Genomic DNA, 72,089 nt, shown 5'->3' with positions numbered 1-72,089 from the left:
CATGTAAAGCCAACCCTGGTCATTTCTCCCCTAGACTACCACGAAGACCTCTAACAGAGTCCCCTGCTTCTGGGCTTGCCACATACTGTCCTGCACCCTCCACAATGGCTTTTCCATGCATAGAAGCCAGAGGGATCCTTTTTAATAAGAAAATCAGATCATATCACTCCCCTGCTGAAAATGCTCCCATGACTTCCCACTGGGTTTTGAATAAAATGGAAAATCTTTAGCAAAGCCTACAAGATCCTACATGGTTTGGCCCTGCTCACGGCTAAGCCCTCACCTCTACGCACCTCTCACTCCCTCGTTTTGCTGTACCCTCACTCCTGTTATGCTTGCAACATGGCCAGCACTTTCTTGCCTCCAGGATTTTATACTACCTGTCACTTCTTCCCCAAATGTGTTTCCCCAAGAGATTTGGAGGGCTAGGTACTTCACATCATGTGGGTTTCAGTTCAAATACTACATCCTAGACCATGTTACCTAAAATAACCCTCATTTCCACCCTCTATATACTGACCCAATTACACTCAACTGCATTCTTTTTCTTCTTAGCACTCATACCACCTGAAATTATATTGTCTGCTTAATACCTGTAAAATAAAAAGAAATTTCCATATGAGGTCAAGACTTTGTTTCATTTACCAGTATTTCTTCAAATGTCACACTAGTGCCTGGCATATAATAGGCGCTGAATACATATTTGTTAAATCACAACACAATTTTGGGGCAGAACAAAATAGCTGCCAACCTTCTGGCCATACTGTGTGATGACTGCGTTAAAACTATTTGGAATTAGTTTCAAGAGACTTTGTATTTTGAGATGCCATCTTATAAATTCAATGCTTATTGTGCATAGATTCCTATTCAGTTCTTTTTTTCCTCTTTTTAATAAGTACAAGTGAAATGAATAACCACGACCCTTCTTGTTTTGTATTGCTATCACTCCTGGGGGTGTTGGAATGGAAAATGAGATCCAAGGACAATTTTTCTTAAAATAAAAGCCTGAGGAATGGTGAAAAAAAAATGCACTGAAGCTGGATTCATATGTTTCTTGAGTGTTAGAGTAGATGTTTCCCCAAGAAAACCTCAACCTTGTGCAGGAATTCCTATCTCTGAATTAGGGATCAGGGCATCTCTGTAAAGTTTTAAGCAGAAGGCTACCTAAATAAGACTCAGAATTTAATTAAATTCCCATGAATGTATTGTAATGGAGTTTACTAAAAATATGAAATAAAACAAATATTCTGTATTTGTCTTTAAAGATTCCACATACAGAGAAAACTATAAAAAGTGCCAATATTGGCAAACACTTGAGAGAGTACCTGGGCCTTGGATGTTCGATCTAAATATGGTAACCTAATGGTATCTACCCTCACTCAATTATGATGAAGATGAAATAAGAAAAAGTACGTGAATAGGCTTTGATAACTGTAATGTGCTATAGAAACATAAGGATTAGCAAGAGTATTGTCAGTGAAAGGGGTTCCATTAGATCTGGGAAGGCCCCAGACTCAATTAGTCACATGGTTTGGCCCAGTTACACCCCTTTCCTTCAACTCAAGTAGAGGGTCATGTGTGGTATCACAGAACAAACACAGACCTGGGAAGCAGGATACTGTGACTCTAGTCCCAACTCTAGCAGTGGCTCACTGGATGGCCTCAAGTTTTTCATATTATCTCTCCCCTTGACTTTATTTTCTATAAAAAGAGAAGCTTAAAGTCGTGACCTCTAAGCATGTGCAATCTCTAAATGTTATGCTTTTTCTATTCCGTGGTTCAACCATAGTATAAGGCTGTTAAATCATGAGAACTCGAGTAGATGCTATGCTATGCCCACTCCTCGTGTTCTCTACCAGGACAAGAAACTCAAGGAAATGTCTTTAGGGTAAAGGCCATCCTAGTGGACTGAGAAATCAGTCTCATACTTGGCAATCCAATAAGAGCTGGGCCGTGGTTTTAGTGATCAGATATGCTAGACCATGAGAGGTAGTCTGTGGCCTGAGAAGTTATCTCGCTGGCCACACCACTTTCCCCCAAGAGACAGAAACTGGATACCAAAGGCAGAACAATAGAATTAGCCCCTATGACACTGCTTTTCTCCAAGTTTAGAGCAGCCGCATCAAATCTTTTGCTTTATGAAATGGAGGTCTCGCTCTCAATCTCTCTCTCTCTTCTCTCTCTCTCTCTCTCTCTCTCGCAACCAAATAAAATACAAAGACCTCATAAGGCAATGCGAATGTTCTCAGTCTCTGTCTATATTACCATTGTCTTGCACACCCACTGTTTTCATCTGTTGCGGCAAAGTACTTCCTGCCATAAACACAGAACTACAAAAAAGAACCATTTTTACTTAAAAAAAAACAAAAGATTTATTTTCAATCTAAAGGAAAGGTGAAATGGAAAAGTCAGCTTTTTTCCAATATTTAGGCTCAGATCTTCCCTCAAGTGAGAGATCTGTGGCTTGTGGTGAATCCTCTAGAGAATAATCATAGGGAGATTGTTTTATTAAATTGCATGGAACTTATCACAAAATATTAATTTTGGGTTTATTAAGACAGATAAATCTTATCTCTTCACTGACCAAGATTTGCCTTTTCTCTACCATAAATTCAGGGTGGCTCATTTGAACACCCTAGGAAGAGACAGCAGATTTCCAAGAGTAACCAAGACCTAAAATGTAAAAAGAAGGAAAAGGAAGTGGAGAAGGAGGAAGAGGAAAAGGAGGAGGAGAAGAGGGTGGCAGAGTAGACGGGGAGGAAAAAGGAAAGAAGGAAGGAAGGAAGGAAGGAAGAAAATCGGAAGTAAGAAGGAAGGAAGGGAAGAAAGAAGAAAGAAAGAAAGAAAAAGAATGAAGGAAAGAAAAAGGCTTTCTCAGTTAGAAAAACAAGAAAAAAATTAATATCAGGCAAGCATTCAGTGCTGTAAGAACACTTAGGCAATGGAATCTGCCTAAGGGTCTGGTTTAGGAATCTAAGCATCAGGTATAGCGTGTGCAGTCCTCAGGAAACCACACACCCAACTCCTAGGAGAGTTGAGTCAAATCTTTATCCTTCTACTACGCAAAAGCAGATTCCTTCAGTTTAGAGTATAGTATTTCCTTTTCCAACCACAGTATTAAAAGCCAAAGTCATGGATGCTCCAAAGAGCTATTAACAATCCCCTTCTTAGCTTAGTTTCCTTCCAAAGGAAGGCTATAAGAATTAGTCTGTCTGTGTGTCAGAATTTCACTCACTTACCGCCCATTTATCAAAGAAATTGCAAGCACATTTGGCAGAAGGATGGAGAGAATATAGTGGGATCACGCATGATCTCATATCCACCCCACTTTTTTTTTCTGAAGATCACAGATTTGTTTTATTGGAAATAAGGGAGAAAATATGTAAGCAATCAGTATTATGGGAGAAAGGAGCCCATAAACCTCCATAACTTTGTAACTCTTGGAAGAGTTTCTAGATTATTAAATAGTCATGGGTAGGTAACAGATCACTGAATTCTCAGTGATTTACCTTACAGAGTACTTCTTTTCTGCTCTGTAATATAACAATGTGAAAAGAAATGTCTGACTAATGCTTGAATTAAGAACGTTATTTAACATGGTTCAAAGTTCCCTAAAATCAATAAAATGACTTTAGGCTCCTTCGACAAAACTAAGACGGCATCATTGCATTATTATTGTTGGGCAAAAAGTAAGCTCTGAATAAAGGTTTGTGGATGTGGAAGTGAGTGAATCTTACCCCAGTCAAGAAGGTTTATGTAATCCTGAGTAGTCTAATCTAATAAACATTGCACACGGAATTTGAATTTTATTATCAAGGCCAGCAGTCTTTATAGGGAACCAAATTATTAGACTTTCTATTTATAATGTTAAGATACAACAAGAGAGAAAATTAGCTTTCCTCCTATTACCATGTTGATCGCCCCTTGAGCCCCTGCTGGGTTCATATGTAAGATGGTCCCAAGTCTCGCCTGGTACAAGGTGTCCCGTGGGAAGACTTGAAGGCGCCAAGACAGGAGTTGACAGCTCTACCCTTTCCTGTCTGCTCAATATCAGCACACTGCAACATGCTGCAGTTTCTGTGGGCCCAGTCGAGTGGATTTGTGTATTAAATTATCTGGTTTTAATTAAACTATCATAAAATGGACAAGTGGTTTAAAAAGATTTTTTCCCAAGAGCTGCAGCCTGAAGATAATACGAATAATGCAAATACAAGTGAGCAACTCAAAAATGGCAAAGATGACACTTTCCCTGAACCTTGGGAAAGCTCTTCATCAGCCAGATGATGAAGCAAAAATGATGACAATGCAATCAGTTCTGACTGGCATCAGCTAAAAATACTTGAAATTATCAAGAACTTTATCTGAAGTATTTACATCTATCTTGCTAAGAATGAACTTTGTCCAACGTGTATATTTTGTTCTAAGCTATTAGGTGATAACAGTATAAATTCAGCCTGATTAATAAGATAGTAAAATACTATTTATTTCATTCTATTCTCATGCCTTTTCCGTCATATATTACTATTCAATATAGTAGTATGTTAATTAGAGCCTAATATTGGAATTCATGGATGTGCTTTATAGATATGAATATAAAAATATATAACATTTGGGGAATTCCATACTCAATAATGTCCAATGGTAGGATACTTGAAAAAAAATTGAAAGCCTCTGCTTTAATGAAATAGTTTTAAATAGAAGAATAACCTTAAAATCTAGTTTTAGAAAGGAAATTTGATCGTATTATGGAACATAGATTGGAGGAAAAATAAGACCAGAGTTGTCAGCTAGGCTATTTCGATATAGAAGACAAGAGTCAAAACAGACCCTAGGAAATCAAGTAGCTTCTCTCTAGTTTCTAAACTACAAGAGTCCTGAGCAGAGGTATTGTCCACAAGGAACTGTCTTTTAGAGAAATAACATAAACCAGAGGAAAAACCGTAAGAGGGTAAAAAACAAACGAAACCAAGAACAAGGGAAAGGACATCTCCTAGCAGGGGAGACAGACCTCCGCTCCCCACTGGCTGTTCTGAGCTAAAACCTAGGAGGAGAAAGAGAAGCTTCCCGTCTCCTGGGACGAGAACGGAACAACTTCCAAAGAGTTTCTATCAGCTTTTTCCTTCATAGGATTCTTGTGACGCACGTGTGAAAGGATTTACAAGGCTGATCCTCTGTGCTTCTCAAATTTGATTGGGCAGAGAAATCACCCCCTGGGGATTTAGTGAAAACGCAGATTCCTATTCAGTGACTGGATCTGGGCCTGGGATTCTGCGTTTCAAACAATCCCTTAGGTGATGCTGTTGCTGGTGGTCGGTGGACCCCGAGTAGAGTAGCGAGGCTTTAGAGCAGTAATTTCCAAACTTACTTGAGCCTGTACTACGCTCAATAAAAAATGTGAGAGCATATACCCCCAATATACAAGAGCACACCCCCTTGATTTAAACAAAGGAATGTATTTGCTATCACTTGCTACCAACATTATGGGTGTCATAAAATGCAACAAAAATAGAAAATTGGAAATGATAATAGTTAAAATAAATGCAAACAGAAGTTCTGATATCTTCTTCCTGCACGTCCCCCCACTGTTTGTACCCCTAATGCAGGCATCTCGCCTTGCAGACTGCAGGGCTGGAGGATGAGTATTAGTTACTTGCTTTTTAGCTAAAACATGGGTGGTCACTCCAGGTGAATAGCGGTGCCTTGAGGCATTTACATAAGCCAGCTGTCAAAGCTTCCAAAAGGGAAAGTGCTTGAATCTAGTGAGCATTTCTAATATATAATTTCCTGTAAACTTAATTCTTTTTAAAAATAGCATGATTATTCATGATTATTAACCCTTGCAAAATATTTTGTTAAACAGCAATTTTAAAATAAGTGCAGATGACCTAGAACAAATCAAGTATTTTTCTAGCTAAATTGAATTGAAATAATGCAAATTCCTACATAATCAAACTTTTATCTTTCGTTTTGGCTATCTTTCACTTATATTCTGGGTAATCAAGAATCATAGTTTGTGTACATACAATAGCTCTAAACTGCCTAAAAGGGATCCATCAAAACAGAATTATCCACCTTTCTAGACTTCCAAAATAGTTCATAAAAGAAGTGGAAAAAATAAGGCCAAGTGTCTTTCATGGGCTGTATAAAACTGTGTAGTTATTTTTCCCTCAAAACCAGAAAGTTTTCCTGTCTACGTCTCTGCTGTCGACTCACTCATCTTACTGAATTAGTAAAAAAAATCTAAGCTAGTTCTCAAAATCTAGTGTGTATATGAATTTCCCATAGAGTTTGTTTAAAATACAGATTCTTGGGTCTCACAGTGCTTCTTACTCACAAATCTGAATAAAATAAAATTTTCAAAAGCTAGAGAGCCCAGAAACAGACCCAGAATGTATGGAAATGTGATATAAAATAGAAATGACATTTTTAATCAATAAGGAAACATTCAATTACTGGTGCTAGAACAATTGGTTTTCCATGTGGATAAAAATAAAAAGGAGTCATTTAGATCAAATAGATGGCATATACGTACTAGGATAGTTTAAGGAATGTTTAATAAAGAGACTATTTACAGAGATGTGGGTGGGATATAGCAAAACCACAAAAGATGTCATATTCTGGGGCTAGAAACAGCAGAACTGTTACTACCTCTAGACCAAAAGAGAAAAAGGATAAGAAACAGTTACCCAAGTCTAAAATTAGACCTATTGTGTAAGGAGGAGAACCTTGACTGTAGATGTAACTTTATCAAGAGGTACAACCAGCTACAGGCAGCACTTTAGGGAAGAAGCTGGGATATTTAAATATCCATAAACACCCCATGGCACCTTCCTCTCTCCCTCCAATTTCCTTTGGTTCCTCAATGCCTGAAGCAAACCAGAAGCCAGAGATCAAGGGATCTCTTTGGTGTACACAATATAGATGAGTATTTCTGGGCAAAGGATGCAGAAAAGAGGAGAACTGATCTAGAGGGACAAATATATGATATCCAACGAAGATTACTGTTACACATCCTACATAAACTCAACTCTAGGTACATTAGGATTCCTCTTCTCAATTCCAGTGTTCCTAAAATGTGGCTATTATTAGTTCATACTTATATAAAATAATATATCAAGTTTTAGATGAATTTTTGTTGTTGTTTAGGGGCAAATTTTCTCACCACAGGTTAAAATAAAGTTACTGTTCTATGGTTCCAGTTCTCACCACGATGATGAAATAGCATAGATTCTGACTGTTGCAAGAACAACTCCAGAAGAATTATAGAAGAAAAACCAAGATATATCAAAAACCACGTAAAAGCTCGAGAGTGCACACTGGTTTGTGTGGGGTAGCGGCTTTGTCAAAGGATAGAAAGTAAGAATTCTCTTGCTTATCCCTGACTATATTGCTTTGGGATCAACTGATGGTTCTCAAAGCCTGGCTCCAGGACGGCAGCATCAGCACCACCTGGGAGCTTGCGAGAAATTTAAATTCTTGGGCCCTATCCCAGACAAATTCAATCAGAAACTGAGGAGGTGGAGCGCATAAGTTTCTGTTTTAACAAATCCTCCAAGAGACTCTGATACTCGATGTTTCACAACCACTGGGAGAGACAATGCCTGAATCAATACTAGGGCTGTTGGATTTAGCAAATGAAAGTTCCAGTGCACTCGGTTAAATGTGAATTTCAAATAAACAAGAAATATATGTTTTTAGTGTAAATATGCTACTGAAATTGAAATTTAACTGCAAATCCTACATTTTATTGGGTAACCCTAATCTATACCTATAATTTGTCGGAACTCTGGGCCAGGTTTCTTCTAGCATAAATTCAGGACTGCTCAGAAACACAGTAATTGGGAGGAGCTGGGAAAAACAGGTGAGTACTAACTTAGCACTGTTCAAAACATGGTATTCCAACTAGAAGCAACCAGCAGAGAGCTTGTAAGAAATGCAAATTCTCAGCCCCACCTAAAAGTCACGAAATCAGAAACTGTGGGGATGTGGCCAAGGGATCTGTGCTTGACCAAGCCCTCCAGGTGACTCGTCTGCACCCAGAAGTTTGAGAAGCATTGTGTGTACCAGCTAACCTCAGGCAATGTGTCTTGCCTTTCCAAAGCTGAGATTGAGAAGAGTTCCCTCTGTAGGCTGCTTCTCCCAGGAGAGCAGAGTCAAGCTTTGGACTGAGGAATTGTGCCGGGCCAAACCATCATTTCTGCCATATTGTTCATCAGAAGCGCGTAGCTAAGACCAGCCCACAGTCAAAGATCAGAAATTAAGCTCCATCTTGTGAAGAAGGAGTATTAAAGAGTTTGAAGATATATTTTTTAAACCATGACAGACACAAAATGTTGAAACTAAAAGGAGGGAAAAATAATAGCAATTAAATACTAACCAAAAGAAGCTGGCATGACTATATTAATCAAATAAAATTGATTAAATAACAAATTATTAGATATTGATAGGGTCACAAATAAAAAATAAAAGGTCAATTTAGCAAAAAATTATAACAACTTTTAAGACATAAGAACTTAATGAAATTGCTTTAAAGTAGGGGCTGGCCCGGTGGCGCAGCGGTTAAGTTCGCACCTTCCGCTTCTCAGCGGCCCGGGGTTCGCTGGTTCGGATCCTGGGTGTGGACATGGCACCGCTTGGCATGCCATGCTGTGGTAGGCATCCCACATAGAAAGTAGAGGAAGACGGGCACAGATGTTAGCTCAGGGCCAGGCTTCCTCAGTAAAAAGAGGAGGATTGGCAGCAGATGTTAGCTCAGGGCTAATCTTCCTCAAAAAAAAAAAAAATAATAATAAAATAAAATAAAACATATAAAGTAAAAAAAAACGCTATGAAACTACAGGGAAAAAATTATAATTCCCCTACTTTAATAGAAAAACTCAAAACACTTCTCTTGATTCTTGGTAAGTCAAATAGACAAAAAGCATCTGTAAGGACATACAGAATCCAGAAAACACAATCAACCAGTTCAACTTAATAACCACATTATAGAGTTCTGCCTACAACAATTGAAGAATACACATCTTTTTTTCACACACACATTCAAATACTGGTTATGTACAAAGCCATAAAGAAAATTCAACAAATTTCATAAAACAAGTATTCTTCAGATCAAAATCTGACCAAAACATAATTAGGCTAAATGTTAATAGCAAAAAGATTTTTTTAGAATTCCTACTTACTTAGAAATTGTTCAATGTACGGATGTGCTGAGGAAGAAATTCAACATAAAAATTTAAATGTAGTTATAATTAAATTATGATGAAAATAAATATCACATAAAATGTATGAGATTCAGCAAAATGATGCAAGATGAGATATTTATATCCTGAAGTACTTACATAAAAAAAGAAGAAAACCTCAAAATTAATTACCTAGGTGTCCATTTTATGAAGTTATCTATATAATAATAATAATGAGGAGGAGGAGGAGGAGGAGAAGGAAGGAGAAGGAGAAGAAACACAGGAGAGGTAAGGACAAAAAGGAGCCAAGAACATACAATGGAGAAAGGAAAGTCTCCTCAATAAATTGTGTTGGGAAAACTGGACAGACACAGGCAAAAGAATGAAAGTAGACCATTATCTTACACCATATACAAAAATTAACTCAAAATGGATTGAAGACTTGAATGTAAGACCTGAAACCATAAAACTCCTAGAAGAAAATATATGCAGTACATTCTGACATCGGTGTTAGCAGCGTCTTTTTGAACACCTTGTCTACTCAGGGAAGGGAAACAAAAGAAAAAATAAACAAATGGGACTGCATCCGACTAGAGAGCTTCTGCAAGGCAAGGGAAACCATGAACAAAACATAAAGACACCCTACCAATAGGGAGAAAATATTTGCAAATCATATATCTGACAAGGCGTTAATTTCCAAAATATATAAAGAACTCAAAAAACACAACAAAAAACAAACAATGCAGTCAAAAAATGGGCAGAGGATATGAACAGACATTTCTCCAAAGAAGATATACAGATGGCCAATTGGCACATGAAAAGATGTTCAACATCTTTTTCTTTTCTTTTCTTTTTTTTACTAATGATGTTTTACTAATCATTAGGGAAATGCAAATCAAAACTACAATGAGACATCACCTCACACCTGTTAGAATGGCTATAATCACCAAGACAAAAATCAACAAATGTCAGAGAGGCTGTGGACAAAAGGGAACCCTCATACACTGCTGGTGGGAATGCAAACTGGTACAGCCACTACAGAAAACAGTATGGAGACTTCCACAAATTAAAAATAGAAATACCATACAACCCAGAAATCCCACTACTGGGTATTTATCCAAAGAACTTGAAATTAACAATTCAAAGAGACATATGCACCCATGTGTTCATTGCAGCATTATTCACAATAGCCAAGACATGGAAGCAACCCAGGTGCCCATTGACTGATGAATGGATAAAGAAGATGTGATATATATATATATATATATATACAATAGCATACTACTCAGCCCTAAAAAAGACGAAATCATCTCATTTTCAACAACATGGAGGAACTTGAGGGTGTTATGTTAAGCCAAATAAGCCAGACAGAGAAAGGCAAACACCACATGACTTCATTCATATGTGGAAGATAAACAAACACATGGACAGAGAATGGATTAGTGGTTACTAGAGGGGAAAGGAGTTCCAGGGTGGGCATGAGTGGTAAAGGGGTACTTATGTATGATGACAGATAAAACTTAGACTATTGATGGCGAACATGATGCAGTCTACACAGAAACTGATAAATAATAATGTACATCTGAAATTACACAATGTTATAAACCATTATGACCTCAACAAAATAATTTTTAAAAAATTAATAAAATAGAAAACAAAATACAATGGTAATGGTAAAAAAAACCCACGAGTTGGTTCTTTGAAAAAATTAAAGTAGACAACTCTGTGGCAAAAATAATCAAGATGAAGACAAAAATAACATTAAAAAGAAATACTATAAAAATTGAGACATAAATGCAGTGTAGAAACTTAAAAGAAGATAAAAGAATATGCCAAAAATTATATTACAGAAGTTAAAAGCTTAAATGAAGTAGAAAAATTTGGGGAAAAAATGTGACGTCAGATATGAGTAAAAATGAAATCAAAGTTTGATTAATTGTATAACTATTAGAAATTGTAGCACTTAAAGAAACACCAAGTCAAGACTATTTTAGTATTGATTTTTTTTTTTTTTTTTGAGCAAGATTAGCCCTGAGCTAACATCTGCTGCCAATCTTCCCCTTTTTGCTGAGGAAGACTGGCCCTGAGCTCACAGTGTGCTCATCTTCCACTACTTTATATGTGGGACACCTACCACAGCATGGCTTGCGAAGCGGTGCCATGTCCACACCCGGGATCCGAACTGGCGAACCCCTCGCCGCTGAGAAGTGGAACGTGCAAACTTAACAGCCGCACCACTGGGCCGGCCCCAGTATTGATTTTTATCAATCTTTCAACGTGAAAAAATAAATGATCATCCACTGCAACCAAGTTGGGTTTTATTCCGGGTGACAAAAATAATTTTATATTTAAAACTCTATAAATGAAATTCACTACTACATTAGATCGAAAAAGAAACGTTATATAATTATTTGGACTTCAATAGATGCAAAAAGAAGTATTTGATAAAATTCAACATTCATACAGAATAAAAAGATATGGTAAATTTAATTCTAAATGGATAAATATTACAAACATTCCCTTCACAACAGGAACTGTGACAAGGGAGTCCACTGTCACCACTTCTAATCAATATTTTAAGACAAGTGCTAGCGAGAACAATAATATTTAAGAAGAGAATAGAAAAAGAAAAGTAGACTCATAAGTTTTGGAAAGAAGAAAGTAAAAGTGTCATCATTTACAATATGATATCATTTATAATATATATGTCATAATATAACTTTACATAGAAAACTTAAAATAACATACAAAAAGTGTTTTAGAAGTAGGAAAATTTAGCAAGATGGCTACAGTAACTTATAAAAAGTAGCTGCTTATCACAGAAATAGCAAGGAATATAAAATATCAATAAAATAGGCTATATTAAAACTAAGATTTTATTCACCAAAAAATAAAGAAAGTGGAAATACAGGTTTCAAATGGGGAAAAAATATCTGCAATACAGAAAATTGAAACATTAATCTCAAAAATACTGTTTAAAACATTAAAAATTCGCCAGAAAAACACCAACCAACTGAAAAAAAGTCAAATAGTGCAGAGCAAGAACAGGCATTTTGTGGAGGAGTAAATACAAATGACCAGTTAACTTGTGAAGAAATGTTCAACATGATTAGTGATCAGGAAAATGCCAATAATGACCATAATGACGTATGACTTTATGTGATCTAATGATAAAAGTTAAATCTGACGATGCCCAGTGCTGGAGAGAAGTGCACTGATGGAAGGCCGTATGCCTTGCTGGAGGGAACTCCTTTGGAGAACGCTTTGCTACCCTGCTTGGACATTCCCCCTAAATGAATAATCGCCTGGCAACTCCTCTCCTAGGTATACACCCAAGAGAAACTGTCGCACGTGGCCACAGGAGACGTGGTCCAGCAGTTTCATAGGAAGACTGCTCACGTGATCAAAAATTTGGAAGCAGTCAAAATACTCACCAGCAGGAGAGTGTGCGACTAAAATGCAGGAAATGAAATATCACTATACAACTACAGAGACAAGCAAGAAGAGAGATGAAGCTTAGCGATATAATATTAAGTAAAAAAAGTACTCTAGAAGGATTTTATATAACATGACACCAATTTTTATAAAGTAGAATAAAAATAACGTATGTAATATAATATTTTTAAGAACTCCTATGTAAACAATAAATGTGTGAAAAGGAAAGCATGGGATTGATGAATATGGGATTCAAGCTGATCATCTTCTTTTTTTCTTTTCTTTTTTTTTTTTTTCAGGAAGATTAGCCTTGAGTTAACATCTGCCACCAATCCTCCTCTTTTTGCTGAGGAAGACTGGCCCTGAGCTAACATCCGTGCCCATCTTCCTCTACTTTATATGTGGGACGCCTGCCACAGCACGGGCTTGACAAGTGGCGCATAGGTGCGCACCCAGGATCAGAACCTGGGAACCTCAGGCTGCCAAAGCGGAATGTGCGAACTTAACTGCTGCACCACCAGGCCAGCCCCAAGGTAATCAGAGGGATGGGAGTGGCAGAAGGATGAGGAGAACTTATGGTCATTATCAATCTGCTAGTTTCCGTTATAGGTAATAGGTTGATGTGTGGCTATAACATTGTTAAAAATAACTAACTAAAGAAAGTGAATCATTAATAGATCAACAATGGAAGGATTTCGACAGTACAATTCCGTGTACCTGAGGTCTAAAGGAGGAGAAAAAGCCAGATTCGTCACAGAAGCTACGACTGCAGTGAGGAGCTGGGCAGACATGAGGTCTAGAGAGTCTTTTCTTTATTGTGCATTAGTCCTTTTGCCTCTTGGAGAAGGGGTTCTGTGTCCTTTGTGGAGGCCAGGAGTTACCTGGCACTGTCCTTCCTCTGTCTCTTGCAGCAGTCAGAGAGCTCTAGCTAGCACGGCAGATTCCACAGTAATAGAAATGTACATAGGATGGCAATTTCCACAGTCAGCTTATACGGCAAAGACTGGTCCAGATGTGCTGTCTCAGAGCCTTTTCATTCTAGTTAACACTGCTGCCAGATACCCCATAGTTCACTCTTACATCCTGCCCTTGCCTATGTTGATCCCAGGAAACTCTTTTTTTGAAGACCCTATCATCCCTATTTTTTGTATGTTGAGATTCTCACTTTTTTTTTTTTTAATTATGTTCTCAATTACGGGACTTTGTAGCATCCATAGATTCTTAAATGCTATAGTCTGCCAATGGACAGCTCCCCAGGCTCCTAATGTTGCTGTGGATGGTTTTTCCTGTTTTTGTTTTTTCTATTCTGGTATTTCACCAGGCTTCAGGGAGGGAGCGGGTATAACCTCAAATGCTCTGTCTGCCATTTTGAACTGGAAGTTCTCAGAAATTCCCTTAGAAAGAGGCCAGAGCACTAAGACTGGTTTGGTCTCTTTGAAAAGAGAAAATGTTGCTGATGATTTAGAAAGATGTGTTCTGGTGGTTTGAGTCAGGATTCTTAAATTATTTACCAGACTCAGGCTGAGCTGCTAGAACTGAACAAAAACAAAGAGAATGAATCTGAAATAAAATTGGGTTGCCAACGATCAAGGCTTTAAATAGCAAGTCTACAACCCCCAGCACAAGTGTTGTATTCCTCAGACTGTAGCTGCTTCAGACATACAAACCATATACGCATGGTAAGTACATTAAGAGTTGTTGAGATGATAACAAGCTGAATTGTAAATAATCTGCTAGAATGGCTTTCCTTTTTTGCCCCCTTATTTTCTCCCACTGGAAACAGTCACTTCCATCCCCCAGGAGTGGTCTGAAATTTTAATTTAATTTTGTTTGTAAGACACTCTAACCTACTGAAATGAGAGATATACTGAATGATTGTGTGCAGACTTTTTTTTCCACATGGCCCCTTTAGGAAATCTTCTGTCAAAGCCATTGAAAGGGATCATTTGATTAGATTACATATACAATGTGCACCAGAATTTCCAGACATTCTGTCTACTGGGGCATCTAAGGTTTATCTTCAGGGCTAGCCAAGACATCCATCAATGAACTTCCCTTTCTTCTAGATTATCTTCATTTTCCCACCTTCTTTGGTTGTACGCCAGTTTTCTATTATATCTAAAATCCAGATACTGTCCGGTTCACCCATTCTGCAGTCCTCATGATGGCTTGCAATGACCTGGCCTTGTCCTTCCTTCTCCCTGTCGCTGTGCTTTAATCACATTGCCTTTGGTTTCTGAAACATGTCAAAATCCTTGCTCTTGTGATTTCTTCCCTCTGCCTAGAATATTCTTACTCTTTCACCTCTCCCGACTACATCCGTTCATTCTTTAACGTTCAATTTCGGTATCACTTTTTCTAAGAAGGCTTTTCTGACCTTCCCATACAAACTCCTAGCACCTTGAACTTATCCTCTAGAGCAATTATTAAAATTGTCATTTTACACAAGCGTTATGTTTTGGTTCATGTTTAATGTTTCTCCAATACTGAGCTAGGGCAGGTATAATACTATTTGGTTTCCTATGAATGTGCAATAGATGCACAGAGATTAAAGCTTAGGAGGTTTCTAGAACATATTTACTGAGTCCCACAAATAGAAGGTAGAGTTTTAGATAAGTTAGGACTAAAGAATGCGCTTGAGGAATAATCCAGTTCTGATTCACTTGGTTACATACTGCAGAGGTCTAAAATACTAAATAATTCCTGGCTTTGTTTTCATCGCTTCCTATTAGGTTGGCAGGCCCTTCTTACAGCTCTGATCTTTCACTCTAGGTGTGACCTCCTTTCACCACTGTCTAAGAATGAAGTTTTACTTTTACTACCCAAAAATTTAGAGGCTGAGTATATTCCTTGGTCTTAGCATCTTTAGGTAAATCACAAAACCTCTCTGAGCCATAGTTTCTTCCTCTGAGAAACTAAGATAATAACATCTCTGTCCCAGGTCAGCAGGGCTGTTTGTGTGAGACCACTTATCAAAGAGCTCAGTACTGATCCTGAAGCATAGAGCCACTCACAGATGCTCGTTCCTCTTCCTGTCTATCGTAGGGACGCACAAGTTCAGGCCAAGTTTGAGGGCACGTCGTCCACACAAGACTACCTTCACTTCTGCCACCCACTGCAAGTTAGGGGTTGTGGTTCCCAAAGCTACCCTCAGGTTTAATGGTTTGCTAGAAGGACTCACAGAACTCACTGAAAGCTGTGATACTTATGGTTATGCACCGTTTCATAGTGAAGGGTACAGATTAAAACTAGCCAAGGGAAGAGACACATGGGGCAGAGTCGTGGAGGGCTCTAAATGTGGAACTTACACCCATCCTCCCTCTCTGGGTTCAGTGCAGCATTAACTCCTCCCAGCCACAGTGTGTGACAGTTCGTATGGAGTACTGCCAACCAGGGACATGTACCCAAGCCTCAGTTTCCAGAGTTTGTACTGGGGCTCCATCACCTAGGCATGATTGATTGATTGACTGATTGCTCACACCACACGGGTGATCTCCATCTCTAAGTTGACTGATCCTGGGTGACCCCAAATCCCCACCTGAAGTCACATTGCTCCACCTGCTTGACCCAAAGACCCCACCATAGATTACATTGTTGAACTACCCAGGGCGATGGAAGACCCTCAGGGAAACAAAACACTCCTCTCAGGTAGGCCATTCCAAGGGCTTAGAGCTTACCTCCTGGGAGAACAGACTTCTTCTGAGGCAGGGTTAAATTATTTAGCACAAGAATTGGTTATTCTGTCCCCACTTGTTTGTTCCTCATATAAGCTCCCAGTTTTCACAACCATCTTCCTATCAACCCAAAGTTCCGTCTCAACTTCCCTGGAAAATTAATTTTTCTTGATACCTTCTCCTTGGCTTTGACTCTGATTCATGTACAAGCTGAACGCATGTATGATTATTATTAATACATTCTAAATATTCAGTTGTGCCTTTCTCTATATTTCTTTATACTGGTCTCTTATCTTAATTCTATAACCACATGGTAGAGTAGTTTGAGACAGACCTTGGAGTCAAAATCCTAGGCCCTGCTAGTGGATGGCTGTGTGAACTTGGGAAAGTTACGTAAGCTCTCTGTGCCTCATGTTCCTTATATGCAAAGAGGAACAAATCTATTAGCACCTACCTCATGAAATTGTTATAAAGATTAAATGACTTAATAGATATAAAGCTTAAAATAGAGTTTGGCATACTGTTAAATAATGTTTGCTATGTTTTTTATATTAATATTCATGTTCCACTAAGTTTACACATCCCATTTGCCCCTCTTGCTATTCCACTGCATATAGACTTTAACTGATTTCTTTATTAATTTATTCATTCAACAACTATTGTTAAGAACCTACTATGTTGTAAGCACTATCTTAAATTCTTGGAATAGAGCAGAGTATTCAACATTTTTGCTCTTGTGATAAAACTTAAAGCTGTTTTTTTCTGGTAAGGGTTTCAGAGGGAAACATATAAACCACAACCAAATATACATACGATATGTATATATAATATGATGAGAATCAAGGCTGCCCCAGGGAGAGAAGCCCAAGGCTTCCTGCCCTACACACCGACCTGTATCATCCTCCAGGAAGCATAGGGTGTCCTAACCTAATCCGATCTGATTCTTATCTAAAGTTCTAGGACCACCGGATAACCAGACCACACCTGCACTGATACCATTTTAATGACTTTTTTACATAATCTTTCCTTTGTCTTGTAAAGAGATAACTCACATACCTGTGCCTTATAAATTTAGCCCTGCCCTCAACCCATATTTGCAGCTCTTCTCTGCCCATGGATCCCATCCTCATGTTGCAGCTCTTACTGCCCGTGGATCCTGTCCCCATGCCTGCAGCTCCTCACTGCCCATGCGTCCCCATGCTACTCCATGCTGTTCTCTGAAGAAAGGAGAACTATCACTAGACCTTGAGAGTCCAAGGAATCTATCTTTGACTCCTCGGCTCGCCAAGCCCGCATCATAATATATATATTATATGTATATGGATATGATCTCATTTTCTTCATAGCTGAGTAAAGTCATTTTATTCACCTATGAAGAAAATAAGATAATGGAATAAGAGTATGAAGAACTTTAGGTAGTAAGATAGTATGATCAGAGATAGCTGTCCTGGGTGACATTTTGAGCTAAGATTAGAATATTAAAAAGGATCCAAAGGTTTGAAGGTTTCAGAGAAGAGTGTTCAAGCAAAAGGAAAAGTGAGCATGAAGGCACTGATAGGGAAAGTCACATGAAAGGGCCAGTGTGGTTGTAGCATAGCAAGTAAAGGTGTGAGCACTGAGGGATAAGATCAGAGAAGCAGGCAGCTGCTGCCTACTGCCGTAAGAGGGTTTCACATTTTGACAGACGCGCAAGGGGAGGTCGGGAGCGTTAAGCAGTCAGTGATGTAAGTTAGTTTACATTGTAAGTCATTATATCTCTTCACGAAATTCAAATACAGAGATTCAAAGCACACGATTCTATCCTCAAAATTTCATCTTGGCTCTGTCTATGTGAATCCCATTGATTCAGAGATACACAGTCCTTCAGTTCTAATATTTCTCTCTCTGTGTCGCCCTCTCTGTCACTGGTCTCTGTTTCTATCTCTGTCTCTCTTGATTGGTGAATTCTCATAGATATCCCCTCAAAGACCTGTACCTGTGTACCTATTTTGTACAGACTGTGTAGGAATTACCTGGGGAACTTGGTAAAATCTGAGATTTCTGGGGGAAGGAGACAGATTTCTTAGCTGCACACAACAGATCCCACTCTAAAGAGTTGAAGCAAAGGGAAACTTATTACAGTATATTCGTTACTCTCAGAATCTTCAGGGCCTCAGTGACTGAGATTTCAGCTCAGAAGCTACAGAAACAAGAACAGGACGAAAACCACCCCACCAGTCGGCTTACAGGCGTGATTCTACCACTGCTGCTATTGCAAAGTGCCCAGTATGGACACTGAGTACCAACTCCTGAACCCAGGACCCTGAGCCAGCGCTGCCTCTGCAGGTTCTATATTTCTCTGCCAAGCTCTATAGTCTCACTGATAAAACAACACTTCCTTCTTTGCATTGTTGAAGGGATGTTTGCTGGGCAGAGCCTATGGCACATGCTTTAACCCCAGTCACAAGGCGACTGCAAAAGTGAGTGTTCAAGTTTCTATCTTGGGAAGATGGGGCTTGTATCGTGGGAAATAACTGAAATGTAGGAGAAGTGTACAAAGATTCTGTCAGACGCAAATGTGATAAACACTCACCCACATGCTTCCATGATTGCCCAACCACAAATACAACATACACCCTTCTTCTACATTTCCGTTCCGGCTCCCACCACCACCCTACTCCCACCAGATAGAAAACAACTATCCATCATTAAAATGGAAATGCGTTGCCCCTTGTCCTAAATTGAGACAAACCAAAGTCTCAGTTAGATCTCCCTCTTCTAAGACTAGTATTTTTAAGTGATGTCCCTTCTCCTTCAGTTCTACCACAATCCCATTGACTAAATTAATTAGTGGACTAATGTCACCTATGTGTCAAATTCTACCAATACCTACTATAACACATTCTATATAAAATAGTAGGAGAAAGGGAAGAAATCACTTAAATATATGTTGTTGTGGAAAGAAGAAGTTATGGATAGATACTGCTCTAGTTTCTGCTATGGATTAAGAGGTCTTGAGTGTATTTACTCCTGTATCTATTACATCACTATGTTCCCTTTGGTCTCTGTTAGCACTCGAGATGCTCTGAACTCTATTCCTGGTGGGGGACCAAAATTTCATTCTCGCACTGTCTTAGGTCTTGTGGCCCTACGCAGAAGAGGCTGCCACTGCACATGGCAAAAGCAGAAGGTATACCAGGGGACCGCTTGAGTTTCAGAAAAACTCCTCTACCCCCCATACACACAGTGTATACTGACAGCCCATTACTGCTTGAAAACCAGAATCAATAACCCCATTTATCTTAATACTTGCCTCTATCTCTGTCCATCCAATGTCCTGAAAAGCTTGAAATTTCAGTGGAACCAATATTTAATCTGCTAGGGAAAGTCTTTTTACTATGGCTGCTAAGACCCTTGAACCAGCAGAACCAGAATTACAATAAGGAAAGCAAAATCTTGCAAATGTGTCATTAGATATAATTCTGTAAAGTAGCATTCCCATTTCTATACCTTCCTTCTGAATTCTTATATGCTGGTTATTACGGAGGCAGCACAAGCTTTGCCTCCTAATAGGACCCTTAGCATTAACATATTATTTTACTTTCTATAAGACCAGCTATTTCTAGATCATGGCTGATCATTGCAGGACCCTGAAGTCTAAGAGCATAAGCCCATTGCCTTAATTCTTTTGCTGTAAAATCAGTTTCTTGGTTGGGCGTTGTTGTTGAATAGTGCGTTTGCTCAGTCACAGCTTTTATTGCCTACAGAAACATGTCAGGAGTGGAGACAAAGCTAAATCTAGGTTAGATGTCTGTTTCGGGGAGAACAAATCACACATACCTCCATAACAAAAGGGCTCCAGTGTAATCAGCCTATCATTGGTAGGTTGTCTGGTCCACCTGGTGGCTGGTATGATAACAGGGCTCAGAGCTGGTCACACAACTGCAAAATTGGGCACTCAGATCTGGCAGTAACCAGTAAGCAGAGAAGTTCGTGCTGCGGAGCCCTTGTATAATCTCTATGCCTGCCCCTGTGAGCCCATAAAGCAAGCCCTGGGTTACTGATGAAAAGAGAATGCTGTGCATTGGGTAGGCCACTTTGTCTACCTGATTACTGATATTCTTCCCTGCTGCAAGGGACTTTTCATGAGTATTTTGTTGGAAAACAAGTCATCTCACTCAAGGCCTGAAATTCCATTCCATAAAACTATTACCCAAAATTGTTTGCCATCAATACACCAAGCTTCTTATTTGCAAACCCCTGAGCATCCAGGCAAACCAAAGCTAAGAAAAGGAAGTGAAAAAGAGGGATGTGAAATTCATATGATAAATGTCACACTGTAAACCATAAAATTAAGAATTGGCATTACCGAAAACAAAGAAAGGCCAAGAATGGCCAGAAAAATTATCAAAATGACATTGAAACAAAAATAATTGAACAAACACAACTAAAACACAAAATTAAAATACACAGAAAAGAAATGAGAGATCTGGAAGACAGACAAATGTGAGTCAAAATATACATATCTGATATGCATGAAGAAGAGAGCTAAACAATTTGGAAAACAAAACAAAACAAAACACCAAATATATAAGCCCAAAAATCTTTTCAGATCAAAAATTTGTGAATTTACAGATTTGCAAGCCGCCTTATGTCTTGGTAAATGCCTTGGATGTTAAAGTTACAGAAAGAATCCTTTGGATATCAAGCCAAGCACACAATAATGTCAGCTCTAAGGTGTAGCAGGCTTTGGGGTGGCTGGGGATTGGCTGGCTCAGACTTTCTACAACAGTTGCTGAAAGATGGTGGATCTATATCTACAAGGCCTGTAGGAAGAGAAAGTATGACCAATAATTTTCTACTCCTCCAAACCATTGTTCAAATACGAAGTTTATACTCAAATATTTTTGACCATTCAAATCTTAAGAATTTTATGAGTTCTTCCAGAAAACAATTCTAGAGAAAATCTTTTGTCAATCAAAGGATGAGTAGAGAAATAAAGGCTAACGTACTTGAAGTAAGCATTAAATACATCCAGCTTTACGGGAAAGACTGAAACAGCAGTGGGAATTATGGTTACAAAAAACAAGGAAATGGCAATATAGAAGTGATATAGTTAACACAATTGGAAGAGAAAAAGGAGAAAAAGGGATAGGCAACTTAAATGTTTGATTTCCTCATGTTTTTATTGAAGGATCTCAAACGACCTAATTTAAATCTAAAATAGTAAGTAAAGGTACAGCATATACTTAAAGGCATAAAGGTAAATACCAGAAAAAAATGAAGAAAAATACAGCAATTGACTAAAACAGAGTGTCATAAGGAAGGGAGGGAGGGGTGGTTGAAGTCTGCTTATTTTGTCATTACTTCTATCTGAGAATCAGTAGACAGCATCTGAAGAAATAGGACAATGGGCATATTTCACACAATTATCTTTGGAAATTTACACCAAGTGAGTTTATTACCTAATAAAATTTACTAATTACTAAATAAATATAAATTAAATTAATACAATAAGTATATTAATATATAAATATAAAATACACAAAAATCAAATAAAATAATTCAATTCAATTAAACTAAATAAAAATAATGGTTCCTCGTTGCCTGTGGGATACTGTTCAGATTCCATAGCATGGCACACCCTGTGCTTTCTCATGTAGTTTTCCAGACTTCTCTCTTCCCACTGTATATGTTATACTCAACACTCCCCCAGCTGGGCTAGCCACACATTTCCCAAAAAGGCATTTTCTTCCTGACTTTTGTGCCTGTCATCATGCTATCCCATCTACCTCAAAGGCTTCCTCTTCCCACCTCCGTGCCCTCCTCCACTGGAATGTCTTTAGGAGCTTTCTGTGAAAGTTTTTGACGCCTCCATGTAAGATTAACTACTTCCTCATTTGTGCATTGGTTAACTTAATATATAAGATATGGCTCTACAACTATTTATTTTTCTGTACTTCTTTTTCCCTGTTAAGTTGTATATTCTTACATGGTAAAAACAAGGTTTTATTCATCCTCTTATTTCCAAAACTTAACACAGTTAAAACAAGCAATGAATGACTCGGAATAGTATCTATTATATATATTTTCTTCATTGTTACAATTTGATATGAATAAAAAAATTAGTTTATAAACAAAATTACGTATACATCAAGAAGATAGATGATACAGAAGTATATAGACACATACACACTCAAGACTTTAAGCTCCTTGAAAGATGACCATGTTTTTATCCTTTTTATAAACCCTGCAACACTTCACATAGTGTTTAACATGGTGTTGAAATTCAATAACTACTTGTTGGAAGAATAAATTAATTTCATCCATGGTCATTAGAAAGAAAATAAAATTCTGAAGACCCTAGCAATTATTTTGCTAATTTTATATGAACAAAGCCTTTCATAAACCAATAATATTACATTCTTCTCTAAAAGGTAGGTTGATCTTCTAAAAAGGAAAGCCTGACAGTGCCCATGAGAAGTTTCTTTGTTCTGTTTTCTTAATGATAGTTACTGTCAAACACTTAATTTTCAGGATTATTCATTCCCTCCTCGGAAGATAAGACAACTTCTTTTTTTACTATTTCTTCTGGTATTTTTCCAATTTCCCATAATTATATTAGTCTAATTGCTTTAAAATCTCCAACGGCACATCATTTGGTCAGATCCCCTAACTCATGTTCATATATTTTAAGAATCAGTTATTCTTTACTGCCTCTTACAAGAAGGATTCTTTCCTAAAAGACAAAAGCTCAAAATTATCCTCTAATTAGTCTACTATATTTCTTAAATTGCAAAAAGTTGATTTCAAAGAGTTCATTGTTTCAACCAGATTAATATACCTTGTAATTTATTGATTTTTCCCCCAAAGTAGATTGATTACCCACCTCATTCTATCACCATCCCATTCTATCATTCCATGCTTAGTTGAATCCTCTTTATTTCTTTGTTTGCACGAACACAATCTGTGTCGTCATTATTGTTTCCTCCCTCATGCTTCTTTTTGTAGAGGCAGTCTTTCACTAGTTTGCAGTCATCACTCCCATTGCATCCTTTCTTCTCTCTTTCTGTTACTGATTTCCACTTGGCCTGCAGACAAAGGAGCAGCCCTTCAGAAAGTCATGTTAGATACTTCTTGAGAGTATTATCCTTTATAGGCATAGTTAAAAAAGGTGTTTCAGAAGTTATTCAATAACTCTATGCATTTTTATAAAATGAGCTACACAGAAATGTATATTGTGATTTGTAGATGGGCTGCAGAGAAATTGTGCATCATAACCTCTGAGTTAGCCCCACCAGTCAACATAAACTTTTTTGCTGCTTTAGCCTCGAGCATCTCAAGAAATAGGTGAACATATATGTTTACTATAGAAACTGCCAACAGCTCAAGGAACAATCTTTTAAAAAGATGTGACTCCAGAGCTAGTACATTATAAATTCTTAACTGGTCTTGTAAAAGGTAAATTATGGGTTCCGCCTTGTTTTTCACATCTGTATTGATTTTATGTCTTAAAGTAAAACAGAATCAGTTCATGAACTCTGTTGGAGTTGGACTCTGTCTTTTATCTCTCTCTGTTTATTTCAAGTGAAAGGGGAAGTGGCTGAATAGGACGCAAGCTTTAATATCATATGAGCAAGATAAAGGCAGTCTTCTTTCTCACCCTAGAATATCTATGTCAGTCACATATTCAAGTTGTAAATGTGGACTCCCATTCTCCATCTCCAGCATTCAACCCATAAGCATGCTCTTAGACCTTGTTTTGTTCATAGCAATATTGAGAGCAACCTACTGGAATAACTCTTTCATTATTTCATGGGTTCCTGAGGGGGCTTAAGCTGTAGGAAGATAAGCTAAACTCCAAGCCAGGAAGCCCAAATTCAATATCTCCACTGATCTTGTCCACAGCCTAGAGTTTATAGTTTCAATCACAATTGACAGATGAAGCACAAAGTACAGAAGAATTGAAGATGAGTTATAGGTGTGCATTGTGCATAGAAAACAAACTTAGAAAGAAAATTGACTTAGTAAAGGGAACTTTAAAAATCGGACAAACAAAATATATTTAAAGACCACAAGGATCTCTGGGGGTAAACGTTAAGGCTATGAGAAATGAGAGAGGAATCTGCTGTGCTTAAACAGGCATTGTTGTTTCCACTCTTTTTCCAAACCCCACCTCCCTGTTCACGACAAACGTTGACAAGATAGGCAAGAGTTTGGTAAGAGGTTCAAAAAGAGTAAACATAAGTCATCTTTAATGATCACACAGTTGGAGTTTTAAAACCAATTGAGAATGGATTTAATCCCCATCTCTGATAACATCTACCATATTCCTTTTGAAAACGTAATCACTCTAGTAAGCTAAATGCTTTTCATGTACCTTCCCAGGATATTATCCAAAAAATCACTGAAAGACATCCCGGAAAGTATTTGTGATGTAATCATTTGCCTGGTTATTGATCCAAGATTTGAAGAAGTCCAAAGCTGAAAGTTAGCAGAGCCTAGAGGGGCAAGAACAAATGGAGGGAACACATTAATGGAGCCAAAACTTTCAGAAAGAAATAAGCACAATTAAATTGCAACAATTCTCTCATTCTCTTCTTTTGAGTGGGGAAATTCTTTTGGCTTAATTCTGATTGGACTCACCATTGATAACTGGATTGTGTGATGTACAAACAATATCCTTTTATTGAACTTAGAACGGAAAACAACAGATGCCTAACTGAGATGATATTATTTTTTTAAACTGCATATATGTGTGTGTGTGCGTGTATTTGTAACTGTAGCACGTAGGAAAATCCCAGACATATAGATTTATCCTTCATAAAAGTACTTTCCTTCCAAGTTTAATTCAGTGTGAAAGCCATTTCTGTAAAACCTGCTTAAAATGAACCTTAACTCAATCCTATTTTGAGCTAAAGATAAGAGAGGAGATTTGGAGTTTGGGAATGCGGTATAAGATGAATGAAAGTACTTGAGTGAGCATATCCCCTTTAAGATCAATGACCCTGGTGGGGCTAATTACCCCAACCCTCTCACTCTAAATTAAAAAAGACCTCGGTAACTGGAAGGACTACATGATTAACTGGCTGGGAAGATTAACCATGATAAGAGTGGTCTGGTGCTTCCAGGTTTCCCCTCAGTCACCTATTCGTCACTTGCAGAATATATTTTACGTGCCTAGGCATCCCCAAGGGCTGGGAGATCCTTTCATCGAGACCGATGGTAGTGGTGTAAGGATGGGAAAAGATACTTTAGGCCCTAATGAGCTTGTGCTTCCAGGAAAAACATGAGATGTCCCTGGGGCCCTAGGCACTCAGCTGTCATGGGCCAGTCCGGGTGACATTGTCCCATTTCTTTTCAAATCGTAATCCAGATTTCCTGTTGAAGATGGAGCCATCTTTGGCTTCCAGCTGTCATTCTGCATCTAAGATTGACACTATCCTTACTAAAATGAAAATTAATGGTAATTGAAACTATTTTTTTTCCTATTTACATTTTGTCTTTACCTGTTTGTGAGTGTCATTCTAGCCTCAGTTTATAAATAGTTTTCTCGTACTAGCAACAGAAAACTCTAGTCATCATAACACAATTCCTGTTCACATATTGTCTTTTTCCCTGCCTTCTTTTAATCCAACTCTTTTTCACCTCAGACATCTAAATTTACTTATCACTTGTGCTAGCATAACAAATACATCACAAAAGCCAAGGCTTAATTAGCATGTTTTCCCAAGTTATGCGATGTTTAATGAAAAATCTGCTAGTGAACATACAAATCAGCATACCTCTTTAGACCCATGAAGTTATTTATACACTTTGACTTTGGAATAGCATTCCTGGGAATTTATCCTAAAAAAATAATTCAGCACATGTGAAAACAAAGAAATAAACAAATACAGCATTTATAGAATATTCATTGTTAATTATTTAAAAGCTATTAAAAGCTATCTAAGTGTCCAGCTAGAAGAGAATAGCTAGTAGATATTACACCATTGAATAGGATAGTTGAGTAGATACTTAAAAATATAATGATTAAGACAATATAGGAAACCAAAACAGTTTATACGTAGTATTAATTAAAAAGCATTATATAAAATAATATGCTGTGTTTTATAATTCTATAAAATGTAATTATGCAGATCAGGAATAAATGGTAATATGCAAAAGTGGAAATAGTCTCTGTGCTAAATGAAGAAGCCGTTAGTGAAATACTTTTTCTTCAGCAATCTTTAGTATTGTTGTCACCTCATTTTTCTCTTGTTTGACTTTTAATTTTACTGATATTTTTAGTTAATAAAAATGTTCATTTTGGGGGCCAGCCCCATGGTGGAGTAGTTAAGTTCGCACGCTCAGCTTCAGCAGCCCAGGGTTTTGCCAGTTCGCATCCTGGGCACGGACATAGCACCACTCATCAGGCCATGCTGAGGTGGTGTCCCACATGCCACAGCCAGAAGGACCTACAACTAGAATATACAACTATGTACTGGGGGGCTTTTGGGAGAAGAAAAAGAAAAAAATTAGAAGATTGTCAACAGATGTTAGCTCAGGTGCCAATCTTTAAGGAAAACAGTTAATTTTCAACAATTCATTAAAAATGTATCAAATCTATTTATGTACTCTTCAGTTTTTCTGACTAAATTTGGTAAATGTTGACTGAAATGAAACTTGTCATTAAAAACATTATTAAAAATTCACAACACTAGTAAGTGTAAAAGAAATTTAAACAGTTAACTGTTCGAGTGATGTTTTTATAAATCTGTAGCATTTATACTTAAAGTTATTAGAACTTAAATCTGCATTAAGACTTTCGGTTCACCCTGTCCACAAGTATACATTCATATATTGTTGCATCTAAACAATTTGAGACTAAGTTAAAGACATTTTGCCCATCTACTAAAAATACTTTGGTGTACATTTTCCTAGAAGAAGAAGCTCTCTTAAGTAGTCACAGTACAATGATCAAAATTAGAAAAATTAATTTCCAGAAGCTTGTTTACAGCCCCCATTTTTTGACTTGAGAGCTAATGGTGAGGGACACAGACCTTTTAAGTACAATTTTGGCTCCGAACAATCCAGTGAATGTGACATTTTCTTCTAAATCACAAGGTTATTCCAGCCCTTCACTAACTCCTGACCCTGCTCTGCCTCAGCTCAGCAGGGTTTCCAACGGACCCAACCAGAGACTGGCTTCCAGGTTGGGAGCATCAGTAAGAACGACCTTGGTGGAGCCACTGCTGCAGCTCTGCCATTACCAGGAATGATTGCAAAGACAAAGTCACAGCTTGGTGCCCAAATCTGAAGACAGGCTTGCAGCCTGGGAGTTACAAAATTTATCAAGGGGTTATATGCTGAGAAATTGTGTTCTGGATGCTCTAGAGAAGAAATAAAGAGAAAACCCCAGGATCTCGTGTTTTTAAGACTCTGTTGTGATTGGAATCACACTCACAATAACACCTTTGCTTTCTGTAGACACTTCTAGAACATGATGCTGCTTGATGCATTTGTTTAGATTCCTCTGAATTATTCCAAAGCAAATTTTTGCAAGTTATACTTGACGAGGTATGAGTTGAGCAGAATTTAAAAAAGAGACTTCATTCAATCCTCAAAAACCACTGTTGACGTCTCTGCCTGTGTCTCTGTTTATTCCATTTAATCCACGTTTGTTCAACAAAAGAAATACACAATCATCCTTGCACATCCACATATGTGACACATAGTAGAAGAACTTCTAACCTTTCAAGCTATGTTTTTAAAAAAATCCTAAATGGACGAACACTCCCACAGTTATGGCCAATATGATGTTCAAAGAGCGCTCTTCAAACATCGTATTGGCAAAGTCAGATTGCAAGGGACATAGATTTAGAGATAGAATTGGGGTCAATAATCAATCTACCACAGGAATGTTTAGGAAAGAGCTAACTGTCATATTTGGCTAAACATTCTGACTGTGGATGAAGGGCAGTGGTGGGGAATAAGGCTAGGCTGGTAATTAAAGGCATAATTAGCCTTAATGCATTTTCAACTGGTTACCAGTGGGAGAATCTGAGCACAGAAATGATAAAATCGGGAGCGTTAACCTGGAAACATTGTGTAGAATTAATTGGAGTAGGAAGGGACAATAGATGGGGAGCTCAGTTGGGAGGCTGCTGGAGGTCCAGGGTGAAAACCGATGTGGACCAGAGCCCTGAGGACAGTGGTGGGATTGAAGAGAGGCGGGCAGGCTTGAGAGACCTGGCAGAAATAAAATCAAAGGACTTGATATCTAAAATTTAAAGTGAAGGAGGAACATTACCTTCTTTGAGGGTATCCAGCTTTGACAATGGAGGGATGTTCATACAGTTAACGTACACAGTAGAACTCCCCAGGAAACAATCCAGAAGGCAGGAGATCAGTTCATTCATTGGGAGTATTGTGTTTACTACCCAGGATCAACAGGTTATGCTATATTATGTAAAAAGCAACCTCACAGTCTCAGTGTCTTATCACAACGAAAACCCACTTCTCCCTCGTGCACCCTGACTCGTGTCAATCACAGAGGCATGGCTCCACACAGACCCTCCACCGCCACCCTGGGTGGAGGCTCGACCATCTCGTAGCGGTGCTGTCTTTAGGGTGATTAACTTGTCCTGGTTTTCACACTTCTTGCTCATTCTTTTTTGCTTTTTCCAAAATCATACACAGTATTTCCTCTTCCATACCATTGGCCAGAATTTGTCACATGGTCCTATCTAACTGCAGGGGATACTGGGAATATCAAAGAGCCGAGGGAGTGTTTACTGAACACCAACGCCCCTGCTTCAAGCTCTTTCAGGGAGTGTTAGCCAGATGAGTACATAAAAATTGACAGTCCTCAGAAACAATGTATGGAACTTTAAATTCTATACAATCAAAGCCTGAGAGCCACAGGACAAACTCTATCTAGCCTTTAGAGTCATTTGCGAGCCAACCACAAGTTCAGTGTACATTTCTCATGTGTGAACAGGAATACTGTAATTCCTCTTACGTTGGTGTCATTCTCTCAGTTTTTCCAAGGGCTGTCATTAGCCCACACCTGATACCATCAAAATCTCTTTTTCTCTAGGAGACACAACCCTGGGCTAAGGTGTACAGTGAGTGGAGCGTAAGCTGGATTGGTCCCCCAACCTCCTTGGCCAAGAGTCCTAGTTAAGGAAGTACTTGCACAAAGGTACGCAGAGACCTTGCTTCTCCCAAATCAATTCCATAATGAGTCTGAGGGAGAGTTTCAGAGGGAGAGGGTCCGACAGGAGCCATTTAGCTTCTCCTGAGAACCTCATCTTCTCCAGTCTGGGAGAGGCAGGAAGGTGGGAAGAATTCAGAAACTTTTCACTTCTAAGGATTTGAGACATCAGAATCATCAGCGGATTTATGTTCTTGAGCAGTTCTCACTTGAGGTTTCACTAAATCTGTAGCAATATATGACGTCCCAAGGATTCACAATTTCATCTGAGCATGCACTACATAAACCAAAACTTGGCTCCATTTTTCAAACGAAATACACTTGGATTTGACTAAACCAATAGATTAATTCAAGGATAAGAAAAAATTAATGCAATTAATCACAACTTATCCCAGGTAACCTCCCTATGTATCTCTGTATATGTCTCTAAATACTATGAGTATTGCCAATATGTTGGAATTCACAACCTACCTCCTCCCTCTCTCCATGGCTGAGGAGGACAGGCACGGTGTGCTAGAAGCACGCTGCCAGCTGTGGAGGAGGGAGGTTTGCAGGATCAAGCTGTCTGAGATAAAACAATGTACGAAAGATCAGAAAGCCTGTTCTGTTGGATTAGAACAGTGAGAACCTCACAGCAGTTTTCGGAAATGAAAGGAAGACAAGAAACTTTCCTAAGAGTTACCTGGGACTAAGAACTTGGACTTCCTTAATTTACTGAAAGAGATGGAGCAAAAGTCATGATTCCTTTCTTAGGCTGAGCTTCAGTATTCCAGTTCATTTTCCTTTCTATGGCACTCTTCTGAATTATAGTACCCACTCTGAAAAGAAAGTGAAAGTGACATTTTCTCTATCCTCTGGTCCATCCATTCACCTCAAGCTATGCTTCCCCTGCTATAGCTCCGTGCTCCAACCCCCACTATATAGGTGAAAAAAAGGAGGAAGTCATTACCCTACATGGAAAACTTCTAAGTAAATAAAATCACCAATTTACTATTTAAAACAAAAGACTGCAGAATAGTTATATGTTTGCCTGATGACCCTCAACAGCCATAATTGAACTGGTTAGCTTTCCTCTCAAGCTTGTTCTTTTCCTACATAGAAACATATGTAACTGGTGTAAAGCAAGGAATTATGGTTAGTGAATAAGTCTGGTGAGGAGGCCAGTGGTCATGCCAAAAGAAGCCTTGGGGGTGCTTCAAAGCCTACTTGCCTCCCCCCATAATGCCCTTCGGCCTGCCAAGTGATCCAATGAACATACACTTTGAATAAAACACATTTTGCTTAGTATGCAGACAGGGCTTCAAGCACAACCCCTCACCCCGTTTGCTGCCAGATTACTGTCCTTAAGCCCTTCCTCTGTGGAAACTTGGAAACTGCCACAGTTGAGGTCTTAATGGTCAACTTCAGTCTGTGCTACTCTATGTACATATGGGGATGGATAGAAAGAGAGAGAGAGAGAGAGAGATGATAGATATATGCATACATATGTACTTAAATGCATGCATACATACATACACACATAATTTTGCCAGAACAATATACAAAAAGGCCGGTGCTGCCTACTCCTTAGACCTCACATCTCACTACACCTCCAAACCAATCACACTGTCCAATCTATGGAGCCCCTTGTCATGATCTGTCCTGGCTCTTTGACTTTCCATCAGCTGCACCCCTTCCTGGAATATTCTTAAGTCGTCTTCAGTCTCTTGTTTCCGCAGGCCTGCATCGCCCTCTATGACACATCCCCACCAGTCCTCCTGGGAACCTCTGCTCTATTGCTTAGACAATCTCTTGCCCCCTCACCTTGAAGGTGCTTGTAGTATAAGACTACATAAAGAAGATTTATTGACTAATAGAATATAGGAAAATGCGAAGTCAGCAGAGCGGACATGGAGGCCGAATATATATCACAGATCTTGATGGGAGGCGGTTTAGCATAGGAGGGAAAACACAGTCTAAGCAATCAGAAGACCTGGGTTTTACCTGTGGCCGTGGCACTTACTGGCTGTTTGTTCTCGGGCAAGTTGCTTAAACCATTTGAGCCCCTTTTTCTTCAACTGTAAATTGAAGGATAATACTACTTACTCCATAAATCTGCTATGAAAATTGAATAAGATAATGTACACAGAGTGTTGAGTAAAATACCTAGTACGTTGTAGTCAGCAAGTGAACGTTTCTTTCTTCTTAATTACATAAGTGTACCTGTTCACTGAATGTGAAATCCAGAAGAAAAGATGAGGAGACAGGTGCCTCTGTCATACAAGATACTCTTAAAATATCTCCTAATAAGTTATAGCTTCCTGTTTCCAGAGGTCTTCACAACTGATTGGTAAAGAATCACACTTCACTCTCTGTTCCATTTTCCTATTGCTGCATAATGAATGGCCCTAAAATTTAGTGACTTAAAACAACAATGGCATTTACTTTGCTCGCAAATCTGCAATTTGAGTCAGGATCAGCAGGGACAGCTCAACTTTACCTCAGTATCAGCTGGGTGGCCCAGGGGCTGGGGGCTGAAGTCTTGAGAAGGCTCATTCACTTACATGTCCAGCAGTTGTTACCGGCTGTCGGCTGGGATCTCATGTGGCCTTTCTGTGTGGTCTCTTATCACAGCATGATGGCTGGGGTCCAAGGCTGAGTGTTTGAAGACCAGGCAGAAACTGTATCATCTTTGTAATTCAGTTTCAGAAGTCATACAGTGTCACTTCCACCATAGTCACAGCTCCTCTGAGAGTCAAGAGGAAGCAACATAAACCCCATCTCTCGCTGGAAGAATGTTAAGGTCACACCGTAAGAAGAGTATGTGGAGGGAAGATATTGGTGCCGAAATCCTTGGGAAATGCACGCTGCCACGTTTCCCCAACCAGAAATGGACTCGGAGGAAGCCTTCACCTCTGCATTTCTTCTGGGGCATGCCTTCTGCTTTGTGCAGCAACCATCTTGGGCTGAGGCATCACCTCTATTTTGAGTATTTTCTTCCTTAGTGTGGGATAAGTTCTACGAAATATTTCTTCAATCAAAACTGAAATATCTCTTTTTGTTTATTTGATTATAAATGTGAAGCATTTTCTTCTTGGAAGGTAGGAGGAAGGAAGGGAGGGATGGAGGGAGAGAGAGAGGTGGGGAGGAAGAAAAGAAAGAAGGGAGAAAAAAAAACGTAGAAGTATTTACCTATCAAACCATTTCCTAAACAGAATCATGCTGTACATAGTTTTGCAAACTGATCTTTTTAAGCTTTCCATGGCGTAGTGGTCCACTTTATGGATAAATTAGAATTTGTTTAATCCTCCATTGATGTACTATCTCCATTGTTTGCAATTTTTTACTACTATAAAAATATAAGAATATAAGAACTTTATAATAAAACACACTCTAGAACTCTTATCTTAGCATTTCCTTAAGCTTTCAAATTAAACTGTCTGTGAATTTTAAGTTAGAGTTTTTTAAAGAAAGTATAAGATTTCTGGCCCACTTTCTTCTTGAAAGTCATTCTTGATAATACCTCTTCCCCTAATTACTTCAAAAACTCACTTATTTCAAGCAGCCTTGGTTAAAGTAGTCCTTATTTTGTTGCTCTATATCTGCACGTAAATTTGTATCCAAGTAGCTATGTATAAATCAGTTTGTACATATGTCAGGCATGATTTAGTACTTTTTGTGAATTATTCTATTTGACTCTCAAACCAGCTATATAAGCGGGCATTAATATCCTTATCCTACTGATGATAAAACAGGCTCAAAGACGTTAAGTTACTTCCCACAAGATTTCATAGGCAGCACGTGGCAGCCCTGGGTCTGAACCTGACTTCCTTTCTCTATATGACACTGTATTCCCACTGAAGTGTATATAAAATATAAGCAGAAACAAAATGGAATAACATATTTATACACCAAAGAGTAAGTCTTTCATGACAAATCTCTATCGCTCTCCTAAAGCTCCCCAATGGCTCTGTTTATTTATGACTCGATCAGTGAAACCCTCTCCACATCTACCCTCTTTCATTGCTCAGCTGCAAGGACACAGCTGATGCTCCCGCTTGACCTTGCCTGCATCTTTCACTGGCTTTCTCTCACTTTCAACCCTGCATCTCCTCTTTCTTTCTGTTTCCACCACTGATTCTCTTCCTTCCTGCCCCTCCCCTTGGCAGAGGGCCTTCTAGAAGCCACAGTCTTCTCTCTGACTTTTATTCCTTTAACACTCACCCCAGGAGAGCTCATCCATTCTCACAGCTTTAAAAGTCACTTCTATGCTAATGACTCCTAAATTTACATTTCTAGCCCCATCTTCAATCAAGGTAAATCCTCATTAATCACTGAGCTCCTGTTCCCTGTCTCCAATCGTGTACTGGACACATTTCAGAAAAAAATGCCTTACTGTTACCAGACACTTAAAACAAAATACATCACCTACCCACCAAAACTGAACCTTCTAAACTGCCTTTCGCGATCAATGGTACCATCCTTCCACTGCTTGGTTGGCTCCCGCCAGCTGTTTCCACCTAGATTCAGGCTACGTATCATAACCCAAATGCTGCCTTTAATCATTTAACGTTTATTTTTATGAAGAGCTAAAGGAAAAATTCCAACACACATCTTGTCCATCGTTGTCTTTCTTTGCTTTCTCCTTTGGCAACCTCATAGATTTGGTTGTGCTGTCTAGGCATGTGACTGCTGATATCTCCAACTTAGTTTATTAAAATATTGATCATCCTTCTTCGAGCTATCTCCTCCCTCAGTGCCATACACATCTTAATGACACCATTATCTTCAGTATCACTCATACACAAATCACACTACAGTCATCTTTTATTCTTTCCTGTCCCTTTTTCTTCTACGCTGTTGCCATCAATTTCCCTTTATGCACACCACACTGGGTCTCACTTCTCTTTGTCATGGCATTCAATGTCATATAAAATCTGGCCTCAGCCAGCATTACTCTGATACCAAAGCCAGAGAAAGACACTACAAGAAACAAAAATTAGAGGCCAATATCCCTGATGAACAGAGACACAAAAATCCTCAACAAAATATTAGCAAACAAAACTTAACAATATATTAAAGGGGTCATACACCATGATCAAGTGGGATTTACTCTGGGGATGCAAGGATGGTTCAACATCCATGAATCAATAAATGTGATACACCATGTTAACAAAATGAAGGATAAAAGTCATATGATCGTCTTTTTGTGTGTGTGTGTGTGTGTGAGGAAGATTGGCCCTGAGCCAGCATCTGTGCCAATCTTCCTCTATTTTATATGGGATGCTACCATAGTGTGGCTTGACAAGTGGTGCTAGGTCCATGCCAAGGACCCAAACCTGCACACCCTGGGCCACCAAAGTAGAGTATGTGAACTTAACCACCACGTCACCAGGCTGGCCCCATGATCATCTTAATTGATTCAGTAAAAGCATTTGACAAAATTTAACATCCTTTCATGATAAAATCTCTCAACAAACTGGGTATGGAGGGGATATACCTCAACATAATAAAGGCTATGTATAAGTCCACAGGTAACATCATATGCATCAGTGAAGAGCTGAATGCTTTTCTTCTAAGATCAGGAACAAGAAAAGGATGCCCAATCTCACCATTTTTATTCAACATAGTACTAGAAGAGCAATTAGGCAAGAAAAAGAAAGAAGAGGTATCCAAATCCTAAAGGAAGAAATAAATTTGTCTCCATTTGCAGATGACACGATACTATTTATAGAAAATCCCAAAGACTCCACCAAAAAACTGGTACAACTAATAAGCAAATCCAGTTAAGTTGCAGGATACAAAATAAATATGCAAAAATCAGTTGCATTTCAATACAGAAACAATGAACTATCAGAAAGAGAAATTAAGAGATCTATCCCATATATAATAGCATCAAAAGGAATTAGAAAGTTAGGAATAAATTTAACCAAGAATGTGAAAGATCTATACTCTTCAAACTATAAGAAATTGCCAAAAGAAATTGAAGAGGATACAAATAATGGGAAGATATTTTGTGTTCATTTTTTTATTTGGAGGAATTAATAACACTGTTAAAATATCCATACTACACAAGGCAGTGGACAGATTCAATGCAATCCCTATAAAAATTCCAATGTCATTTCTCACAGAAATAGAACAACAATCCTAAAATTTGTATGGAACCACAAAAAACCCAACATAGCCAAAGCAATATTGAAAAGGGAAAAGAGGGCCTGGCCCGGTGGCGCAGTGGTTAACTGCTCATGTTCTGCTTCAGCGGCCCGGGGTTAGCCGGATCAGATCCTGGGTGCAGATATGGCAGCACTTGGCAAGCCATGCTGTGGTAGGTGTCCCACATATAAAAAGTAGAGGAAGATGGGCATGGATGTTAGCTCAGGACCAGTCTTCCTCAGCAAAAAGAGGAGGATTGGCAGCAGTTAGCACAGGGCTAATCTGCCTCAAAAAAAAAAAAAAAAAAGGAAAAGGGAAAAGAAAAAAACAAGGCTGGAGGCCTCACACATCCTGATTTCAAGCTATCTTACAATGCTATAATAGTCAAAACAGTATGGTATTGGCGTAAAAGCAGAGACATTGATCAATGGAACAGAAGAGAGCTCAGAAATAAACCCACACGTATGTGGTCAATTAACAAGGACAAAGGAGCCAAAAATGTACAATGGGGAAAAGATAGTCTGTTCAGTAAATGATCTTGGGAAAACTGGACAACCGCATGCAAAGAATGAAACATCATTCACCAAAATCAACACAAAATGAATTAAGGACCTGAACATAAGACCTGAAACCATAAAACTCCTAGAAAAAAACATAGGAGGGAAGCTCCTTGACATAGCTCTTGGCAATGAATTTTTGCATATGACACCAAAAGCAGCAAAAGCAAAAATAAACAAGCAGGATGACATCAAACTAAAAAGCTGCTGCAGAGTGAATGAAACCATCAACAAGATGAAAAGATAACCTACAGAATGGGAGAAAGTAATTGCAAACCACATCTTCAGTAAGGAGTTAATATCCAAAATACACAAGAAAGTCACACAACTCAATAGCAAAAAAAGAAATAATTAAAAATTGGCAAAGGACCTAAATAGACCGTTTTCCAGAGAAGACATACAAATGGTCAACAAATGCTTGAAAAGATGTTTAGCCTTTCTAATCATCAGGGAAATACAAACCAAAACCACAAGAGATATCACCTCACATCTGTTAGGATGTCCATTGTCAAAAAGACAAGAGACAACAAATGCTGACAAAGACGTGGAGAAAAGGGAACCATTGTACGCTGTTGATGAGGTGTAAACTGGAACAGCCACTGTGGAAAACAGCATGGTGGTTCCCTAAGAAATTAAAAATAGAACTCTCACTTGATCCAGCAATCCTAATTCTGGTTATATATCCAAAGGAAATAAAATCATCTCAAAGAGATATTTGTACTCCTATGTGTATAGCAGCATTATTCATAATAGCCAAGTTATGGGAATAAACTTAGTGTCTGTCAGTGGATGAATGGATAAAAAAATATGTGGTATATATACAGTGGAATATTAGACAGTCTTAAGAAAGAAGGAAATCCGAAATTTGAGACAACATGGATGAATCTAGAGAGCATTATGCTAATTGAAATAAGCCAGACAGAAACAGACAAATACCCCATGGTATCACTTACACGTGGAATCTAAAACATAAAAAATGTCAAACTCATAGAAACAGACAGTAGAAAAGTGGGGATTGGAGGAAATTGGGAGAGATTAGTAGAAGAGTGCAAACTTTCAGTTATAAGAAGAATAAGTTCTGAGGATCTGATGTATAGCATGGAGGCCATAGTCGATAACACCGTATTGATATCTGAAATCTTTTAAGAGAATAAAACCTAAATGTTCTCACGAAAAAAAAAAAAAGCACCTATGTGAGGTGATAGATATGTTAATTCCATGGAGGGAATCCTTTTACAATGTTTATGTCTATCAAATCATCACTTTGCACACTTTAAATATATTACAATTTTATTTGTCAGTTATACCTCAATAAGGCTGGAAAATAGATAAATAAGATGACATCTGACCTCAGTACATTTTCCCCTCTGTTCCTCATTACTCAATGCCATGGTTTTTACATTTTTATGAAAATAAAATCCTTACCATTTTTGTAACCTGTCTCTTTTCACCTCTCTGCCTCACATAAGTAGCTGACAGTGTTTCAGAGGGAAGCAGTCACATCTCTATCTCCGTGTCACTTACCTGGTAATATGCTGTGCTCGACAGGCACTCCAGAATATTTGTTGAGCTGAACAGATCTTCATAATCAGACTGCAGTGCTTTGAAAACGGGCTTTTTTGCACAAGAAAACATTTGAACACTTAGTAGGAGCTTAATAAATACGCATTGATTGATTAGAATGGGGAGCCTAGTTTCATTTTTCAGGCAAAATGCAATACGGGAAAATAAACGGCCACCTCAGGCTGGCTTCTCCTAGAGATGAGTGGAGATGAATGATCCCATTGAGTTATATATGATGAGTATCTGGCCTGGCATCCATAGAGAAGAGCAAATTAGATTTTTAAAATAGTTTCAGGGTTAACAATGTAAGATGTTATTAGCAACACAGGTCGGGGATCATTATTAATGTAGTCTGCGACCTTTATCTTGATGTGCTGGAATAAGAGATTTATACATCAGGATAGAAGGAATTGTTCATTTTCATGAAAGATTTGGAAACAAAGGGCAGAAACTCAAATTGAGAATGGTCAGGTTTGTCTAAGGACCAACTGGGAGAATGCACCACAATTTCCCAGGGCTTGTGCAAGGCCTGCAGAAACTACATCCGCCCATAGGGAGAAGGTATTTAGGAACAAGAAAGCTACTTTTTTACACATAAATATGTAACTAACAATGAGTAATAATTTAAAAGGAAACAAAGGAGATCCAAAAACCACATATGTCAGTTTAATGAGATTTGGGGAAAAAAATATGATATTCTTTTAAAGTTTGCTTCAGTACGACAGGGCCTCTAACACATTCCTCACTGGATTTAATAGAGGTTAAAGAGATTTAACCAATCTTAACCCAGATTTATTAAATATTATGCAGATTTTATAAACTCACTAGAGATTCAGTACTAGTTATTGTGGAATTAGTAAATCTTCCTTCACGCTTGTTAGCGCTCTCTGTAATTCAACAAGGAGCTGGAGGGTTAAATGCTAAGATTTAATATTTAGAGTTTTATTGAAAAAATATAAAGGATTCAAGGATTTATTCAATACGCTTAAGACCTAACAAATATTGTCTCAACTCAGGAAACTAAATATGGAATGAAAATAACCTTAATTGCTTGCTCTGAGGCAAGTGTTCAATTTACCAATTTTTTTGTGTATTTAATAAATAGATTATTAAATCAAGTGCAATGCTCATTAAAGATTATATCCATTAAAGGAATTCATCTCAGCTATGATTTATTCAATCTAATGCCTCATTGATTAAATGTTCTTCAGCTCTTAAAAGTCCACTTCAGGTTTAATAGGTATCAGGTCAATTTAGAGAAGCATTCAGCACACACGAAAGCCAACAAGCAGGGAAGCGATTTGTACACTCTGGGCTGTACGGGCGCCATAAGTGGGAGTGATGTTGGAAAACAGTGTGCTTAAAATGCTACTTAAAAGCGTTTCAGAGGGAAAATAGTGTAATTCTGTAAGCTTCTCAAGTGCCTCTAAGTGGAAGAGGTGGGAGCAAATAACCTGGGGAGAGGGTAGTAGATGGGAGAGGTTCTGGGGAGTGGACCTAGGCATACGACCTTCTGGCATACCTGCCCCATGGCTCTCCTGGCAGCCATGTGAATTAGGGGTGTAACCAAATCTCGGGGGCTCCAGGGATGTGTTTTCCTGTTCTATGAATGATGTCCCCAGGACATCTGTATAGAATTATAGCTTTGCAATTTGGCATATATTTTTCCTTGGTTAAATTCCATAATGATGTAATATCATTAATCCAAGATTTGATTCCTGCTTGGTTTCAGTACTTTTGGTGTGATTTCACAGCCGTAGGACAGATTTATAAAGAAGGTTTCATTTTGAGATGACATCTCAGATACCACATCTCTATTGTGACTTTGTGTTTATGGACAGAAGATAGCATAACATTTTCTACCGAACTATTAAGTCAAAAGCACCTGGATGTTAGAGTAGGTATTAATTAGCAGAGCTCAGACAAGAGTCCTTCATTTACCCTTTCAACACTAAAAGAAAAATACGCTAGCTCCTGTTTATTTAGTAGCTACTATATACTAGACATTATTTCTTTTAATTACTGTAAATATCCTGAAAGTACTTCTAAATATCTGTATGTAAGAGACTAACAAACTGAGATTTTATAATTAAATAACTTGCCCTAATTCAAATAGCTAGTGAATGGTAGAAGTGAGATTTGAAATCAAAATTATCTCACTGCAAGCCTATGATATTCCACTGCTTCTGTGGGATATCCAGGAAAAATTTGATTAAAATCATGAATTGAATGGCTACATTTTTTTTCCTGTCATAGAGCTAAGTAATAAGGATACACAGATAAAAAGACAAGCCTGTCCTCAGGTAAATCATTGTCTTATTGCGGAGACAATTGAATAAAGAGAAAATTAGCATGCAGCAAGACAAGTGTTTTGAAAGAGAAATGCATGGTTTTATATGACAACCCAAAAGAGGCATTTGGCCATATCGTATGGGAAAAATCAAGGAAGGTTTCTGAGACTATCAAGTTGTGTTTTGGGTCATACTAAGGAAATAGAAGAAAAATGATGTTGTGGCAGAAGAAACTGCAGATGAAAAGGCACGGTGATAGGATCCAGAATATTTGGAGTATGCATGAATTATCTGCATGCCTCTGAAAATTCATGGACTACCAAAAATATCATTTCCTAATGCTTAAGAGGAGGTATGCAGTGCCAACTCAAATAAATGGGGTGAAAGTATTATTTTCAACATATGGTGCCTGAACAAATAGATGTCCAAATGAACAATATATAATTCTTGACCGCAAACTCACTCCACATACACAAATTAATTTGAGATGGTACAGGGACCTAAATAGAAAAGTTACAAACCTAAAGCTTCTAGAAGAAAATATATTGGAATATCTTCACAAATTTGGTTTGGGCAAAACTTTCTTAAACAGAACACAAAAATCACTAATCATAAAAGAAAAATATGGTTGATTGGACTTGAGCAAAATTAAAAGTGTATGCTCATGAAAAGATACCATTAAGAAAATAAATTGGTAAACCTCAGACAAGAAGAAAAGGCTTACAATATATAATATTGGACAAGGAAATTATATTCAATATATAAACAGTTCCTACAAATCAATAACAAAAAAGATCATCAATCTAGTTTTTAAAATGAGTAAAAGACTTAAAAAGATCAATCACAAAGAAAATGTATGAATGGACAAGTTTATGATAAGACACTCAATTAGTCATCAGGGAAATGCTAATTAAAACTACCATAAAAAACTATTTAATATTTTCTGGAGTGGCTAATTGATAATCCCAAATGTTGTGGAGGAAATGAAGTAACCAGAACTCTCATACATTGCCTATAGAAACCACATTGAAAATTCCTTGGCAATTTTTTTTTTTTAGTTAAGAATACATATAGCCTATACTCCAACAATTCTAATTTTAGGTGGGTACCCAAGACAAATGAAAAGATGTATCCACACAGACTTACATAAGAGAGTTTAAAGCATCTTTGTTCAAAATAGCTTCAAGTTGAAAACAGCCATTAAGAAGTATATGTATATAACTCTATAGTTAATAGTAATACTGTATATAAAAGTCACACACAAAAAGAGTTATATGGATAAATACATTGTGGCATATTCATACAATGGACTATTCCTCAGCAACAAGAATGAATCAACTACTGATACACACAACAATAGGGATAAATCTCAGACATATGGCACTATGCATATACAAAAGAAATCAGACACTAAAAATATATACTGTAGGAAGGCAATTGCCTCTTTGGTTTTGGGAAGCAGATTGACTGGAAAAGGTCAAGAGAAAACTTTCTGTGATGGTGGAAATGTCCTGGATCACGTTCTGGGTAGCAGTTACACAGGTATATTCAATAGTCAAAACTCGTCACACTTTAAGATGTTAATGTTATATTTTTGAAGATTATGCCTCAGTTAAAGGAAGAAGGCTTTCAGAAGCCATAGTAACAACCTTGCTTAAATCTTCCCACTCAGTCTCAGTAAACAACTCAGGAGAATGAAGAGGAAGGCCAATTTTAAACTGTCATCCTAGAAAAGGATCGTACTGATAGACTCTCCAGTTAGAATATAAAATGCGTTCTATGCCTCACTCAATATTTCAATCCATTGGATAGAGAAGACAAGCCCACAGTTTTCTCTCCTGACATAACTGTTTGAAGTTTGAGATCAAAATTGTCTAATGTGAAGAAAGCGCGTGAGGTTTTGGAAGGCCTGGGCATCTGAGTCCCACGTCAGCAATGGTATGTGTGACTCCAAGTAAATCCATGGAGCATTCGGAGCTCAGTTTTCCACTATGGCTGTGTGTGTGTGTCGGTGGTGCGAGTTGTAACATTTAGTGACGGACAATATTTTGTGACAGTAATATAATGAGAAAGGAGAGTGAAAAGAAGTCAGTTTAATGGCAAAAGCCCAGACAGACAGAAATGATCTCTTTTCATTCTAAGATGCATTGAGGTACTGACTGGTCAAAGATCTTTGCTAGTATCCTGAGAAACTAGTAATCTGGAATTCAAATCCCCCAGGTGAGGGCTGCATGTGTGGGACTGAGATGCCAGAGGCTGAACTGTCAGGAGAGGCCTTCCAGTGGGGAAAACAAGAAAGAAAACTCTCTCTAAAGACTATGAATAACATAAATAAGAAGCTGAAACTTTAGAATCAGACTGATTTTGAAATGCTCATGTACATACTTAGTATGCATGTATTTGAAACACACACACATTCTAAATATGCTCCATATCTGTAGGCTTGAGTTAACAGTGCTTAAATTTGGGGTCAGAACAGGGTCATTTGAGTACACTAGATTTTCACAGGTGTGCTTGGCACAATAAGTAACAATAGGTCAAAGATACAGAGACAGCTTCCTAAAAATAATGTGGAGGAATAATATTTTAAAGAACTAATCAGCGAGATTTCAATTTCATACTTATTAATCGTAGTTACTTGGGTCCTTATCATAAATTATGACTGATATGTATCTCTTAAATGATGAATTTTGATACTTTCCACTTGTGTAACTTGCTTTAAGAACCAGTGAGTCGAAACAGCATTTTGCCTTGGGAATATTCTCCATCAAGAGGCTAAACACACTGTTTTGGATGTATCATTAGTTCTCTCAAACAAGAGTTTTTCACCGTTCACCATTATGTACTGAGGACAGTTTATCAGGGCTATTTCATGGCTCACATTCCACTGAGTGTCACAGGTTCATGAAGATATCGACACGCCAGCAAGCATTCATGATCTGTTTCAGAAGATTTAATGAGCTACCATGTTCAAACACTGCTAAGAGAAGCATAATACAAAAATTTATTTGCACGATGCCTCGCAAGAACCTGATATTTATGCATGCAATTAGAACCTCTGGATAGCTTGGGAGATGACAGGACAGGTACTAGCACTCCATTTGACAGACAAGGAAACTGAGGCTCAAGGGTTTGGTAACTTGACCAATGAAACCCAGGTATAACAGGCATGATAGGACTGTGACCTTGGTCCTCTGATTTAGATACTAAAGAACTTTTCACAGCCCCAAATGATCTCTCTGGCTTCCATTTTATTTCTAGAATCTTACATATTTTTTTGCTATAAAAGCCACAGAGCTTATCTTTCACATGAAAAGTAACAATGACTCATGTCCTTGATTTCACGCTGCTAACCTTTAGCAGGATAGGAAACGGGATTTCAGAATTTAAGATAAAGAGACCTGGAGGGAAAGTAGACGCAATACAAGTAAGCTTCCTTGTCCCTGGCTAATGCTCTTTTGAAATAGATCAGCCAAAGGGATGTCTGGGGGGAAAAAGAGAAACCATCACTCAGAGAAGATAATAATCTTAATTGAAATCAGAAAACCTCCAAATCTCTTTGTGTATAAATATGTGTGCTATAATAGTGAACATTTAGAGTCCTTTTGGGATTTTTAAAATTCTGGACAGTGTTCCATCATTTTTTTAAATTGGAGCAGGGAGAGAGGTGGAAGTTGTGGGGAATCAGTATCCCGGAACCATTCTCTGTTTCCTGAAAGTTCTGTTCATGACACTTTACCCGGTACTGGAACCCAGGATCTTGGGGGAATGCAGTGATTTGATATTCTAGCTAAGGAAACAAGCTGTGGTTGCAGCTATCCAAGGATGCCTTTGGAGGGTGGAAATAAAGTTAGTTCAAATTCTCTGACTCAATGCAACAGAGAGATTAGTGTGGGGAGGAGAGAGAACTCTGCTATGATTCAGCTCGCAATATTTTTTGGAGAAACAATTATAAAATGCAAATATAATTGTGACATCCTTAAATAGAGCCCATCTATAAAGGCTCCTACTTTCTCCTGTTCTCAAGTATCTGGTTAAAAAGAGCTATCTCCAGACGAAAACCAAGTTAAGGAAAGTTATTAATACGATTCTCTAGCTACAGGCATGGAAGGCTTCCGCCGCCCAGGTGAGGAACTTTTCTATATTGTCTCAGATGGCTCAAGTCTTTAAAATGAAAATCATTATTTTTAACCTCTCCCTAAGAGAGTGGCAGGATGTGGGTCTTCAGCTTTTCAAGAGAAAATATGGAGACTTCCAGTTTCACCTGTAACATGTAAAGAACTTTGAAGTCATCACTCTCATCCTTACAAGAAAATTCTGGGTAAACTGAAAATCAATGTCTTTCTTTGACTCATCAGAGAAATGAGTTTTTAGGGCAAACTGCTAGCCTAAAATCTGGAAAGAGGGGTGAATTCAAAGAGTCACAGCCAAGAGTTGCTTGCATGGAGCAGAAACCACCGGAGGCATAAAGTGATGGAAACACTTAAATGATCATTTTGACAAATTATTGGAGGTTGAATGTGGTCTAATTGAGTGAGAACCCCTTGGGGTTGCTGCCTTAGGGGAGTTCCCACACATTTATGGGACTTACCTCCAAGAATCTCCAGGAATCTTCACACACGGTGAGGGTCTTGAAAGATCGCCTTCTGGCACCGGAAGGCAGAGAGAAAGAGTAATCCTCGTGGGATATACCCAGAGGCTTTGCTATGACAAAAGCTTATCTTCAGGGGAAAGGTTTTCACAGAACTTTGTCTCAGAGCCCTAGGGGAAGGCATTCCTCTTGCTCTAGTCGTTTCTAGACTTCACTTCTCATCAAGGGGGAAGAGGATGCTCTAAAAGAAGAAGCACTTCTGAAAGTCACAGACCAGAGAAGCAGAAATTGAAGCGGAGTTTACAGAGCACTCTCCTTTCCCCACACCTTATCACGACATCAGCGGGGATCCAGCCCCATAATAGTGCTACAGATTACAGCTGAAATGACTGCAAGACACAGACTGTTTCTGAGGACACAGACTCAAGAAAGCCACAGCAAAAGGGGAAACTAAAATAAGACCACTAGAGAAATTTGAAGCCTACTGCTTCAAAAAACATAGAAGCTACAGCTACACAAAACATTAAACAAAAATCAACTCCTAGACCAGTTAACACAAAAGTTCACCCTAAAGACCTGTTTATCTCAGTTCATATTACTTAATACATCATGTCCAGCTTTCAACAAACAGTTACAAGGTATACTTAAAGGCAAGAAAAAACACGGTCTGAAGAGGTTATTCATCCATACCCATCTCAAATAAAATACATATGCTGAAATTATAACACAGGGAATTTAAAATAATTGTGATTAATATGTTAAGGTCTTTAATAGAAAAAATAGACCACATGAGAGGACACATGAGTAAAGTAAGCAGAAAGGAGAAAATCAAAAAGAAAAGGTAGAAATAAAAAAAAATACCACTGTAACATAAATAAATATTGCTTTCTATGGGCTCGTCAGTCAACTGGTCACAGTTAAAGCAAAAAGTCAGTGAATTCAAATATAGGTCAATAAAAACTTCCCAAAGTGTAACGGAAAAAGAAAAAAAACAAATTAAAGAAGAAAAGAACAGACTATTTAATAACAGTAGGATAATTTAGAAAAATGTAATATACATGTAATTGTAATACCAGAAGAAGAAAGATAGAATGGAGCAGAAGAAATATATAAACTAATACCTGTGGAGAACTTTCCAAAATTAATGACAGATGCCAAATCACAGATCCAGGAAGCTCAGAGAACACTAAGGAGAATAAATACCAAAACACTGCATCTCTCTGTATCATATTTAAACTGCAGAAAAGAAAAGAAGAAGAGGATGTCTTAAGAGTAGCCAGAGAAGGGGGGACCTTACCCAGAGAAAAACATTAATAATAACACATTAATATTGGTTTACGAATTGTGACAAATGTATCTTACTAACGTGAGATGTTAATAAGAATGGAAACTGAGCATGGAGTATATAAGAACTCTCTGTCCTATCTTCACAACAATTCTGCAAATCTGAAATTGCTCTAAAATAAAAAGTTTTATTTTTAAAAAAGAAAATCGCCATTTCAAATGGATGATATTCTTTCTTATCATCATTTTCATGAATTGTAACAACTTTATGGAAAAGCAACACATCTCAACACTCCTCATTTTCTACTTCCTCTGATCTCTTCATAGATGGGAAGCATCTCATTTTAATTTTCTAGCAAACGCACCCCATCCCATGGTCTTGGTTTGCAGAGAAGGCAATGGCTGTGCACAACAACTTAAGATTCATTTAGGGTGGGCTTGACAGGTATATTTTAGAAAGTGAGTAATAGAAGGACACCTTTAGGATCCACAGTGATGATTCATTCATTTTTAAAACAAAGGCAAGGATTCCCAGACAGTTAGGTAACTTCCTCCCAGGAAAAAAAGTCTATCAGAACAAGGACCTTAACTCAGCTACCCAATTATTTTTTCTATTGTTTGCAGTGATTTTGTTTAGTCAGTACTATTTACTTGACTTTGAAATTGTTAAAAAATGTTGACAAAGTACTCCCATGATATCATAATATCATAATGCATCTTGAATAAGATACTTCAACGTCAGAATTATCAGTAGATAATCAATCCAACCCAAAATGTGTTTCCTGTGTGCTTGCCAAGACATCAGGTGGGCAAAGTCAAACTGAAATATGGAAAACACATGAGTAAAAGTAGAACAAGATGCTTAGTGTGGCCAGAGCCTGTAGCACACGGACCAGGAGGAAAGAAGTAGCGTTCCCATGGGTCTCAGTTGGCTCAGTTGAGGCCCAATTTACACCCATTAACCCATTCTGTTATAAAAAATGCCCCAGGTTAGATAATAAATTATGCAGTTGTTCTTTGAAAGGGCCTTGAATGCCATCCTGGAGCTACATGAATCAACACTTATCTACAGACCTATCCTAAGCCACAGCACTCCCCGTCGGCCACTCTGGTCCTGAAACTTCCTTTTCTTCCACTTCTTTTTTCAGTGTAACATCCCTGTTCTGCTTAACAGTACTGTAGCCACATAATCATGTTCAAGTTGCATAGACTCTCTGTGCCTCTGTTTCCCCATCCATAAGATGGAGATAACACTAGTATCTTTCTCATAGGGTTTATATGTCCATTAAACTTAAATGCACCTATTACACAGTAAGAGTTCAATAAATTTAGTTACTATTATTATTCTCAATTAATGATTTTTGACTTTTTGGATGTTAAATCATTTTTCTGACTCCCTATTTTTAACATTTAGTTAATTCCACTCTTAGTTGAATTTACCTAAAGAAGAGCAACAGATTTTGGAAGAAGGAATATTTTTTCTACCACTTATTTCCCAAATAGGACTGAGCACCTCCTGTGTAACAGGCACTCTTCGGAGCACTGAGAATACAATTGCAAAAAAGACCAACAAGAACCCTGCTCTCAGGGAGCTTTCTTTAAAATGTAGAAGAAAGTCTAGGATAATTTGCCTTTGTGTGTTTCAAACAACAATGCCCCTTATTAGAGGACACAGCTTCATGAGTTTACAACTTGGTAGGATGTCAATGCCTTTTGGTGAGATAAGAGGTACCCCTTCCTTCTCGAGGTTTAGCCCCATGCTGGGCATATAGCTTATCCATCGGAACTCCGGCTGCATATTAACCCTTTTACCACTCTCCACTGGATAATTCTGCGCACAACACAATGTTTTTAGATTACCCAGGGGGCCAAAAAAATGAAGAAAGTTGGATACAATAGTTTGGATTACAGGGCAAGAATAGGGCTAGAGAATACATTTGGGAGTTATTTATAGTAGATAATTTTTAAGTCACAGGATTGAATGGATTGTGAGCATAGCACACATCTAGGGTTGCTCTCACATTTGGAGGATCAACAGAGGAGTAGAAAGAGCCAGGGAAGAACATCTGGGAAACTGCCAATGATAAAGAAGGGCTGGAAGTAGAAACTAGGATGCAAGGAGGAGGTGTGCAATGAGGCTAGAGCTGTGGACGAAACCAAGTCAGCACAGACTTACATGCATGTTAAGGCACTTGAGAGCTGTTCTAGAGGCAGCAAGGGTTGCTAAAAATTTAAGCACCAGTGGTAATTCAGAATTTGCACCATTGGTGAACTCAGCTTTTCAATTACTGAAATACTCACGTAAAGACATACCAGGCGGGAATTATTCCCACTTGTGGAGAACAGAGAAGACTTGGAGAAGTACAGGCTCCAGGGCTGGAGGTCAGTCTTCATTGTGAAGGCTGACTAGCACAGATAAATGGCCGAGACAGACCATTGCTGTGGTGAATATAAGCTAAATTTCTCTAGAGAGGCCTGAGAGTCAAGAGCTAGATAGATCATATGATAAAAAAGTTAAAAGTGGCAAGAACAAGATCAAAACAAGAGAGAGAGTCCGGAGTCAGGAAACACAATGGATAAAATGTGGAACAAGTTATCAATTAGCAAGTGTGGGTGACTGGAATTGGCCATCCCTTGAGGATTATTTTGGGCTGTTTATTTTTAAAAACTGCAGACATGAGAGAAACTGAAAAGTAGAAGTTACCCTTTTTTAAGACACATTTATAATTGTAAAGGAAATCTCCATCTGTAAAGGTGTCTCCCTTTCTATACCAGGAAGAAGGGGGGATGTCCTTATCTCTGGAAACTCTGATCAGTGCAGAAGGCAAGGACTTAAATTAGCATGGGAACCTGACTCTTGTTCACTGGGCTTTTCTGGTGATCTCCCATAGCTGATTCTCCCCACCCATAACATCGTCCTTTGTCTTTAGCTGAGGATGCTATTTAAGGTGAGAGCTTCCGCCATTTATGCAAGTTACTCAGTTTTTCTGGGTCTTTCCCTGTATAGATGTTAGAAAGCTGTGTTTAAATTTCTCCTGTTATTCTGTTTCATGTGAATGTAATTTGTTGTCCAGCCAGAAAGACCTAGAGTGGGTGGAGGAAATGTCTTCCTCCCTTACACAAGCGAAGCTTGGGCAAGAACTATGAATAGCAGCCGTGCCATAAATAGTGGTCAGATGTCGAGCAAGTTATGTAACCTCTGTGTCCCTGGGTCTTCTCCTCTGTAAAATGGAGAGAGTAACCACACCTAAGTCGAAAGGATGCTGTGAAGTGTAGATGGGATAATGCACGTAAAGCCCTCGGAAGGTGGCCTGGCGCTCTGCAGGCACTCAATACGTATTAGCTGTTATTATTTTTTGTGGTTGTGCTGCTTTTGTAGACTTGCTGGTGCTTAGTATGGAGAGCTAATTAGAGCCAGGAGAATTGGGAACGAGAAAGAATAGTTTCAGGCTGGCTGAAGGGTGAGGGCTGAAACAACGTTTTAATCCTCGTGTGTGCATGCACATGCCCGTGAGGAAGAGAGAAAGCTTCCTCACTCAAACTTCTCGGTGTCTGTGGATTGCCACCAGAACCATCATTCCTCCAGTTCCCTCGAGACCCTCCCTGCTGAATATAGAAAGGTTTAGGTTTATGGTATCAGTCATGAAGTTGAGACACACAGAGAGGGAGACAAAATCATTTTCCCTTCCAAATGAAATTGTGCTAGTAAACAGGTGCAGACAGAGTTTAGCATCCATTCCTCCAAGCAGTCTCTTTGATGTGCTCGAACTGTCCGCCCTTTCTGTATTTGTTTATTGTGTGTTAACTACAACTTTGCTTGTTTCTCCGCAGATGTTTGGACATCCATTAATTAGCACATCCTCTACAAAATATTTGCGGATGCTTTGCACCAAGTGAAAGGAAAGGCTGCATTCCAGCTGGAAAGGAACTACAATTAAGAAGGCGCAAACACACACTCACACACACACACACACACACACAGAGTCTTTAGGACAGCTTGAGAGTAAGACAGGAAGACGGGGGGAAACATGGGTACTGAGGAGCAGAGATCCAATGGGACTCATTTTCAAGCTCACACGTCATCAACGAACATTTAGCCAGCATGTAACTCCATGACCAAATTAATTCAGAAGAAAATAGTCTTGTCAGAGTGAAAAAGGAAGGCCTTTATCCTCTAAAGTAAAATGGACCAAAGAAAGACTCCTCAAAATTCATTATTTTTCTTGACCTCCCTTTCACCATTTTTGTTCTGGCTGAGGAGCCATCAAAGTAACTGGAAAATTCAGAGTAAAAAGGGCAATATTGATTTTTAAACAATCAAACAAGCTATTTGCTTGAGAGCTTGTTAGGCTGGCTCCATTTCCTTACTGCGACAAACCTGTCTGAAGAGGCACCGAGTAGAAAGTGAAAGAAGTATTTGATAGTGTTTCTATAGAGATGTGCCCAACCTCCCTCCCCATTCCTCCCACCATCTTTCCTGGAGACCTGACCTATCCATGGTCACATCCCTCCTGCTGGATAAGGTGTCGTCAATTCCTTTACAAAATAGTGGTGCCAACCCGCCTAGATATCATGTAAAACTTTCATCAGTCAGATTTCATCTACCTCTTCGGAGCCTACATCTTTTTTCAATCTTTTAAAGTCAAAACTTCCTTCCTCTGGCCCTTAGCACTGCCCTTTTTATGGACAAAGATGCAGCGACATGCAAAAGGCCAGCCAGCATGACCAGACAATTTTCTCATCTAGCCTGGGAATACATCTCTCTGGAAAATTAATAATCGCTATAAAATCTCATTCCCCAAATCCCAGTAAATAACTTTGAACAGATCATTTCACATTTAGTCAAAGCTATAATGTGAGACTATGGTTAGCAAACAATACTTCAGTTTTCATCACAATTATTCATCATCATTTTAACATTCTACCTCTGGTTGTGTTTCTTAGAAGGAAGCCAGCGCAATGCCCACTGAATCTTAATAAAACCCACTGTGTATGAGGATCTTCTCTACAAAGGAATTACAATAAAACAAACAAACAAAGTAAAAGCTATTTTGGTGACAGTTTGGGAGTGAGACAAGAAGACTAGGTGTGGGGAGTGACATTGTGCTAAACATACATCTGACTCCCCACAACAGGGGTGTGAATTTGGCGTTCTTATTTCTGTGGACCGATAAGGAAGCTGAGGCTGAGAGATTAAGTCAGAGAGCCAGGACTGATACTTGTAGAGCTATTAGCACTGGTTAAGGGCATGGGCTCAGGAATCTGAAAATGTGGGGTCAAGTCTTGGCTGTGTCAGTGACAGAGCAATGGAAGAGAGGAGGACTGGGGAGTCATGCTGAGATGACGGCTGAGTGCCCAGCGTGACATTCAGACAGCGGAGCACAATGGAGGTGGGTATGCATAGAGGAAAGACACATGCCGATATGATGGCTTCAGAGGGCCAACCAAGCCTCAGGTTCAGAATCCAAGCAGAGGAACTAAGTGATTGTGCAGAGAACAAACTGCATCAGCTTTAGCCCCAGGATTTTCTTAAAATATGTGAGTCAGCTGCCCTTACTGCTGAGGACATAGGGTAAAACCAAATCAAGGGGCTGGAGCCCACGCTGGGAACCTGGCAAGAATGTAACATAAAACTGAGCAGAACTGATAATTTCATTGACTAGATCCAAATGGCCTATTGGCCATTTCACATATACCTTCATCTTAACATACGTGTGCACACATACACAAACACACCTTGCAGAGTAGGCATTATGTTCCCCATGTGACAGACAGGAAAGCAGAAGATCAGCATAAGTGTGTAACTTGCCCCAGTCACACATCTAAGCAAGGGCATAACTAGGGTTTAAATCTAGATATGGCTGACTTTAAATCTCACACCTTTATACATGCTGTCAATTAGAGATTAGGGTCAACCAGATGCTGTGGCACTTAAGGCAGGTGTCAGCCATCAGAAGGAACCCATAGAAATGTGAACAAAAGATTGAAGTAGTTCATAGAAAAAGAAATTAAAGTGGCCAAGGAACTAGGAGAATACGCTCAATCTTATTAATCATTGAAAATGAAATTAATGCATTATGAAACACCACTGCTTACCTACTAGATTAACAAAAATCTTTAAATGTTTGATAACATCAAGTATTGGTGGAAGTGTGAGGATGTGAATAACCTTGTACACTGCTAGTAGGAGTATCAAGTTATTCACTTGTTGTGGAGAACAACCTGGCAATATCTATTAAAATTTAAGATGTAAATAATCTCAATTCATCGATTCCACTTTTTAGTATATACCCAAGAAATATTTGCCCCAAAATTACACACACAAAGATGTATATACAAGAACATGCACTTCAGCTTTGCTTGCAATGGCAAAATACTTGACAACAATCATAATGGCCAAATAAAGGAAAGAAGTTAATCAAAATTGTGGTAACTCTTCAGAATTACCCCAGGACCTGAGAAAACAGGCAAAAAAGGGCCAAGGAGATGACTCCCACTTGGTCTCCCTGTAAAAAATATTTCAGGACTGGGATTAAGATAAGATGCTTGGATCAAGGTGAGCCCACCAGGCTGTAGTTTCACAAGGCCCTCACAATGATACTCTTGGGCATGAGCATGGAGCGGAGAATATTGATTCCCATCCTGGTTTATATTTAGAGGGAGGCGGGTCTGTGGGCTGGCTCCTTCTTGGTTTTGGGGGAACAGAGGGACAGACTAAGAAAGAACAAGATAGTCCTCATAAACATCTGGGAAGTGGAGACAAGAGAAGGAACAGATCCTGCTTTTCTCTTGTCTATGCACTGAAAGCTGGTTTCTTGATGACAAAAGCAGTCCTAGAAATGGACACTAGTGGAACTAGAAATAATTAGTTCCATTTAGCCTTGGAAAGAAGCACAGTCAAAAAAAAAAAGAAAAGAAAAGACATAAATGGGGCTTGAGCTTTCCCTGTGGTGAGTCTGAGGTGGGGAATCCCCAAGGCGAGGTGGCCCATGGCTCGAAAGCTCCCCGTGGTAAACATGGAGCGGGGAGCAGCACCCCACACACCAATTTGTGGACCACGCCAATTACCTCCAAACGATGGGAAATGATTAGTCATGTTAATTAAAAATAATTTTGTTCCCACTTCTAGAAAGGTCAGACTGTCAACTCAATGGAAAATTGAGCCTTCATACATTTTCGTTTGATTCCCTATGCAGTCTAATTAGTCATAATTCGTTGTTAAAAGTGATAATTTTTTGGATAACGTGGTTGCTTTTGATTGTGCTGCCTTCATTATTATGGCAGCATTATCCTTATTACTGTCACAGGGTCGTGCTTTTGACTCTTCTGAGCCAATGAAATAAGGAACTGATGCTTCCTCAATCATTGCTGATCGAATCCAGAAAGATCACAAGAGGCCTGCAGTGGAAGGCAAGGGACAACTGTTTCCATGTCTATATGACATGTTTTTCACATTAAAAAAAAAGAGAAGGGCAAAAAAAATAATATAAAATAAAGACACTTAGACGTTAGGCTCAGAGAGGCTTGTGTTCAATCCTAGCTGTGTCACTTACAAGCTCTGTGACCATGAGTAACCCACTTGCCCTCTCAGATCATCAGATTCCCCGATTTAAAAACAGAGATAATAATGCCTATCTCATCATTTGCCAGGAAAAAATAAATAGCAAGTGTCAAATGCCTAGCAGACAGCCTGGTCTTTTTATCAACAGTTAGTGAAGAGAAGCCCATTTGAGAGAGAATGCATGTTCTCTTAACTAATGTAGAGTCTAAACGATAGCATTAAAACTAACCTATACTTAGATCTTCAAACTTTACTATGTTCTGTTACATGTATTACATTACTTGAACTTCCTGCCAGCTGACAAGCTATGCCATCTTGGAGAAATGAAGCAACTTGTCCAAAGTTACAGAAGGAGTGAATGGTAAAGCTAGGCCACAAATTCTAATGTTTGCTCTAAACTAATTTTTAAAATGTTAGCACCCTCCACAAAACATAGCTCTCTACAGAGCATTTGTTGGCTGTGGTAACAGACCACAGGCAGAAAGCACAGTCGCCTTTGGTATTCACTGGTGTTTTCTCTGTTCTGTTCGGGGATCTGAGAACAATCCTCTTTATGTTAAACAAGGGCTTGGAACAAAGGCCTCATCACAAATACTCACCCACCAAAACACTCAAATAATCTGGAAGCCAAATAAGGCATCATCCAATCCAGGTCCTCAGAGTCCTAGAGGAATTTTGGAGGGCTTACTCTAATTACCTTTTAACTCCAAACTGTTCCCATCTGGGATCTGAGAAAACGGGAGAAATGAACTGAATTCTGCACCTAATGTTAATATACTGTGGTTGTGCTTGACACATATTGCTGTGATTATGCTGTGTAAGTGCACGCTGTCACTTAAAGCAAACTTAAAAAAGTAAAATAAAAGTGAATAAAATAAGCACGCTTTTGATTAAATACAAAAGACAGCATGTCTTAATAGCGCCCGTCAACAGGGAAAGTCCATTCAATAATGCCAGTCAGAGGAGAAACCACTTAGGAAAGCAGCAGTGTGGTGGATTAAAAAGCCTTTTTGTCAAATATAAAGGTCACCCAGGCAGTAAACTCCTTAAAGGGAAAGACAATGCATTTCACGCATGAGAAGCTCAGCCTGAAACAAGACACGTTGACCACACGAATGGATAATCCTGTCTGAGTGAAAATAGACTCAGAGGCATCATTTGCAGACTTAATGGCATAAAAAGGCCATCAGAGAGGACAATGAAGTTCATGACTGACCCAGATGCCACCTCCAGACAAGTGTCCTTGAGAATCTCTGAAAGTGTGAGAGAATTTTCTAGAAGACCTTGACTGAGACCATGACCTAAACCTGTGTCTTCTAGTGGCATATACAGGTGAAAGGTCCACAGGCCAAGAGCTTCCCTGAGTCACACAGAAAACTCTCCTCTTCATTAGTGGGAAATGTCAATTCTGGGACACGTCCTATTGCAGGATGGGCTCATCAGCCCCTCTGGGCTATGACCTCATTAGTGGAGTAAAGCAGAACAGGTTGCCAGTGCTCGTGTTAACTAATAGCCATCACTGAGTGTGCTATGCAGGCCAGCAAAATAATCTTTTCGAGGAACTTGCTTGTCCCTTAATTCTCTTTCCCAAGGCACTCCCCAGTGTGCCAGCTCATCAGATCCGACTGTATATGGTAATCAGGTGGGTCAAGTAACGAACTAGGGCTCCAGAAGGAAAATCCATCACTGCCAAATTGCTGATCAAGGGTCCCAGGGCCCAATTTCCATCCCCTGTGTAGTTATAACAAGATGGTTCTAATGCTCTAGCTTTAGAAATTTCCGACTCAGAATAGTCTTTGGACAAGTTATGCTCCAAAGTTCAGCCAAACAATTTGCTTCCAGTTGGGCCATATATTTTGGACCTATTTTTTTTTTTTGCATCTTCTCTGAGCCCACTCACTTCTGCATCTGCAGGGATGAATTGGGTTAAAACCAAGCTGCCTTCAGCAATCGAGGGGACTCTTCAGGCCACCACATATGGTTGTGCAGGTTGTACCCTGCTGAAACATGCTTGTGCACAGCTTCAATTCCCCAGCAAATATCTTGGGATGAGAATATCAAATCTGCTGGATTAAAGCAAGCTGGATTCTGGGCTTTATTTGTCCTTCCCACTTTGTGAAAAGACTTGCCTCTGATGGGGCACTTACAGCTAGAACATATAAGATAGTTGCAATTAATTGTCAGGGTTCTTTGGTTGTTTGCAACAAGAAGAGCCTCTGGTTATGACTTATGATAAAAGGAATTTATTGGAATGGGGATGATTAACACACAGAACCGAAAGCTTGCTGAACCAGAAAAAAGGAGGGCAGAAATTAAGGGAATTGTAGGGTCAAGAAAGGAGTTACTTGACAAGAATTGCAGGAGGCCAATTCTTCCTAGACAGTGGTTACTCCACTCATGAGAGTGCCCACGTAGCCTGTTTTCGATCAGAAGAATATTCCTTGGCTAAGATTGGGCAGAGAGCCCTGTTTTGCCATCCCATCAAGACTGCACACAAGAGGAAGAGGAAATTCTCCAAAGGGATGAGGGCATGCTGTTATCAACCCAAGGGGAGAGGGCTGGGCAGCCAAAAGCAGCAAGTGTCCACCTCAACCCCGAGACTCTCACTGTCCTTTTCCAAGAAAGCAGTGGGTACTTCGTAAGCATCTGCTGCACAGAGCACTGTGCGGAGGGCAAGAAGAGACAAAAGCAGCACACGGTCTCTGACTTCGCAAAATCAAGTAAAAACACGTGCAAAGCATGTACTTCCACATCTATTTGAATTTGAAAAACATTTTTGAAAAAAAGAGTAGCAGAGAAAATCATTTTCAAACTTGATACTTAAAATACAATTGGTCGCAAATTGCTTGTGACTCACCTCACAGGTCTGTGGGTATAAATGTTTGACCTAGAGAATTTGTGCTTTAAAAAGTGACTGTCAAACTGCTCTCCAAAACCCCTCAATGTCTTAGTGGCCTCCTCCTGGGAGAGTTGGGTAACAGCCTCTTTAAGCAGAGGAATGCCTTTATTATTTGTCACTTCCAGGAAACTGTCAGTTGAATATACTCTCTGGCAAAATAAGTTTAGAAAACAGTGCTCTTGAAGTTCAGAGAAGGGAGACTCTGTGGTAGGATGCTTAACAGAGAAAGGGACTCAGCAAGAAAGAGGTTTGGTGTGGGTGAGGTTAGAGCCAAAGAGGGCACACCGGGGTGGGGCACCCTATGCAAAGGAGCAGAGGTTGACACATGCATCACTCCTTATAGAACAGTGGATGCATCGGGTCGACTGAGGCGAGCAGGACTACATTGTCTGCACATCTGGAAAAGGCAGTGACAATAGCATCTCCCTCATGGGGTGGTTGTGATGATTAAATGAGATCACGTTTGCGATGCTCTAAGCGTGGGAGCACAGTGAATGGCTCTTTTAAGAAAGCATTCAACAAACACCAAATACGTATTGATTACTTTAGGTTCTTAAGCAAAAGATGAATGTAGGATTGGCAAAAGACTGTACCAATGACCCCGTTCTTCTTGGGAAGGCTGCTTTCCTGAGAAGGCACTGATATTACGCGGACCAGCAACATGGCACTAACAGTTAAAATGAATGGGACAGGATGACAACATGGTATGTCAAGGGCAAATCTCAAAATTAAAAAATAAATAAAACATGTATATTTAAGTCAGAGGGAAACTTATTGAGGGATATTGGCTACACGGGTGATGGCAATGCTGCAAAGCTAAAAGAGGACTTGAGGCAACCCAGAATTAGTCACGGGCAGGTGGCAATGCCACCCCTGGCTGCAGAAACAAAGGAAGGAGGTGTATTTTAGAGCCAGCAGCCGGGATGACCTAGACAAGGGATTGTCAGGAGGAAGCTGAACGTCTGAAGCATTGGAGAAGACGGACTGCAGCTAGAAGCATTTCCTAGGCACAGAGCAGGGGCCACGATGCCCCAGCTTCCCCCTTCTTCTACACTCTGGTCTCCCAGGTCTTCCAACCTTCCCAATGACTAATCCAGTCTAGAAGCCAATTGACAGGAGGGCGTGGGAAATGCAGTAGACGTGCCAGATGAGGTTCCAACAGCAGAGTAGGGAAAGGCAGAGATGGATCTCAGGGTAAACAGGTCAGGGACAGAAATGGGTGTTTTCAAGTGAGCATCAATAGAAATTGATGAATTCTAGAAATGAAGAGTAAGAGAAATGGGTAAGCCCAGACTGACTTCTGTTTCAGGTACAGGTGAGCGAGGCAAAGTGTGTTGCCTTGAAGAGGAGGAGTTGGAGGTGTGAGGTCTGGGGACATGGGTGAGTGGAGGGAAGGGGAGAGCTTCACTTCACATCCAGCCTGTCCCAAAGAAAGGTCCTTTCATGGGACTTCCTGTGATACTCTCCCTAGGATCCTGCTGGGAGGTGAATGGGATTTCACCCTTCAGGGTCTCTATGGATCTCTTTGTGTGTGTGTGTGTGTGTGTGTGTGTTTGGGTCTTAACACCCACCTGCTTCAGTTGGCACATTCTTTCTGTAGATATGGTAATGTCATTGATTAGGCTGCTGTCAAGTGCTCTTCAGCTTTCAGCTTCCATCTCTAACTTAACCTTCCATGTTTTATCAGTCAAAATCCCAGAGAGGAGCTTGCCTTTCTATGACCCCTCTGAGCTCCATACTATCTCGCTGATGCCAACAGGAAATTTGGGAAAATAACCAACTGTTTAGGACAGAGAAGGAGTGGAAAGAGATGGTTAGAACCACCACAAATGGATTTTTGTCTTTTATTATTTTGTATTGAAATATGATTAACATATAACATTGTGTAAATCTAAGTTGTACAATGTGCTGATTTGACACATTTATATATTGCGTTAGGATTACTACTGTAGTGTTAGCTAAAATCTCTATTATGTCACTTAAGTATTATTTCTTTTTTATGGTGAGAACATTTAAGATCTAGTCTCTTGGGAACTTTGAAGTATATAATATAGTATTGTTGACTATAATCACTATACTGTGCATTAGATCTCCAGAACTTATTTATCTTCTAGTTGTAAGTTTCTACCCTTTGACCAACATCAACCCCATTCCCCCACCTTCGAGCCTCTGGTAACCACCGTTCCACTTTTTGTTTTTGTGAGCTCAGTTTTTTAGATTCGACATATAAGTGACATGGTACAGTATTTGTCTTTTTCTGTCTGATTTATCTCATTTAGGATACTGCCCTCAAGGTCCATCTGTGTTGTCACAAGTGACAGGATTTGCTTCTTTCTCATGGCTAACAACTCATTTTATATATATATACCACATCTTCCTTATCCATTCATCCACTGACAGACACTTACGTTGTTTCCATGTCTTGGCTATTGGGAGTAATGCTGTAATAAACATGAAGGTGCATATATCCTTTCAATATCCTGTTGTCATTTCCTTTGGATATATACCCAGAAGTGGGATTGCTGGATCATGTGGTAGTTCTATTTCTAATTTTTTGAGGGACCTCTATAATGTTTTCCAGAGTGGCTGCACCAATTTACATTCTCACCAAGAGTGCACGAAGGTTCTCTTTTCTCCATATCCTTGCCAACACTTGTTATCTCTTGTCTTCTTGACAGTAGCCATTCTAACAGATATGAGTTGATTTATTTTTAAAAAAATTTTGGTAAGTTTTTAGAGGATATATTAGGACAACTAACTAATTCTTCCCACCTCGTTTTATTTTGTACTTGGACTAAAAATTTGTTGGATTGAATTTGACAGTTGACTCATTCCTTGTGTTATCACTGCATGGACATAACTAGAAAGCTTCTCTTCCTTGGCTCGTGTATATATAGCCAGCATAAGGAACACAGTGGTCTGTCTCGTTTCTCAGGTAGAATGTATTTTTGCCAGCCTTGTGACTTTTAGAGCCTTGGGTGAATTGTACATTTGTGTCTATACATAGTGTGAATACATTTCAAGAAAATCTAAGGAAATATTGGAGGAGGACCACCATTTCCTTTACACTGTACTAGGAGTTTACCAAGGAAGGACATGAAGCAAAATGGAGTGAATACTATAGAAGGAATAAGAGAGAATGCTATGTGCGTGCATAGGTGGAGCTGATCCATATTTAGATACTTGTGTGTTCCTTTGAGGATATCCAAGGGCAATTTGGGATGAGGGTATCATTTCATCCTAAGAACTAGTTTTTCACCCCAAGGGTAAAGAGCATATATTTCCCTGGCTTGTGGGTTGAGCTAAACAAAGTTGTATGATCCTCTTAGCCACCTGTGGACCTCAGAATTATGATTGAATGCCTGACCTCAAGCTGGCCTGGCTCCATATTAATAACAGGAAAGTTCTTCTCAATCTTCTCCAAACCACAAGTCTCAAAATTAGGCTACAGGTCTTTTCAGGAAGAGACTTCTCTCGAGGACATTTATGTGAATATGTATATGCGTGTTCGCATTTATTCTCTAAAAATGCAAAACAGCTTCGGCAGTAACTTTACCTTTGCTGCATTTATTTCAATCAAAATCAGGAAACAGAATGGCCGAGAAAAGAGAGGCAAACTCACCCTCAGTGCTAGTGTCATACTTGAATCATCTTCAAGTCACCTTCTAGTATTACGATGCTCAAATGAATTTCTGTGCTGCTGTCTCAGATGTTTTCCTTGAAGCCTTTCTTAGCTTGGATAGTGAAACATAGTCCCATTTGCTTTAACTCTCCTTTCTGTTGTAAGCTATAGAAGACAACAGCATCCGTATGCCCCTTCCTTTTTCCAGCAACAACAACAACAACAACAATTCACAACTGTGTTAAGGAAGCAAAACAAAACCAGCTCTGGGGGACAATAAGCGGGCCAAAGCAGTGCAGTATTTCATCCTGGTGTTCTGCGGTTTGAAGAGTTTCATGAGGAGCTCGTTTATAATCCCATTGAAAATAAAGTGCTCAAAAATAAAAGCTGTTTGGTCTTTTCAAGTTAACTGTCCTTTGTTCGTGGCGCATTAGTGGAGCAATTTTTAAATAATGACAATTTTTTTTTTCCGTATGAAAGATGTTTTTTGCAATCAAAAGCGGGTTCTTTATTTTCGAGCCTGGCACTCACATTCATTAGAACTAGTTGCATCCAAGGAGTAGAGGTTTATTTGTTCAGCTGGAAATGGGACATTAACATTTTAAGAGGATGATGCATAAGCTTTTAGAGATAATATTCTCCCTGCCCTATTCTCTTGCTGCTCTCTTAAAAAATGCAAAATGCATTTTTTTTCCCCCTAAGAAGTGAAGAGTTTATAATAAACAGTTTATCACAAGGGCATAATTCTTTTGCAAGCTCCCCGCCCGTGTTTTCAAGAAATCAAAATTCGAGTAACAAATGGAAGGTTTACAAATATGAGCGATGCCCAGAATTAAGCAAGCGTCAAAGCTCAGATCAACAATGAATATCTCTCTGTGTATAAATATCTACCAAAATTTAGCAACAGCTCTGCACTGTCTTAATTGGCATGCAGCTGGGATGGGGAAGTCCTACCACTCTCTCATTTTCTTTTTTCTTCCTTTGTCATTCAGTGTTCTTCCTCTTATTGAAGGAATCCCTCTCTTCTGGCCTTCTCAAAGATTTCCTTCCTCAGTTTCTTCCCCACTCTCCCACATCGTCACTTTCTCCTAGTCGGCCTTCTGGATTATTCCCATCTGCACACAAACAAGCTCCAGTATCTCGTTGTAACCTTGCCTCACTCAAGGACCAGTGGCTCTTCCTCATTCAAGCTGTTGCTTCATTTCTCCTCTTTTTTAATAGCCGGACTTCTCCAGCGTTGTTTACACATGCTGTCTCCAATTCTTCCTTTCCCATACTTTTCAATCCGCCCCCATCTGACTTCAGTCCCTATCACTCCATAAAATTTTCTCTTGCTAAGGTCACCAAGGAGCTCTGTTTTGGCAAATCCTCCAATCATTTCTCCTTTTTTTATTTTATTCCACTTGGCAGGGCCAACAAAATCAACCGCTTTTCCCTTTGGAGAGTGAGACAAAATTCCCCTCCTGTGGAAGACAGAGGACAAGGGTCCCCCAACAATGCCCATTACTCTTGGCTTTGACTCTCATCCAAACCCAGACCACAACGTAGTAAATGCAGCTGACTTGAGCTGCACTCATCCATGTTTTTATAAGATAAGGAGAAACGGACCAGGAGTTATTTTAAGGATTTCCGCGTGAAGCTGCATCTCCCAGTGCAAAGCTGTCTTTGGGCCAGTGTCCTGTTGGAGTTCTAGTAGTTACCTTTTGAGTATGACAAGAAAATACAATGCAATCAATTTATTTTTCCTCTAATCCTGGTCTTTTAGCCATATTTCACATAGTAAAAAGAAAATGGGAACTCGAAATAAATTCTGTCCTTGAAAATACCTTTGATTCTTCAGTTTTGACCCCAAAAGAGCCTCCCAAGAAGGATACTCCAGGAATGACTTATGGTCACTTATCACAGCCCAGTTGCTGTTTCTTTGCTAATTTTATGGATTTGAGTTAATTTATTAATGAAACAGATGGAGACGTCGGTGTTTGAAGGTACTTTGCAGATAGCAATGGGGAATAAACCAATTCATCAACTCTTCCGCAGCAAACCATCTGAGGACTTAATTGAGAATTGTCTTTAGAACTCAGGGCTGTTGTTTCACTAGGGTATGTTTTCATGATGTGCTAATGGCCCCTTAGGGAATTCATTCTCTGTCGCTTTTCTTTCTTCCCTGCCTGTCAGTGTTCTCCATCAGCTCTCCTCCCACTTATAGCTCTGACAGCCTAGCCTGCCTGATGATTCCACTTGTCATCTACCTGTCCAGCCACCGATGTATTTCGATCCTGCAGAACACCAGGAATTGCAGACACTTGGCAGCAGAGCCAAATTAGCATGAACAGTAAACACAGGACACTGCAACTTCCTTGGATTCAGCTATTTGCTACCCTCAGAAGGAATCGGCGAAGAGCCAACAAGGAGAAACACAAAAATGAATGGTATTGCAATGTCTCCTGAACCTGGGGTTTGGGGAGACCAGAGGAATTCAGGCCCTGGGGCATATGTGAAAACTTGAAGCCCATGACATTTCACTGCGAGAAGAGTTTTTATCTTCCTGCGGCCACTGCCCAAGGGATCTGCTTAAACACATCCCCCGAGCTACAGACTTCTGCTTTTGATTGATTGCCAGTGGCATTTCTCCTCCATAAAGAGTTCTCACTACAACACAGCCAGCTGTGAAGTCTATTTAACCACAGTGTGAAAACTTTCAGCCTCCAAACCACCAGCAGGTAGGTCAATGGGTGCCCGGCTCCATTAGTCTCTGCAGCTTTGCATGAATTTATTCACACTCCACTGATGAGTATTAAGAGGAGCCTGTGTGCACGGAGTGATGCCCAGCTTCCACCCACCTCCTCGCTTCCTTTCACAGTTGTCAGAGGGGAGCTCTGCACACTGAGTGAATCCGCCCCTCCCCACCAGTGATTGAGATTGATCTGGGTGCCAGGGGACTAAGACCACGTTTTCCCCACTTCCGGGTCTCCACCCATAGAGATACAGGAGTATCAGCCTATAAATCTGTCTGCCCCTAATATTCACTATTATCTCCCTTGAGTCCATTGGGAGTAATCTCTTCTTGCCCCATATTCCTGTTTATATGATAAGTAACTGCAGATGTTCAGGTCACCCTTGCCCCCCCTCACTCCAATCCCCATAAGGTTCTGCTTGTCCCCTCTTCTATTCCCTGTTTCCACCACTCCCCAACTTCTGAAACCCTGCTACTGCACTCCCTAGAATTCCAAGTCCATTGGCAGCTGAATCTCCTATAACTCTGAACTTTTCTCTGAATTTCCTCTTGAACTCCTCACTCTAACTGGAACCTGTCTCCCCTGAGAACTGCTTTCCTTGAAGCCCTCTTACGTGGTGGGTGTGTTTCTCCCACGGCCCTACTACTGCTTGGCATCCTCCTTGGTCCTCCCTGTCCCTCCAGATCATTCTCGATCTATCCCTGTCTTCTCATTCTAGAGCCTCTAGATTTGAACCTCTTGACATCAGATTTTTATTAAGAACAACTCCTCCTTGTTTCAATCATTTCCTGAATCCTGTGTCATTCACCTTAGTTTCTGGAAGATTTTTTTCCTCCAGGCTGTCCTTGTCTCCAACACTGCTCTTATTAATTGATAATTTTGATAGACGTGTAGTGACCTTTCCAAAACCTCAGCATCTCAACTCCTTGAGCAATTTTCCCCATTGATTTTGTTCTCCACACTGCCTCAGCCACCTATTTCCATGTTCACAATATAGGCCCAGTCATTACCAATAACCACAACCCCTCCACAATCATAGCTCTATGTACTCCACCCTCTAATCACCATCTCTTTTCATTCCAAATCATTCTTTCATGTAGCTTGACTTCAATATAATCTTGAGCACACCTTTACGCTATTTCTCTTCCTGATGTTCTTTCTTCTCTCCTTTCCATCTTAAATTCCATTGTCTTTCATTAAAAATCACCCTTTATGTATACTCTTAATTCCCTTGCTCATCTTTCCCTTCATCACATACAGTTAGCAAAACCCAGAAGCATAGTTAAGTCCAACTCTCTGTCTACTTCATGAATGTTTCCTAACTATAGAACATGGCTGTAGGAAAGCACACAAGCGCTCTGACTTGTATCACTTTAAATACATAGATATGAACTTCAAGTGGGCTCTTGCTAGTGCCCAGCAATCTGATGCCAAACCCTTGGTCCACTCACTCTCTCTCTCTCCAGAACAATTTTGGACTTTCACTCTTTTCTTCAAACCTCCAGTATCTTCTCCCTAACTCTTCCTCTCAGCTTATATTCTCGATTCTTACTTCATTGAGAAGAGTGATGCAACCATAGGAGAACTCAGCACCATAGATACCCACTCTTAGCACTTACACTCTGACTCCCCACCTCTTACTGTGGCAGCAACACTCTTTGAAGGAGTTGCCTATATGTTTTGTCTCTAATTCCTCTCCTCCAATTATCTCTTAAAATAAGTGTCTTAAATTCAGTGAGGTATCTGTCCCCACTCTACCAAAACCATGATTATCAATGCTGCCAATAACCTCTATATTGTTAACTCCAGCGGCCACTTCTCAACCTTAATTTTACTTGACTTGTCAGCAGCGTTTAGGGAAGTTGATCCTTCCTTCCTAATGCATACGCGTTTTTCCCCTTCACTTTGCTTCCAGGACATTGCTTTCTTGGTTTTCTTCCCATTGTGCTAGCCATTTCTCAGTGGCCTTAGCTGATTTCTTCAATCTCTAATTTGGGGGTGACCCCAGACTTCATTCTTGCTCCTCTTTCTTATCTACTCTCACTTGCTTGGTGTTCCCATACTGTCTCTTAACTTTAAACACCATCTATATGCAATGACCCTAAAATGTATATTTCCAACATGAGCTTCTCTGTTGAACTCCAGATTCCTGCAGCTGCCTATGTCTCCATAAAGATTCCCAACACACCTCAAACTTAACACGTGCTCTCCGTCTTCCTCCCATCCTAAACCTGCTGCATCCCAATTTTCTCATCTCACTTCTTCCTCTTTAGGCCAACATCCTTGCAGCCATCTTTGACTTTTGCTTTTCTCTTATGTCTCATATCTATGCTGTAATTCTAGGACATCTAGCAGATTTCCAAGTCAGAGTATTGGCTCTTCTAATCCCCTCTGCTTAGAAAGCATTTCTCCCAACTAAACAATACTAGGAGCTAAACAATACCTCCTTAGTGACTTCTCTACAACAAACTGTATAACATCCTCTTTAACACTCACTATGTCTTTCCTTGGTTAATTTTTCCCTACATTTATCAAATATTTGTATAAAATACAGTCATATATTCTTTTAAGTAAAATTACAAATATTAACTCAATTAAGTTCATATAAGTCTATGAGACAGATATTATTATTATTACCCCCATTTTACAGATGGAAAAATAGAGGGACAGGGAAGTTAATAACTTGCCCAAGGTCATACAGTGGACAGAGACAGAGCTGGAATTAGAACCAAGGCATCTGTCTCCAGAGTCTGCACCCAGCCGTTACAACATGCTGCCTTTCCAAAGGACTTAGAAGCTTTGGCATGCTGTATATATTTTAATCATTTGTTTGTTTACAGTCTGTCTCCTTCCTCTAGAATGTTATCTCTATTAGGTCCAGGTTGCTTTAATATTTTTGTCACTGCTATGCTCCCAGAACCAAGAATAGCCGCTACTACATAGTACCAACTTAAGAAATATTTCTTCCCTCAAAGAATGGGTGATGGTACCAGCAGAGAGCAATGTAATTCCAAAGCGAACTGAACCTTCACTCAGAGGTCTATGTAGCACAGGACACTGAGGAAACGGGCCTCCATTAGAGTTATTTTAATTGGCTACAATTACTAAAGCCTATTTTTTCCAACTGTGGTCAGCATGCGTATAAATAAGTGGGCAATATGTCATTCATTCATTCTAATGATCGCTAGATGTTTTAGCAAAAGTATGAACAAATTTCAGTTGCAAAGGAGCAGGGCTCAAGGGCTAGAAATCAGATAACAGTTTGGATGGAAGTAGAGAAAGGTTGGGCGATCCTTGATAAGATCAAAGACAGTTATTGATATCGATGGGCTATGCCACTTTTCATTTGCATCAACTCCTCCTCTTTAAATATGAAGGAGCTTGCTCCTGCAGGGTGCCGTCTCAAGGAAGTGGGTGATTTGCCCTCAGTTTAAGACCAAACGAAAATACAGTTATTAACCACCTCTTATAAGACCTACGCCGTGCCAGGTGTTTTAGGCACAATGCTTAAGCTTTGGAGTCAGAATGCCTAGCAATGCCAGTGAGAAGCTGAGTGACCCCAAGCCAATCGCTCACCCTCTCTCGTCCTTATTTTTTTTGCCTAAGAAATGAAAATAAGACCAATACCCATCATGTAAATTTGAAGAGGGTGTTAACCTAGTAGACACAGTAAAGTCATCAGCAGGGTACTTGGGAAGTCACATGCGCTCAGTAAACATGAGTAATTAATATTCATCACACCCCTGGCCCTCCGGTGCGGCAGAGAACTCAGGCTCTGAGAGCTCAAGTTCCTTGCTCAGAGTCACTGTGAGGGACAGAGCTGAGGTTGAGGTCTCAGTTGGTCTGACTCTTTATCCGCCACACTATACTGTTGCCCCTTGGAATACTTTCTTGAATGTAATAATAACGATACTAATGATGAGATCTCTCACGCGTTTGGAAATTACTATGTGCCAGTGTAACCGAAAGTTCGGTCTCTGAACCCGATGCCAATCCAAATAACGAGAACAGAGTCTTGAGTGGAAGAGGAAAGGTTTTTACCATGCCAGGCACAGGGAGCAAAGCAAGGGCTCATGCCTCAAAAATTGCTAGCTCCCTGATAAGGAATGGGTAGGGATTTTTATTTGGGGTTTTGGGGAGGGGAGGGGGGAATATGTAGCTTGTGCAGCTCGGTGCTTTCCCACCAGCCTGCGTTTGGCCTTGAAAGGCTGCTTGCAGCAAGGCAGGGGGGAGGGTGAGACAGGAGGATGGCAGGTGGGCGTCCTTCGCCATTGTCTCCTCTTCTTGTTTGAGGTGGGTTAGAGCGCCAGGAGTCGAGGAGGAGTTGAGGTCTGGGAAGCCTCCGTTCCTTGATACTCTTGAGACAGCGGCTTTCCTGGCAAACTCAAGGACACATGATTAGCTAAACTTTAGTGTGCCTCCAACTCCAGGCCACCTGGGCTTTTAACAATTTGTAGCTCCCATCTAGTTGTAAAGCTCAAAGAGTCCAAGTTTAAAGAAACAGGTATTTACATATGAGTGGAGCGAGAGAAGCAGGAAAGGGGGTGGTGGGTTTTAGTTTTAACCCCATATACGCTGGGTTCAATGTAGGGGAACTGATATCAGGGCTGATGTTAAGAGCCTGTAACACCAGTACTTGCTCTGGACGCTTCACCTGTGTTAACTCATTTAAACTTCACAGCAACCTCATTGAGTGGACCTTAACATTAACCCCAAAACAAGCACAGGGAGAGCAACGTGTGGCCAAGGTTACGTAGCTAATAGGGGGCAGAGCTGGGAATCAAACCAGGCAGTTTGTCTCCAAACCCCACATCGTGTAGCCCAAGAAACTACCAGAAGGTAACCCATTTCATAAAGAACGGTGATTCCAATTCCAAGTTTTCCTGTTCATAAACTTTTGCTATAGTTAAACCTCGATTTTCTCATTTTTAAGGCCAATTGTCATCTGGGCTTTTCGACACAGTAATTAACAGTAAGAATAGTAATAACATCTTCTGCTGAAAAATCTGACACTGACTAAAGCAGCCAATCTAAATAATTGATATTAATTACATGAGGTTTTTAGGAATAATCTGCCTGAAACAACTCTGAAATGAGAGGATTAAAAGGCAGGGATAATTCTCAGCAGCTGCTGAAAAAGCATTATGCAGAGGCCTGACTGACACCAGCCTGTGGGCTTCAAGTGTGTCTTGCTTTCAAATGCTTGGCCTGGGTTTTCTAACCAGGACAGTCAGTCAGACCATTCACTGGTCATTGAACAACTCATTTTGCCCAAGAATCCCCCTTCGTGTTTCTAAACTCTGCTCCTTTCGTAATCTAAGCATTTCCGCTTTCTCTTCCTACAGCTGACCTTAATTTTACAATTACAGAAACATAGGCCATGGGTTCCTGGTTGTATAAGTTTGCTAAGGCTGCAAAAACAAAGTCCACAGACAGGGTGGCTTAAATTTAAATGAAATAGAAAGTTATTTTCTGGTAATTCTGGAGACCTGTCACAATTTCTCCCAATTGTGGCTTCTTTTGAGGCCTCTCTCCACGTCTTGTAGATGGCGTCTTCTCCCCGTGTTGTCATGTGGCCTTCCCTCTGTGCTTGTGCTTATCTGTGTGTCCTAATCTTCTCTTCTTATTAGTATGCCAGTCATATTGGATTGAAGCCCAACCTAATGACCTCATTTTAACTTAATTACCAATTTTAAAGGCCTATCTCCAAATGCAGACACGTGCTGAAATACTGGAGGTTAGGACTTCAAAAGACGAATTTGCAGGCGACACAATTCAGCTTCTAACATTGCTCCATCTCATTGTCCTGAAACCGATTTTGTTCTGTCATCTCCATCCTCAGCACCCTCTCCCCTGTTCAGGGAAGTCTTTAAGGGGACAGTGGGAACATCCGTGAATAAGGACCATTACCACTTAGTCATCTTAATTCCTGTCCCCACAAGGGTTGAAACATCAGGCCATGGATGTCTCCAGTCATAATCTGCAATGGAACTTTTTGGAAAGGAGAAGGAGAAAAGAATTCACATAAACTGAACACCTATTAAGCACAGAAACAAGGCAAGACTGTGTCTTTTCCATACCGGGTTTCATTTAAAACTCTGAATATTCTTATGAGATGGGTATGATTATACCAGTTTTAGAGATCCAAAAACTGAACCTCAGAGAGTTTAGTAAGCATTTCCCAAAGTCACACAATTAGTATTGACAGAACTAGTAGGTTTGACTTCAAGCCTAGCAGAGAAAGAAAGGAAAAAAGCTGGGGTATAGGGCATAAGAGTAGGAAGGAGAAGGAGCAACTGAATTATGTTTAAAAGCACTAGGACAGCTATTTGATCAGAGCAGAAAATTTTAAATCACATTTCTCCCCAAATGAGCCATTTTATAGCACAATAAAAGACAGCGGCATGTGATACAATCTAATGCCACCCGTTTGTTTAATCAATAGATCCTTACAGGTCCCCCAGACACCCATCATGTGGGCCCCAGAAGGCTGGCTTTACTTTCACCTAACGCTTCAATGCAGCCACCTGTGCGGTAGGATGGGGTCCTGACTCCCCTGGTCTGGGCTGGAATACTCGTAGGCCTGCAATTCTTAGCATCAATGCATTGGAACAATTAACTCTGTTGAAGATAAAGAAATTGCTCTAAGAATCCACTGGGAGGGAGAGACTGGCTGGGGCGGTATAGCAAACGTCAAGAATTCTTGTGGCGTACAAAGGGACCAAGGAAAGAAAAGTGAAGTTCCACATCTGAGGTGACTGCCCTGTTGGCCTTTGACAGAAGAGATTGGCAGGAGGTAGCTTGTCATATTTGCTGGTGGGAATGAGGATTATGGAAACCGTAGTTCTTAAACATTTTGATAAGTATCTGCGTCCATAGACTGCTCTTGGGTTTCACTGGGTCCAGAAGCATCTCTGGTTGAGAAACACTGACTTAACTGGTCCTCAGGTTTCCTTCTAACCTCACAATGACTAGCCCCCTACATCCCAGTGAATCCAATTTCCCCAAGAACCTCTGGATTAGACCTGCTCAGCCCACATGGTCATGTTCATGGGAGGTGGGTACGTGAGGATGAAAGACAGATTGGTGGACAGTTTTAGAAGTTTCTAGGAGTAAAAGTTCGTTGAACATCCTTTCCTAATGTTAAGTTGAGCTCATATTAAGGGTCAACATTAAAAGGCCCCAGAGGGTTTACAAACAAAACAGACAGGCCAAAGACTGGATCATAATGGGACACAGATGTTGGTCCTGGAGGAAGTCTGTAAAGACAGGAACCCATTTCAGAGAAGAGCATCTCCTGTCCCCTGAAAAACAAACAATAAAAAAAGGATGCTGAAAGGCCAGATCTCCATCTTTCTTGAGAACCAAGCCCCAACCAAGACCCTAGTTCCCCTGGCTCTGTTTATGATTTCTTCGTCAAGTGGAAAGGGGGAGATGGGGGACAGCATTATGAAGCCTCACGCTCTAGGAACTCAAGCTGGAACATGTTTTGGCTTGCCCTAAATTTAATTCAGTTTTTATATATGGACATAAAGAATATACATTTTTGGAATGCTTCCACCTGTTTAGTGCGTAACCCCCACTTCTGAATTCTGGCCGACCTATCTATCATAATGCTGCTGTGAACTTTATTTCATATCACAACAGGGAGGGGGACAGAGAGGGGCTCAGGAGTTGGAGCACTCAGATATCACGTATAATAATGGGATCATAAAAATCAACATGAAATTTAATGCAAAAGGGCTGTAGGCACCCAACCAATCAAGTCAGGAGATAACGCAGATGGAAAGTAGGGTTCAGCTTCCAGAAAGTAGTACATTTTTTTCTAACTTTACTGAAAGGTATACAACATTACTCCTGTTTGCCATTCCATGTGGGAGTTAAACATGTTTTTAGTCATGTTTTGGAATCCATTTCCTACTTGGAGACAATAACCACCATCATAAGAAAAGTAAAAGTAACTGTTACTGAACTTTTTCTATGTGGTAGGCATTGTGCCAGGCAGTTCTATTATCCGTAAATTCTCATAACAATCCTGAGTGTTTTATTACTTCCATCCCACAGAGGACAGTTCATAGAGGTTAAGATACTAGCCCATGTCACACACTGAATTCATGCTATTTGACTTCAAAAGCCATGATATTTCCAAAATACATATCCAGATCCAGCTTTGCATGTGTGTGTGCGGGGGAAGATGGGCCCTGACCTAACATCAGTTGCCAGTCTTCCTCTTTTTGCTTGAGGAAGACTGTTGCTGATCTAACATCTGTGCCAATCTTCCTCTATTTTGTATGTGGGACATCACCACAGCATGGCTTCACAAGCTGTGCTAGGTCCGCACACAAGATCTGGACCGAGAACTCCAGGCCACTGAAGTGGACCGCAGACCTTAACGACTGCACCACTGGGCCAGCCCCCAGATCCAGCTTTTATATACGTAGCACCATTGTGGGTCCTTCCATTCACTGATTTGACAAATCCTGTGGAGAAGGAATGCTGGTTTCTTCTTTGAAACCCTGGAGTAAAACTCAGAATACTGTTATCAGCTTTTGTGGGTTCTCCTTGATTAATATGAAACAATTTACCTCAACACCAAGGTTCTTCCTCATTTGAGTCACAACATGGTGAGAAAACATTTGTACACATGAAGGAGAAATGAACTCAAATCAATTACTTTGGGACATTGGGGAATTTTTGATTATTTGAGGGTCTAGCGTATTACGATCTATAGGCCCATCTCTAAGTCTCCCTTGTCTAGCTTTAAAGCTCATTTTGCCATTTCCTGGCTAAGTGACCTTGGGAAAGTTCCTTCATTTCTCTGCACCGCATTTTTTCGTTTCTCTCTTTCTTCAATAGTACCTTCCTAGGCAAGGTGGTTGTGGGAATTATACGAGACGACGTTTAAAACAGTCCATAGTGCATAATAGGCAGTCAATACTTACAGTTATTATTATTATTGTCATTATCATTAGTATTATTACTTTTCTTTAACTCTCCAATTTAATTCAAAATGAATTATAAATGTAAGCAAAAGCTCTAAAACTATAAAACTCTGAAATACATGAGTAAATTTTAGGACCTATGGTTAGTTATAGCCTTTTAGATATGACACCAGAAAGACAAGCATTGAAAGAAAAATTAGACAAATTGGACTTCAGCAGAATGAAAATATTTTGTGTTTCAAAGAATATCATCAAAAAAGTGAAAAGGCAACCCACAAAAGGGAAAAAATATTTGCAAATCATATATCTGTCTCTAGAATATATAAGGAACATTTACAATTCCATAATAAAAAAGACAAATAACACGATGAAAAACGGATAAAGGATCTGAACAGAAAATTTCCCAAAGAAGATACATGAATGGACAATAAGCTCATGAAAACATTC

General features: G+C 39.5%; 1 long non-coding RNA gene across 1 annotated transcript; it reads right to left on the bottom strand.

The window, feature by feature from the left end:
- Positions 1–23,156: 23,156 nt before the first annotated feature.
- On the bottom strand, positions 23,157–61,152 carry LOC139083192 (uncharacterized). Its single transcript, XR_011539737.1, has 4 exons — positions 59,966–61,152; positions 26,053–26,116; positions 24,648–24,768; positions 23,157–23,358 (listed from the first exon to the last, which is right to left on the bottom strand). It is a non-coding gene; the product is annotated as an uncharacterized lncRNA (long non-coding RNA).
- Positions 61,153–72,089: the final 10,937 nt, after the last annotated feature.

Source organism: Equus przewalskii, chromosome 1 (assembly GCF_037783145.1).
Source record: "Equus przewalskii isolate Varuska chromosome 1, EquPr2, whole genome shotgun sequence".
Lineage (NCBI taxonomy): Eukaryota > Metazoa > Chordata > Mammalia > Perissodactyla > Equidae > Equus > Equus przewalskii.
This window is presented reverse-complemented; position numbering and strand designations above follow the sequence as displayed.